The sequence below is a fragment of the Rutidosis leptorrhynchoides genome, chromosome 9 (assembly GCF_046630445.1).
Source record: "Rutidosis leptorrhynchoides isolate AG116_Rl617_1_P2 chromosome 9, CSIRO_AGI_Rlap_v1, whole genome shotgun sequence".
Taxonomy (NCBI): domain Eukaryota; kingdom Viridiplantae; phylum Streptophyta; class Magnoliopsida; order Asterales; family Asteraceae; genus Rutidosis; species Rutidosis leptorrhynchoides.
This window is the reverse complement of record NC_092341.1, coordinates 101,362,307-101,434,395: the sequence shown is the minus strand read 5'-3', so window position 1 is coordinate 101,434,395 and position 72,089 is coordinate 101,362,307.

Sequence of the window (72,089 nt, the reverse complement as noted above, 5' to 3'; positions counted from 1 at the left end):
TCTTGATCATTTTTTGAGTAAATAAGTATGTCATCGATGAAAACAATGACAAACTTGTCAAGATATGGCCCACACACTTGGTTCATAAGGTCCATGAACACAGCTGGTGCGTTAGTCAATCCAAACGGCATAATCATAAACTCGTAATGACCATAACGCGTCCTAAAAGCAGTTTTTGGAATATCATCCACCTTTACTCGCATTTGATGATATCCAGAACGTAAATCGATCTTCAAATAAACCGACGAGCCTTGTAGTTGATCAAATAAGTCGTCAATTCTCGGCAGTGGATAACGGTTATTGATGGTAAGTTTGTTCAACTCTCTGTAGTCAATACACAACCTAAATATACCATCCTTCTTCTTGACAAACAAAACAGGAGCTCCCCATGGTTATGTGCTTGGTCGAATGAAACCACGTTCTAATAGTTCTTGCAGTTGGCTTTGCAGTTCTTTCATCTCGCTGGGTGCGAGTCTATAAGGAGCACGAGCTATTGGTGCAGCTCCTGGTACAAGATCTATTTGAAATTTAACAGATCGATGTGGAGGTAGTCCCGGTAATTCTTTCGGAAATACATCGGGAAATTCTTTTGCGATGGGAACATCATTGATGCTCTTTTCTTTAGTTTGTACTTTCTCGACGTGTGCTAGAACAGCATAGCAACCTTTTCTTATTAGTTTTTATGCCTTACTAATAAGATGTAGCTTCATGTTGCCCTTTTCTCCGTACACCATTAAGGGTTCTCCTTCTTCTCGTACAATGCGAATTGCATTTTTATAACATACGATCTCTGCTTTCACCTTCTTCAGCCAGTCCATGCCAACTATTACATCAAAACTCCCTAACTCTACTGGTATCAAATTAATCTTAAATATTTCGCTACCTAGTCTAATTTCTCGATTCCGGCATATATTATCTGCTGAAATTAATTTACCGTTTGCTAATTCGAGTAAAAATTTACTATCCAACGGCGTCAATGGACAACTTAATTTAGCACAAAAATCTCTACTTATATAGCTTCTATCCGCACCCGAATCAAATAAAACGTAAGCAGATTTATTGTCAATAAGAAACGTACCCGTAACAAGCTCCGGGTCTTCCTGTGCCTCTGCCGCATTAATATTGAAAACTCTTCCGCGGCCTTGTCCATTCGTGTTCTCCTGGTTCGGGCAATTTCTAATAATGTGGCCCAGTTTTCAACATTTATAACAAACTACATTGGCATAACTTGCTCCGACACTACTTGCATTGCCATTACTCGTTCCGACACCATTTGTTCCTTTCGTTCTGTTAACCCCTGGTCCGTAGACCTCACACTTCACCGTGCTATGACCATTTCTTTTACACTTGTTGCAAAATTTGGTGCAGAACCCCGAGTGATACTTTTCACACCTTTGGCATAGCTGCTTCTGATTGTTGTTATTGTTGCGATTGTCAGTGTTGTTGGGACGATTGTTGTAGTTGCTGTTGTTGTTGTTGTTGTTGTTGTTGTTGTTGTTGTTGTTGGGCCGTTTGTTGTATTTGCGATTGATGTTGCGATTGTTGGGATAATTGTTGCGATTATTATTGTAATTGCTGTTGTTGTTGTATTGGTGATTCTTATCACCGTTTTCCTCCCACTTTCTTTTGACTTGCTTCACATTGGCCTCTTCAGCCATCTGTTCTTTAATTCTTTCCTCAATCTAGTTCACTAGTTTGTGAGCCATTCTACATGCCTGTTATATGGAGGCGGGCTCGTGTGAACTTATATCTTCTTGGATTCTTTCCGGTAATCCTTTCACAAACGCGTCGATCTTCTCTTCCTCATCTTCGAACGCTCCCGGACACAATAGGCACAATTCTGTGAATCGTCTTTTGTACGTGGTAATATCAAATCCTTGGGTTCGTAACCCTCTAAGTTCTTTCTTGAGCTTATTGACCTCGGTTCTGGGACGGTACTTCTCGTTCATCAAGTGCTTGAATGCTGACCACGGTAGTGCGTACGCATCATCTTGTCCCACTTGCTCTAGATAGGTATTCCACCATGTTAACGCAGAACCTGTGAAGGTATGCGTAGCGTACTTCACTTTGTCCTCTTCAGTACACTTACTTATGGCAAACACCGATTCGACCTTCTCGGTCCACCGTTTCAATCCGATCGGTCCTTCGGTTCCATCAAATTCTAAAGGTTTGAAGGCAGTGAATTCTTTGTAGGTGTATCCTACACGATTTCCTGTACTGCTAGATCCAAGGTTATTGTTGGTATGTAGCGCAGCCTGTACTGCGGCTATGTTTGAAGCTAGAAAAGTACGGAATTCCTCTTCATTCATATTCACGGTGTGTCGAGTAGTCGGTGCCATTTCCTTCAAAATAGTCAAATGGAACAAGTTAATCATACAGAATATTAAGAGTAGTTAATAGTATTTCGTAGCATAATATGAACTCATTTATAAAAGCTTTTTCTTCATATTAGCGTTTTATAAGTTTAAATTCGGGTAGTACCTACCCGTTAAGTTCATACTTAGTAGCTAATATATAATTCAACTACTACAATTCTATATGAAAAACTGATTATAATAATATTTCGCGTTCAAACTTTTATACAATATTTTACAAACTTACAATACCGCTTATTTTACATAAAGCATGAAATATAGCACACAATAACTTTGATACAAGATAGTTGTCAAGATAATTCTAGCTAGTACACAAGTCGTTCAGCAAAGGCAATAAAGACACGTAATTCATATGTCCAGAAACAAGTCATGCATTCTGGTTTTACTAGGACTACTTCCCATCCTTGGTCTTGTGGAACATAACCGTTATGGCCGTTGATAAGACAGCGTGTTGTAACGTCGTCAAAGGGACGAGGGTTACGTTATGACCAACAGTCTCGTAATAACCTAAAAACCTCATTTCTTACCCCAATTACCGACTCCGTCACTTGTGGGAACGTTTTGTTTAATAGTTGTAGCCCGATGTTCTTTTTCTCACTTTGGTGAGAACATTACTAACCCGTAAGCATACCATGCTTCTTTATGTTGCATGTTAGCCGCTTTTTCTAAATCATAAAGTCCTATATTCGTATACATTGAGTCAAAATAATTTCTTAACCCGTTGCGTAAAATAGCATTTGGGTTCCCCGCAATATATACGTCAAAGTAAACACATCGTAACTTATGGGTTTCCCAATGTGATATCCCCCATCTTTCAAACGAAAGTCTCTTATAAACCAAGACATTCTTGGAACGTTCTTCGAATGTCTTACAAACTGATTTCGCCGTAAATAGTTGTGCCGAAGAATTCTGACCGACTCTAGACAAGATTTCATAAATCATGTCTCCGGGTAGGTCTCTTAAAATATTGGGTTGTCTATCCATTTTGTATTTTTATACTGTAAAATAGACAAGAGTTAGATTCATAAAAAAAAATACTTATTAATACAAGCAATTTTTACATATATCATAAAGCATAAGCACACTATATTACATATATTACACCACACGAATACAACTATCTTATTCTGACTCGCCCGTTTCTTCTTCTTTGATTTTGGTTCGTTTTGCCAAGTTTCTAGGGATATATGATGTTCCCCTAATACGAGCTGTCGTTTTCCACAACAGTTTAGAAAAACCTGGTGGTTTAGAGGTTCCCGGGTCATTGTTACAACTTAAGGGCTTCGGGGGTTGACGATACATATAAAGTTCATCGGGGTTGGAATTAGATTTCTCTATTTTTATGCCCTTTCCCTTATTATTTTCTTTTTCCTTTTTAAATTCAGTTGGGGTAATTTCTATAACATCATCGGAATTCTCGTCGGAATCCTATTCATCGAAGAATTGGTAATCCTCCCAATATTTTGCTTCCTTGGCGGAAACACCATTGACCATAATTAACCTTGGTCGGTTGGTTGAGGATTTTCTTTTACTTAACCGTTTTATTATTTCCCCCACCGGTTCTATTTCCTCCTCCGGTTCCTCCTCTTCCGGTTCTGATTCTTCTTCCGATTCTGATTCTTCTTTCGGTTCCTCTTCGGGAACTTGTGAATCAGTCCAATATATATTCGACTCTTCGTTATTATTAGGTGAGTCAATGGGATTTGTGCTAGAGGTAGACATCTATCACACAATATCAAACATGTTAAGAGATTAATATATCACATAATATATACATGTTAATAATATATAGTTTCCCACAAAAATGTTAAGCAATCATTTTTAAAGAAAACACGGTCGAAGTCCAGACTCACTAATGCATCCTAACAAACTCGATAAGACCCAATAATGCAAATTTTCTGGTTCTCTAAGACAACGCTCGGATACCAACTGAAATGTCCCGTTCTTATTGATTAAAAACGTTCCATATTAATTGATTTCATTGCGAGGTTTTGACCTCTATATGAGACGTTTTTCAAAGACTGCATTCATTTTTAAAACAAACCATAACCTTTATTTCATAAATAAAGGTTTAAAAAGCTTTACGTAGATTATCAAATAATGATAATCTAAAATATCCTGTTTACACATGACCATTACATAATGGTTTACAATACAAATATGTTACATCGAAATCAGTTTCTTGAATGCAGTTTTTACACAATATCATACAAGCATGGACTCCAAATCTTATCCTTATTTTAGTATGCAACAGCGGAAGCTCTTAGTATTCACCTGAGAATAAACATGCTTTAAACGTCAACAAAAATGTTGGTGAGTTATAGGTTTAACCTATATATATCAAACCGTAACAATAGACCACAAGATTTCATATTTCAATACACATCCCATACATAGAGATAAATATCATTCATATGGTGAACACCTGGTAACCGACATTAACAAGATGCATATATAAATTTCGAAGTACTAAAGCATCCGGTACTTTGGATGGGGTTTGTTAGGCCCAATAGATCTATCTTTAGGATTCGCGTCAATTAGGGTGTCTGTTCCCTAATTCTTAGATTACCAGACTTAATAAAAAGGGGCATATTCGATTTCGATAATTCAACCATAGAATGTAGTTTCACGTACTTGTGTCTATTTTGTAAATTATTTATAAAACCTGCATGTATTCTCATCCCAAAAATATTAGATTTTAAAAGTGGGACTATAACTCACTTTCACAGATTTTTACTTCTTCGGGAAGTAAGACTTGGCCACTGGTTGATTCACGAACCTATAACAATATATACATATATATCAAAGTATGTTCAAAATATATTTACAACACTTTTAATATATTTTGATGTTTTAAGTTTATTAAGTCAGCTGTCCTCGTTAGTAACCTACAACTAGTTGTCCACAGTTAGATGTACAGAAATAAATCGATAAATATTATCTTGAATCAATCCACGACCCAGTGTATACGTATCTCAGTATTGATCACAACTCAAACTATATATATTTTGGAATCAACCTCAACCCTGTATAGCTAACTCCAACATTCACATATAGAGTGTCTATAGTTGTTCTGAAATATATATAGATGTGTCGACATGATAGGTCGAAACATTGTATACGTGTCTATGGTATCTCAAGATTACATAATATACAATACAAGTTGATTAAGTTATGGTTGGAATAGATTTGTTACCAATTTTCACGTAGCTAAAATGAGAAAAATTATCCAATCTTGTTTTACCCATAACTTCTTCATTTTAAATCCGTTTTGAGTGAATCAAATTGATATGGTTTCATATAGAACTATATTTTATGAATCTAAATAGAAAATGTATAGGTTTATAGTCGGAAAAATAAGTTACAAGTTGTTTTTGTAAAGGTAGTCATTTCAGTCGAAAGAACGACGTCTAGATGACCATTTTAGAAAACATACTTCCACTTTGAGTTTAACCATAATTTTTGGATATAGTTTCATGTTCATAATAAAAATCATTTTTCCAGAATAACAACTTTTAAATCAAAGTTTATCATAGTTTTTAATTAACTAACCCAAAATAGCCCGCGGTGTTACTACGACGGCGTAAATCTGATTTTACGGTGTTTTTCGTGTTTCCAGGTTTTAAATAATTTAGTTAGCATATCATATAGATATAGAACATGTGTTTAGTTAATTTTAAAAGTCAAGTTAGAAGGATTAACTTTTATTTGCGAACAAGTTTAGAATTAACTAAACTATGTTCTAGTGATTACAAGTTTAAACCTTCGAATAAGATAGCTTTATATGTATGAATCGAATGATGTTATGAACATCATTACTACCTCAAGTTCCTTGGATAAACCTACTGGAAATGAGAAAAATAGATCTAGCTTCAAATGAACCTTGGATGGCTTGAAAGTTCTTGAAGCAGAATCATGACACGAAAACAATTTCAAGTAAGATTTCCACTCGAAATAAGATTGTTATAGTTATAGAAATTGAATTAAAGTTTGAATATGATTATTACCTTGTATTATAAAGATAACCTACTGTAAGTTACAAAGGTTTCTTGATCTTGGATGATTACTTGGAATGGATTTAGAAAACTTGGAAGTAAACTTGCAATCTTGGAAGTATTCTTGATTTTATGAAACTAGAACTTTTAGAATTTATGAAGAACACTTAGAACTTGAAGATAGAACTTGAGAGAGATCAATTAGATGAAGAAAATTGAAGAATGAAAGTATTTTTAGGTGTTTTTGGTCGTTGGTGTATGGATTAGATATAAAGGATATGTAATTTTGTTTTCATGTAAATAAGTCATGAATGATTACTCATATTTTTGTAATTTTATGAGATATTTCATGCTAGTTGCCAAATGATGGTTCCCACATGTGTTAGGTGACTCACATGGGCTTCTAAGAGCTGATCATTGGAGTGTATATACCAATAGTACATACATCTAAAAGCTGTGTATTGTACGAGTACGAATACGGGTGCATACTAGTAGAATTGTTGATGAAACTGAACGAGGATGTAATTGTAAGCATTTTTGTTAAGTAGAAGTATTTTGATAAGTATCTTGAAGTCTTTCAAAAGTGTATGAATACATATTAAAACACTACATGTATATACATTTTAACTGAGTCGTTAAGTCATCGTTAGTCGTTATATGTAAATGTTGTTTTGAAACCTTTAGGTTAACGATCTTGTTGAATGTTGTTAACCCATTGTTTATTATAACAAATGAGATGTTAAATTGTTATATTATCATAATATTATGATATATAATATATCTTAGTATGATATATATACAGTTAAATGTCGTTACAACGATAATCGTTACATATATGTCTCGTTTCGAAATCATTAAGTTAGTAGTCTTATTTTTACATATGTATTTCATTGTTAATACACTTAATAATATATTTACTTATCATTTAACATAATTAACCAAGTGTATCAATATCTTAATATGATTCATATGTACCTAGTAAGACGTTGTTATAACGATAATCGTTATATATATCGTTTCCGAGTTTCTTAAATTAATAGTCTCATTTTTATGTATATAATTCATTGTTAAAATACCTAATGAGATACATACTTATAATAAAATCATGTTAACTCTATATATAACCATATATATGTCATCGTATAGTTTTAACAAGTTTTAACGTTCGTGAATCACCGGTCAACTTGGGTGGTCAATTGTCTATATGAAACCTATTTCAATTAATCAAGTATTAACAAGTTTGATTGCTTAACATGTTGGAAACACTTAATCATGTAAATAACAATTTCATTTAACATATATATAAACATGGAAAAGTTCGGGTCACTACACGTAGACCTCACACTTCGCCGCGCTATGACCATTTTGTAAGACCCTAATCAGTTTGTACAGCAGTGTAAATATGTTACATAGAGGGTGGGTGATGTTGTGCAGTTAAACAGAAGTCACTGAGTGAGCTGAGCCTAGTGCGCGCCGCGCACACTAAAGGGAGCGCGCCGCGCACCCCTTACTGTAGCCGGGTTCCAGCTTTTTAAATCATATATTTTGATGGGCATTTTGGTAAATTCACTTATGGACTGGTTAAAGACAGATAGGTCAGTTTGTGGAGCACCATTACTCCATTATCAACAACCTTATCACTTTAACTTTAATTCTAGAGAGAGATTGTGATTTTTGAGAGAGAAAGCTTAAATCAAAGAGTAAGGAGCTTGTTATGGGTTAAAGTTCAAGCATTAAAGTCGTTCATCTTATCTCTAGCTTCGTTGTGGTAGTTGTGGTATGTTCTAATTTTATTTTCCTTACTTTGATTTAGTGTAAGGGTTAGGGTTTGAGTAAATGATGAACACAAAACCCATTATTGGTGATTTTGGGTGTTCTTGGGTAAAATTGAGTCTTGAATACTAATTGGTGACTAGTCTAGGGTTTCAAAGTATTAAATGATGTTTATGAACCCTAATTGGTGAGTCAATTGCTAACACACCTAGTTATTTAGTAAATGGGTGTTGGTTAGTTAGTGGATGACCCGAAATGGGTGTGTTGTCTTAAAATGGTTATTTGGGTAATAAATTGACCTAGTTTGGAAAGATGGGTATGAATTACCCTAATTATGTATTATTTGGTGTTGTTGGACCTTAATTACTAGCTTTTAAGTGATTAGTGGTGGTCTTGACTTTAATTGGGCGGTTTTGGTATAAATGGGCGATTTAATACATTAAGTCATTGAATGCTCATGTGTAATTGTTAGTATTGAGTCCACTTAGCTTGTGTGTTGATCAAGTACTTATCATATTAGGTACTTTGCTTTGAAGCTTGTGGAGGTTGAAATAGTCATCTAATTGTTAAGGCGAGTGGAATAATTATATGCGTATGTATATAATGTATCTATTTGTTGTAGCATGAAAGGTGTAGTGTCGAGGTGTTAAGACACCACATTTCACGTGAAGGGTGTAGCATCGAGGTGTTAAGATGCCACTCGGGTGTAGCATCGAGGTGTTAAGATGCCACCTAGGAGTGTAGTGTCGAGGTGTTAAGACACCACTCCGTAAAATAATGAGTGTTGCATCGAGGTGTTAAGATGCCACTCGGGATGATGTGCCGAGGTGTTAAGGTGCCACCCTAGGGGTTAGTGGTGCGAGGTGTTAAGTGCCCTAATGGATGTTATGAACACCGATGGCGTTTTCGCGAGCGCCGTTCCCTTGTACTATTGGTCGACCATGGTTACTTGTGTTGTAAGCATATTATATCATTTCGAGTTATATTATTATGCGGTTGTTGCTAGCTTGTGGTATTGGAGATTATAGCTTGTTAATGTGACGATAAGCTAATTGTGTTGCTAGCATGTTTGCGGTTTGTGAAAGTGTATGCAAGTAGGTATAATTATATATGTATTCGTATAATTATTGCATTCACTAAGCTTTGCTTACCCTCTCGTTGTTTACCAATTTATAGGTTCGGTTTTGGACAAGGGTAAGGGCATCGTATTGGACTAGAGATCCCGCTTGATACTAGGGGACACTTTTGGCTTTAGTAGTTCTTGGAGTTTGACCGGTAGTTGGGTAGTTTAATCCCAAACGCCATGCTCATTGTGTAGTTTGGAACTTAAACTTTTAGTGGTCGAAACTCTAAACTTGTATTAAACTTGTATTTTGGGTCGTGTGGGCCCCTCTTGTAAAACATCATTTTTATGTTTGATTCGTGTTAGTTTTACATATATAATTTTGTTGTGAAAAGCGTTCGGTCTAAAAGTGTCGGGAAGTCAAAGATCTTTTCGCGAAGAATGGACATTTTGGTCAGAACTGTCTCAGGCCTTATGCGCGCCGCGCATAGGCAGTGGTGCGCGCCGCGCACCCTCCAGTTCAGTTTTAAATTTTTTTTTATTCCTCGTTTTTGGTTGGTTAACGGGTTGGGTTGTTACAAGTGGTATCAGAGCATGGTCTAAGGGATTTAGGCGACTTGAGATAGGTGCCTAGACTTAGACTTTAATGTGTATGAGCTTTTTGCGGGACTTGTAGGAGACGGGTCGGACCGGGGATTTGGTTAGTGCTTAGGTCTATGTGAACTAACCTTGCACTAATCGTTTTGTGTTGTTTTAGCAATCATCAAGCGAGATAGATGTTGTACTAGCAAGTTAATGCGACATGCTCGCGTAACAATGATTAGCTACAATTGTTACGGGTTCAAGACGTGTCAAACAAGCAATGTACGACGAGTATCAACCAAGATGAGGCGGTGTGGTATATGTATGTCGTTCCTTTTCGTTTCATTGTTTAATCTATATGAATTCTTTAGAATGAAGATGGCAGATGGAACCGGAACGGACGCGCCTATTCATGAGGGGAAGGATGAGTTAACATTAAGGATTGAGGCGGAGTTCGAACGCTATATCTTGATTTTCGCCAACAAGGTTAAGCAAGTTCTCCAAGAGTCGTTCGAGGGAATAGTGACCGAGATGGTTCGAGACCGAGTGCCTAAGGTCGTGAAGGAAGAGTTAGAAAAGAGGTTTCCTAAACCTCAAGGTGACGGTGACGAAGGAGCAACTATGGGGATTGAATCTCATGCTTCAAAATTTGCTAATCACTCTTTGGGTAAGAGAAAGTTAGAATCAAGAGGTGCTCCTAGTAAAAGGGCGAGAAGTACGCCCGGAGGTGTTGAAAAAGTGAAGAAGAGGAGTAAGGCAGGTTATGAGCCTACGTGCTTTCGGTGTGGAGGACGAGGTCATTTTGCACGGGATTGTACGATGTAGTGACCCGAACTTTTCCATGTTTATATATATTAATTGAGATTGATATTTACATGATTAAATGTTTCCAACATGTTAAGCAATCAAACTTGTTAAGACTTGATTAATTGAAATATGTTTCATATAAACAATTGACCACCCAAGTTGACCGGTGATTCACGAACGTTAAAACTTGTAAAAACTATATGATGACATATATATGGATATATATATAGTTAACATGATACTATGATAAGTAAACATATCATTAAGTATATTAACAATGAACTACATATGTAAAAACAAGACTACTAACTTAATGATTTTTAAACGAGACATATATGTAACGATTATCGTTGTAAAGATATTTAATGTATATATATATATCATATTAAGAGATATTCATACATGATAATATCATGATAATATAATAATTTAAAATCTCATTTGATATTATAAACATTGGGTTAACAACATTTAACAAGATCGTTAACCTAAAGGTTTCAAAACAACACTTACATGTAACGACTAACGATGACTTAACGACTCAGTTAAAATGTATATACATGTAGTGTTTTAATATGTATTTATACACTTTTGAAAGAATTCAATACACTTATCAAAATACTTCTACTTAACAAAAATTCTTACAATTACATCCTCGTTCAGTTTCATCAACAATTCTACTCGTATGCACCCGTATTCGTACTCGTACAATACACAGCTTTTAGATGTATGTACTATTAGTATATACACTCCAATGATCAGCTCTTAGCAGCCCATGTGAGTCACCTAACACATGTGGGAACCATCATTTGGCAACTAGCATGAAATATCTCATAAAATTACAAAAATATGAGTAATCATTCATGACTTATTTACATGAAAACAAAATTACATATCCTTTATATCTAATCCATACACCAACAACCAAAAACACCTATAAACACTTTCATTCTTCAATTTTATTCATCTAATTGATCTCTCTCAAGTTCTATCTTCAAGTTCTAAGTGTTCTTCATATATTCTACAAGTTCTAGTTACATAAAATCAAGAATACTTTCAAGTTTGCTAGCTCACTTCCAATCTTGTAAGGTGATCATCCAACCTCAAGAATCTTTGTTTCTTACAGTAGGTTATCATTCTAATACAAGGTAATAATCATATTCAAACTTTGGTTCAATTTCTATAACTATAACAATCTTATTTCAAGTGATGATCTTACTTGAACTTGTTTTCGTGTCATGATTCTGCTTCAAGAACTTCGAGCCATCCAAGGATCCTTTGAAGCTAGATCCATTTTTCTCTTTTCCAGTAGGTTTATCCAAGGAACTTAAGGTAGTAATGATGTTCATAACATCATTCGATTCATATATATAAAGCTATCTTATTCGAAGGTTTAAACTTGTAATCACTAGAACATAGTTTAGTTAATTCTAAACTTGTTCGCAAACAAAAGTTAATCCTTCTAACTTGACTTTTAAAATCAACTAAACACATGTTCTATATCTATATGATATGCTAACTTAATGATTTAAAACCTGGAAACACGAAAAACACCGTAAAACCGGATTTACGCCGTCGTAGTAACACCGCGGGCTGTTTTGGGTTAGTTAATTAAAAACTATGATAAAATTTGATTTAAAAATTGTTATTCTGAGAAAATGATTTTTATTTTGAACATGAAACTATATCCAAAAATTATGGTTAAACTCAATGTGGAAGTATGTTTTCTAAAATGGTCATCTAGACGTCGTTCTTTCGACTGAAATGACTACCTTTACAAAAACGAGTTGTAACTTATTTTTCCGACTATAAACCTATACTTTTTCTATTTATATTCATAAAATAGAGTTCAATATGAAACCATAGCAGTTTGATTCACTCAAAACGGATTTAAAATGAAGAAGTTATGGGTAAAACAAGATTGGATAATTTTTCTCATTTTAGCTACGTGAAAATTGGTAACAAATCTATTCCAACCATAACTTAATCAACTTGTATTGTATATTATGTAATCTTGAGATACCATAGACACGTATACAATGTTTCGACCTATCATGTCGACACATCTATATATATTTCGGAACAACCATAGACACTCTATATGTGAATGTTGGAGTTAGCTATACAGGGTTGAGGTTGATTCCAAAATATATATAGTTTGAGTTGTGATCAATACTGAGATACGTATACACTGGGTCGTGGATTGATTTAAGATAATATTTATCGATTTATTTCTGTACATCTAACTGTGGACAACTAGTTGTAGGTTACTAACGAGGACAGCTGACTTAATAAACTTAAAACATCAAAATATATTAAAAGTGTTGTAAATATATTTTGAACATACTTTGATATATATGTATATATTGTTATAGGTTTGTGAATCAACCAGTGGCCAAGTCTTACTTCCCGAAGAAGTAAAAATCTGTCAAAGTGAGTTATAGTCCCACTTTTAAAATCTAATATTTTTGGGATGAGAATACATGCAGGTTTTATAAATGATTTACAAAATAGACACAAGTACGTGAAACTACATTCTATGGTTGAATTATCGAAATCGAATATGCCCCTTTTTATTAAGTCTGGTAATCTAAGAATTAGGGAACAGACACCCTAATTGACGCGAATCCTAAAGATAGATCTATTAGGCCTAACAAACCCCATCCAAAGTACCGGATGCTTTAGTACTTCGAAATTTATATCATATCCGAAGGGTGTCCCGGAATGATGGGGATATTCTTATATATGCATCTTGTTAATGTCGGTTACCAGGTGTTCACCATATGAATGATTTTTATCTCTATGTATGGGACGTGTATTGAAATATGAAATCTTTTGGTCTATTATTATGATTTGATATATATAGGTTAAACCTATAACTCACCAACATTTTTGTTGACGTTTTAAGCATGTTTATTCTCAGGTGATTATTAAGAGCTTCCGCTGTTGCATACTTAAATAAGGACGAGATTTGGAGTCCATGCTTGTATGATATTGTGTAAAAACTGCATTCAAGAAACTTATTTTGTTGTAACATATTTGTATTGTAAACCATTATGTAATGGTCGTGTGTAAACAGGATATTTTAGATTATCATTATTTGATAATCTACGTAAAGCTTTTTAAACCTTTATTGATGAAATAAAGGTTATGGTTTGTTTTAAAATGAATGCAGTCTTTGAAAAACGTCTCATATAGAGGTCAAAACCTCGCAACGAAATCAATTAATATGGAACGTTTTTAATCAATAAGAACGGGACATTTTAGTTGGTATCAGAGCGTTGGTCTTAGAGAACCAGAATTTTGCATTAGTGTGTCATATCGAGTTTGTTAGGATGCATTAGTGAGTCTGGACTTCGACCGTGTTTACTTGAAAAATGATTGCTGTGACGATCGCTCCAAATCCATATGGACGAACACGTCATTCATCGATTTCATTGCGAGGTATTTGACCTCTATATGATACGTTTTGTAAACATTGCATTCTTTTGAAAAGGCACACCATCAATGAATATTTAAATCAAAGGTTCTCGACATCTGATTATTTCTATATATAGACAATCACCGTAAATAATAGTTTACAATAGTAATTCCGTTGACAATGCAGTCAAAATAAGATACATGGTGATGATTTTGTGAATGCAACTTTTTCTTGAATAAAGCATGCAAGACTCCATGCACATAGCTTGTATAACATGTAAGCAAATAGCGGAAGACTTCTAGGGAACCTGAGAATAAACATGCTAACAAGTGTCAACACAAAGGTTGGTGAGTTCATAGTTTTAGTGTTTCGCATAATCTGTATATAAAAGTGGATCACAAGATTTCAGATGTTTCATCCAGAAACGTTTATCAATAGATTCTACATAACAGAGCACCCTGATAACTAAGCTTTAACGTTATAATGATAAATACCCCATTCGTTTTAATACACGCAAACCAACGTGTCCTAAACTCAAATAAAACACGTCCGTTAAAAGGCTAGTGCTCTAGCTCGGACGGGGATGTCAAGCCCTATGGATCCATATACTGTTATTCGCGTCCACCAGTCCATATCCTATGTACTGGCAGCTACTAGTTACCAAAGCTAAGGGATTTTCGGTTCAAACTCAGTGTAGAATTAAGTATGTACTTGTATCCATTGCGTTTAAAATAAATTACATGTATTCTCAGCCCAAAAATATATATTGCAAAAGCAATTAAAAAGGGAGCAATGAAACTCACCTTAGCAGCACATAAAGTTGTTCATCGTAATGTGACCGAAACTCGGAATATCAAATAATCGTAGATCTCAACCTAGAGAACATATGTTGGTCAATAAATGTCTATCAAGCTAGGTCAGGTCATAGTGTATCACAATCCTAATGCTCGAGATCGACATACAAAAGTTATCCAAAGTCGTTTCAAAAAGTTAATTTTGACAATAGTTCAATAAAACGAGATATACCTTGTATAAGGATTCATTTACTCGGTTGGTAATATTCAAAAATCCATTTTATCAATCTCGTAAACAAGTTGTTTAAATCTTAATTGTAGATTCAAAAGCAATTTCAATTAACGTCAGTCATAATTCAGTTGATCATATCTTTTAATCCGTTCATCGAAACTATTCGATATCTAAATAAAAAGTTATTGATTTTTCGTTAGCTTTACATAAACATGCATATCATATACCTTTTACTAGTAATATATGTATTTAATTCATGATTCATTATAAACTGTTTAACAACGAAATTTAGCATACTAGCATGTATAAATATATAAACTCGAGCACTAGACATGGATACACTATTAATTTATAAAAGATAAAATATAAATGCTTACGTATCAGTATTGAGATTCAATATTTCAGAAAAGTACGTAGACGAAACAGAGATGATAAACACTAGGTTTGATTCATAAATATACCCCCGAACATTACCCATAACCTCCTTGGCAATCACCCATAATTTCCTTAGCTCTATCCCGCTCGTAAAACTCATTTTTAAAATGACATGCTCATGACCTCGTCGTAGTATTTTATGTATATATACTACTAATAATAATATTAGGATTAATAATAATATTATTCTTAATAATATAAATAATAATAATAATAATAATAATAATAATAATAATAATAATAATATAAATTATAAGTTACAGAGAAAAGAAAAAGAAATGTGGAAGTGTGTGAGAGTGTCGAGCAAACTGGCCAATTTATAGAATGTTTCTGAATCCTGACTGCCATGCGATCGCATGGGTTTTATGCCTATTTCTCATGCGATCGCATGGCCCCAAAATCCAGCTCACAAATTTTTGTTGTTTTGTTTGTCGACATAATTAATAATAAAATATATAATATATATAATTTAAATAATTAATTATATATTATATTAAATTCATGTGCATAGTTGACTTGTAATTTTTGTTCCGATAAGTCGTATGTCGTCACTCGACTTATGTCCCAGTTTCAGTTTTTCGAACGTCCTTTCGTACGCTGAGAAAACTTGCATTTTACGTTTTGGGATACGTACCTTTGTCAAAAAATAGCCTTAAATTATCCCTAAACTATATCACTCGAAATATAATTTATACATTTGAGTGTTTTGGTCATTTACTTCTATAAATCATTGTCTCGTTATTTATTAATATAATAATATTTATCAAACGTTTCATAACCAAGTTAATATCTATTCTCAATATTTATAAACACATTTTAAAATACATATCGCAAGTTATTCATATAATTAATTCTTAACAATTAATATTCTAATTATTGTATGTGTCCAAATTACGTTATTTAAACAAACACTTTATCATTTATTCCGAATACCGTTAAAAAGGAATAATTTCTCAAATCAGTGTGGTCCTCACAACAAAGACCCGTAACAATATCATAATCATTAAGAGACTTAATAAATATCTTTTCATTCAATCGTTTGGCATAATCTTTTACTCCGTAGTTAAATATATCAATCAAATAATCAAACCAATAAGGTTAATGCACAGTATCGTTTTCATAACACTTTGTTACGTTTTCAAGTTATAGTATATGTATCTATTTACATATAATTGTTCGTGCATCATCGTGAATAAACGAAGGGTAATTGAATATTTCAAAAGTTTGAGATTTAACTTCATAGACTTTGTTTATCGTGTCAAAAACGTTAATCATACAAGATTAAGTTTAAATTTGGTCAGAAATTTCCGGGTCATCACAGTACCTACCCGTTAAAGAAATTTCGTCCCGAAATTTGAGTGAGGTCTTCATGGCTAACAATAAAAATGTTTTCATGACGTATGTAAGTTGATAAATAGAATTTTATCATCGTTGAATAATATGGATAAAATAATCCAGTTACTCGAAGCGTATGAGGGAAGCAATCGTAATAAAGTGAAATGGAGATTCATCTTATCTTTTGACGTAGTAACAATTGGTTTTCAGAATTTAAGGAATAGAAAATCTTCATAATCCAAATAAGATTTGATTCTTCGGGAATTAAAGAAATTAAGATTTCCTTTGATTAAATGTGTAATCTGCCTCGATTGCTATGTCTGATATTTTACTATAAATTAACCACTTCCGTTTCATTATTTTCACCACTCCTACATCTTCTTCCTCATTTCATACCTTCAAAAGATTGTGAAATGCTTCATCCAGTTCTGATTCTTGATATACTCCTAACCTTCATATCTGTTATTCTTCTCTTTCATTAACCACCGGAGGATTTTATTTACTTTTACTTTTATCTTGGGGTTATAGTGTTATTAATTTTCCCTTGTCTTTACGTTGCAATACGTATTGATATACACGGTTTGTAAATTTTTGGGATTGTTATCGGGCTTTTATTCTCCTTTATATTTCAGAGCTCTATGCTTTCGATTTCTCTTCCTGACCTTAAGTCAAGCGAATAATGGTCCGGAATTCATAGGTATGGATTTCGGAATGAACATAGTTAATGTTCTAATAAAGAAATTGTAATAAAACGATCTTGATTTGTCAAATTACCAGAATATTCGGAAAAGACCGAATCATCAAGAAATATATTTTCTTGATATATTTAGAGGTTAAATACAATGAAAGAGTTATGTAACATGGTTCATGATAATGGTGGGATTTGTGAACCTTTATCACGTTCTATTAGAAACTCAGCATGACTTACTGTAATATAATCACGTTGATCAAGTGTCATTATATTATACTAATTCATGCTTCAGTTCTCAACATTACTTTAAAACATTCATAATTTGAGTTCGAATTTTTCAGAATTTAGAAACCAAAACAGTTTCTTTTATGACGTAATACAGATAGCGTGAAGGAATGAATAATTTCAGATAGTTACGAAATTTTCCTCAGAAACATTGAGGATATTTATAATGAAAGATATGATGATATCTTAGAATATTTAAGATAATGATGATGATGAAGAATATTTTCCGTAGAGGTTTTGGAGTAAGGAGCAAGGTATTTGCTAAAGATTTCAGCAGATACTGAATCATTTGGATTCTTTAAAGGCAGGTTCAGTCTTTGTGATTTATCCACAGCCTCCTTCATACTTTGCTCAATCCATTTTCCAGTTCCAAACCTTCTCTTTTTCTCAGCTTTACCACCATACCATTCTTTATCATCAAACTTTTGATTGTTAAAGTCGTTTACAGTTTTTGCTGCTTCATCAGCATTTTTCCAAAATTCGGAGGGCTAGTTCACAGTTTGGGATGTTTTTCAGAAACTTCACATTCGAAGTATGTAAGTCTGGGAGATAGACATTATATGTGTATATATAACTGTTGGCGTAGAATTGCTGTGAAATTCGAAATACTGATTGCTAATTCCCGATGGTTGGTATGGCAATTATTGTTACAAGATATGGACGAGTACATGATAGGGTTTCAATGAGTATAAGGATTTTTCGAAAGGTCAAAGATCAATGGAGTTGTTGGTAAATTTACTGCTAATGTGGTGGAACATAAAAGGTTTCCCAGTAACAAGAACGTATATGTCAAGGTTACGATAAGGCTAATCTGAAAAGTCAAAGTTGACTAGACTGGATACTTTGAAAAGGAATTGCAAGATTATTTTCGATATTAACAACGCTAAAGGATCTTGCATAGTTTTGAAGTCAAAGTATAGCCTTGAAAGATGTAGAGATCTAAGAATGATGTCACTTGTTAAATCTTGACTTGGATTCTGCTCTGTCAATATCAAAATATGTAATTGAATTTGTATGGAAACGATTGTATATCGCTGTGAGCATAGTTAAAAATTTTTGAATCAAAGTTGGAGAATATACAGTGTAACATATTAATTGTGAACTTATATATTCCCGAGTATTACCTACCCGTTAAAGATTTCACAATTAATATTTTGTACAAAAGAATTTTCATTACAGTCTTTATGAAAATATATGTATGTATATTTCTTCAGATGTAATACAGATTTAATGAGTTAATATCATATTAAGCTCATTTGATTTTTAACTTGAATTAGAAATGAATAATCTCTAAAACATTAGAGATTACATAATCTTCGCGGAGTATTTCACTAATGAAATCAATACTTCATTATTTATTCTTATTGATATTCCTTGGTGAAGGGTGTTGATATTCGTGGAATTCTTGCAAACTTCGCAAAGTGCAAATGATGTTTTCTAGAAAGTTTCGAGTGCATCGAAGATGAAAGTGTAAAATCAACCATGTTATTGAATAATACAATTGGTTTATTATGAAATGAAATTCATTGAATTGAAACAGAGATTGTAGTTATCGATGATTAAGCCGTTAATGAAGGATGTACATCATTGCATATTAGTAATATGAACTAACCGAGTAGTACCTACCAGTTAAGATTCACACGTAATAGCTTAGTACGAAAATATTTATTTTGATTTCAAAATTCATATATATTAAATATACATAAAATTTCTTCAGGGGAAATGAGTTAATACTTCATCAGTTATTGTTGCTGGTATTTCTTGGTAACTACGGTGCGTATGACGTTGATGCTCGTGGAACAGATTATGAAGTTGAGGTTTGCGATGCTGTTGTTGTTGGTGGTGGTAATGGTACTGTTGGTGTTGTTGTTGGTGGTACTGTTGATGATGGTGATGCTGCTGGTGTTTGTAACCTTTGCACCATATTCTCCAAAGCCACTACCCGAGCACGAAGCTCGTTGACTTCTTCTACTACACCGGGATGATTGGCGGTTCGGACGAGCGGATGAATAAGATCTAGAATTTGAGATAGTATATTATCGTGACGAGATACTCTGGAAATGAGAGAGAAAATGGTGTCTCGAACAGGTTCACCGGTAAGTGCTTCAGGTTCTTCGCCAAGAGGGCAATGTGGTGGGTGAAAGGGATCGCCTTCTTCTTGTCTCCAATAATTAAGTAGGCTACGAACCCATCCCCAATTCATCCAGAATAGATGATGGCTAATTGGTTGATCCATTCCGGTTACAATGTCTTCGGAATTCAGGTGAATATCCATATCGGAATAGCTGTCAGAGTTTGAACTAGATACGGGATCCATCTTGTATAAATAGGGAGATGATTTTTGATATGAATTAGATTATAGAATTTAGTTTGGTATTCTTCAATACATAATTTACATATGTATATATAATACCAAATTCCATAAATCACGGAGAAATTTTCGGAAGATATCAGGAAAAGTTTACAGTAACAGATACGCTAAGATATGAATTTTTGTCTATACACTATTTATGCAATAAATGTAGGAAAACGTGTCTAGACTTAAGAATGATAAGCATGTAATTTCCGACAAGAAATGATAAGCAAAACTTTTAACTTGCAGACACGGTCGAAGTCCAGACTTACTAATGCATCTTAACAACTATCAGTTAGACACATTCATGCAAGACCTGATTTGCTAGGACCAACGCTCTGATACCAACTGTGACAATCGCTCCAAATCCATATGGACGAACACGTCATTCATCGATTTCATTGCGAGGTATTTGACCTCTATATGATACGTTTTGTAAACATTGCATTCTTTTGAAAAGGCACACCATCAATGAATATTTAAATCAAAGGTTCTCGACATCTGATGATTTCTATATATAGACAATCACCGTAAATAATACTTTACAATAGTAATTTCGTTGACAATGCAGTCAAAATAAGATACATGGTGATGATTTTGTGAATGCAACGTTTTCTTGAATAAAGCATGCAAGACTCCATGCACATAGCTTGTATAACATGTAAGCAAATAGCGGAAGACTTCTAGGGAACCTGAGAATAAACATGCTAACAAGTGTCAACACAAAGGTTGGTGAGTTCATAGTTTTAGTGTTTCGCATAATCTGTATATAAAAGTGGATCACAAGATTTCAGTTGTTTCATCCAGAAACGTATATCAATAGATTCTACATAACAGAGCACCCTGGTAACTAAGCTTTAACGTTATAATGATAATGTAACACCCCGTTTTCCCCGTATATGATTTATAGGTGTATAGTGTACGTACGATAGGCGTATGAAGGGTTTGGGACATGTTCGGGTGTTAAAGTCTTGTGTATGAGACAAGGAGTCAGATCACGCCTTGTGTCGCGGTGCGACAAAGGAGGCCGCGGTGCGGCAAACAACTGAAATCTGGATCAGAAGTTGGACAAAAAGGGATCCCAGAACTAGTCAAATGTCGCGGCGCGACAACTTAGGCCGCGGCGCGGCATACTGGGCAAACTGGTGCCGGATAATTGTAAATTTAAATGAAGTTCAAGGGCATTTTGGTCTTTTCACGTTTGAGCCAGATTTGAGGCTTTAACCTCATCCACCCATTTCATTTCTCATTTTAATTTCCCTTTTCTTTTCATTTTTCCTCTCAAACTCAAACACCCATTTGATTTCAAAAGGATTTTTGGAAAGGAAGGATCGGGAGTTAATCCTTGGCGTAGTTGACAAGTGTGTTCTCCTCGTTCTTAGCTACACGGTGATACTAGTGGTAAGCTCTAACTTCGAAATTCATTTTCGTGTTCATCATTCAAGTTTAGGGCTTTTGATTGTATGATTCATAGGTGAAACCCATTTAGTTGTTAATTGAAGGTTAACACCAAGATTCGGGTTTATTGTTGTTAATGTCGGGTTTTGGGTTTGGTGTGCAAGTTCATGCTTGTAAGACTTGTAAATGGTGTATAATCACTAGTATTAGTGATTATTGAGGTTTTGGGGACATTTAGGGTTCTTGGAGTTGACTAATTTTGACTAGAGCCAAAATTAGGGTTTGGTGATGATTTTGACCCGATTGTTGATTTATTAAGGTTTATAAACTTAAAATGGATTAAGTTGAAGTATTAAACCGAGTTAAATGTGTTTTGGTGTCAAGACTTGTAAACGGTGAGATTTTGACTTAATGGGTCAAAATTAGGGTTTTGGTGTCAAAATGGGTGAGACATGTGTTTAACACTTGTGTTTGGGTTTACTTGGCATATTAGGAACATTTTCACCCGTGTTAGTAATTATTGGTTAGTTTGGGCGCGGTTTGTACTTAGAATTACATTTGGGTCGAATTTGCACTAAGTGTCAAATTGGGTTGGTTTGTAAATCCAATCTAAGTGTGTTGTTGAATTTGTGATAATGGAATAGGTACTTTCCATTGACGAGTTGCGGATTACTTGGTTGCATTCATCAAGGCTTAAGGTGAGTGTTAATATCCTATATGCATATGTATGTGTAGGATGGGTGCGGGTCGGGTGAAGTGGTTCTCGGTTATAGAGCTGACTTCACATATTGGTGGATTGATGGACTTGTGTGTAGGTCCAATTGGCACGGTTGTGCGTTTTGGTTGACCATCTTTGACGAGGTGCACACCTTGCGTGTACTCTATCACATGGGCGTGTGATGTGGATTATATAACCCCAATGGCGAAGGGTTAATATTGTGAGTGGAATAATTATGCGTGTACGTATATAATGTATTTATTTGTGTAGTATGAATGTGGTATTGTCGCGGTGTTCAAGACACCACATTCTAAGTAACGAGTAGTAGTGTCGCGGTGTTTAAGACACTACCCATTGTTTGATTGGCATGTGGTATTGTCGCGGTGGTTAAGACACCACATTGTCATGGGAGTGGAATTGTAGCGGTGTTCAAGACACCACTCATTATTTTGATTGACGTGTGGATTCGTCGCGGTGTTTAAGACGCCACATTGTCATGGGGGTGAATTAGTCGCGGTGTTTAAGACATCACCCGGGGGATTAGTGATTACGCGGTGTTTAAGTAACGCTAATGGATGTTACGAACTCCGACGGTCTCTTACGAGTATCGTTCCCTTGTACGATTGGTTAACCATGGTTATTGTGTTGTAAGCGTAAGCAAATTATGTTATTCGAGAGATATATACATATATATACATATATATTGTATACATATAATGTTGTATTGTCGTGTTGTAGCTAACCCTCCGGGTGTAGCTTATTGGTATTGTTCACATCGTTGTTGGCAAACTTATATTTTGTTGATGTATCTTTATCTCATTGCTTGGTGATCTTACGGTATGCTTAGACTAGCTTGCCTTTATGTTTGGATGCTCCGGTATGCGGTATTTGCTATTTTGTGGCGTGTCCATTTTATGCATATATATGTATGTAGTATATTCTCACTCACTAAGCGTTAGCTTACCCTCTCATTGTTGATATTTTATAGGTTCGCATGCTTGGCGGCTCGGGTAAGCTTGGGAATTAGAGATCTCGACTAGGTTGCTTTAGAAGATCTTGCTTTTGGACTCAATTAGGATTTGGGTAGCGTAGTCCCAAATCACCATGCTCGGTTTTGTGTAAACGTAACTAGTCGGGTCATAATGATTATAACCGGTTTACGATTTAATTAATGAACCATTGTATTAAGGAGTTTAAATCATTAATGTATGTTTTAAGTTCGATGAACTTACTTTGATAACAAATACGTTTTGGAATATGTGTAACGGGACCTAAAGTATTATTTAACGCGTATTAAAAGGAAAAATTTTTATGGGCCGGTTTTAATACGGGTTGGGTTGTTTCAAGTAGTATTAGAGCATGGTCTAAGGGATTTAGGCGACTTGAGATAGGTGCCTAGACTTAGACTTTTGTGTGTGCGTATTTGCTGCGGGATTTGTAGGAGAACGGGACGGATGGAAATTTGGTTAGTGCCTTAGCGTGTAGGTGAACTAACTAGGATATTGTGTTGTGTTGTGTTGTTATTCCTTGCGTATGTTTATATGTGTAGGAATTTTGTTGTGTTGTTTATTATCATCGAGCGAGGCGGTCGTTGTACTAACGAGTCGATACGGCGTGTGTGCGTAATAAGAACTTGCAAACCTTATTACCGGTGCAAATCGTGTCTAACAAGTGATGTACGACGAGTGTTTAACAAGATGGGGTGGTGTTGTGCGTGTCGTTTTATACGTGCGTGGACTAATCGTTTTACATTCCTTAGAATGACGACGCGAAACGAGATCGAGACGAACGACGCTGAGTTTAACGCTAGAGTTGCGGCCGCCGTTGCGGAGCAAATGAGTGCGTTTCGAGAAGAAATGGATAGGAAGTATTCCGAATTTCGAAATGGTGGAGAAATGGAGCATTGTCTTAAGAGCTTCATGAGGACTAAACCTCCGATGTATGACGGGAAACCGGATCCTTTAGTAAGCACAACTTGAATCTCGGATGTTGAAGGGTGTTTTCGTACTATTGAATGCCCTCCCGAGAAAAAGACAAGACTCGCTACTAGTTTATTGCGGGGTAGGGCGAAGGATTGGTTGGATGGTAAGATTGATCTTGTCGGTGGTGAGCCGTTTATGGCGTTATCGTGGGACGAGTTTAAGAAGGAATTCTTCGAGGAGTTCCGGACTTCAGCCGATATGTCGGAATTGCGTAATGAGTTGCGAAATTTGCAACAGGGTTCTATGGATTTGAATACTCTCAAGACGACCTTTATGTCGAAGGCTCGTTTTTGCCCGGAGTATTTAGGGAATGGTCGTTTGTTGATGGAGGATTTCTATCGAACCTTGAATGATGACTTGAAGAATAAGATTAGCCGGGGTTACGCGAAATCATTTGCGGAATTATTCGCCGTGGCTAGAGGTTTCGAGTCGTATACGCGATCAAAGAAGGGTGAACCTTCGAGCGAGAGAAGGGTTGTTTCGCATGGTGCTCCGAGTAAGAGGACTAAGGGTCCGAGTGTGAGCACGGGTGGTACACGGATGGGTTTATTGGATTCTAGTGCGTCTAGATGTTACAATTGTGGCATAAGGGGTCACAAGTCGTGGGAATGTTCGGTACCAAAAGGCGATGGCATGGTGTGCTTCAATTGCCAAGAAGAAGGACATCGTAAGTCGGAATGTCCCAAGCTAGCGGGAACGGGGGCGGCAAGGAGACGTTAAGGTACGTTTCGTTTTAATAAATATGTCTTTTGATTATTTATTAAGTGCCGTTTGAAGTTGAGTTTATTAAATGCATTGTGTTGTGCATGTTATTGATATGGGTGACGTTCCTAATGGAAGTACCCTATGACGACGTTTTGATTGACGGGCGAAGGGCGTAAGACTTGGTGTAACCAAGCATTCCTTGATATTTGTGAAATGTTTCTACCAAGCCATGGAAATGGGTTGGTGTTCAGTTGTTAAGCGCGTGTTCGCTTTTGTGTTGAGGTCGATGAACCGTGAGGTTCGACGGGTGGGCTGAAACCCTTGAGATCGAGTGTTTTGAATCTCGATGTATGTTGGTAATGGAGTCTTTATGACGCGACATTAGGTGCCTCTTTTATACCTACTAGTGTGGTGTTCGACTCCGATTATGTTGCGGTTACATTGTACTTAGGGTACCGAAGTGAAATCCTTAGGTACATGAGTGACTAGGTGGAATTTGACAAACTAAAGCAATTGGATGATTGCGAAGGTATGGTTTGTGTAATCGTGGTACACTTTTGCTCGAAGTGTTTAAGGATTGATTGAAATCCTTTGTGTGCTCAAGGCTGGAGCAAGATATGGTGACGGGTCGTGTGAGCCCAATCTTTGTAAAGTCTACCTTAGGTAGCATTGTATGGTTGTACGAGTTGTGGATATGGGACGTAGTTCCAAATGGGGGAGTTACACTCCCGCACGAGGAAGTTTTAGTGTGAGATTTCGGATGATGCTTTTGGTAGATCCGGAAAAATGTTGTCGAGACCTGATTTTGGTCGATTTGTGGTAGATTACAGTTTCGGATAAATTGTACTTATGGTTTGGATTTGAATTATCACCGAGGTGGTAATGTGGTAAATCTCGATTGAGAGATAATGGACGTGTTTGGCGAGCAAGGTGAAATCCTTCGGTTAAGGGAGGTGTATGTCGGATTCTTTTCTAGAGAATAATTGTTTTGTGCCTATGTGTGATATAGGTGGTTCTTGCTCATGTATGTGAATGGTTAGTGGTATCCGTTAGGATTCACTATGGCGTAGCAGAGCGCGATGTTACGTTACTCGTCGTTCGAGGCCAAAAGGGCGTTGATTGATGAAGCATGACTTTCGGGTCCGCTGACTTCATCATGGTATTGGTGATTGATGAAGCATGACCTTTAGGGTCCGCTGACTTCATCATGGGAGTATGCGATTGGTGGAGCATGACCTTCGGGGTCCGCTGACTTCATCATGAGCGAGGTGTTATATTGGTTAAGCATGACTTTCGGAGTCCGCTGACTTCATCCGGTGTTGAGATTGGTGAAGCATGACCTTCGGGGTCCGCTGACTTCATCATGGGATTATTGATTGGTGAAGCATGATATTCGGGTTCGCTGACTTCATCATGTTAGTGAATCGCGTGTAGTTCGGATTCCCTAAGGCGCGTGTGTTTTCGGCCAGCCTTCGTGTTGTGTGATCTGTCGGTTGTTTTATACACCGATGGTGGGGTCGTAAGGACCGTGATGTTGATCTGTTGGTTGTTTTATACACCAATGGTGGGGTCGTAAGGACCGTGTTGTGTGATCGATCGGGTGTTTTTATACGCCGATGGTGGGGTCGCGAGGACCATGTGGTATGATTAGTGATGCGATAGCCGTGTTTCGCTCACGTGTTGTTACGGGTGTGACGATAGTCAATTTTGTACACCTTTGGATTTGGCGTTTCCATAGTCGTTTTGGGCGCTATCGGTTTTAGCCTTTTGATTATGATGTTACGGTAGTTGCGTATTGATCGTATTGCGCACTACAAGGGATGTTTAGTGATTGGTGTTATCCGTCAGGATTCGTTGGTTCGGTCTTCATCGTTTCGGATTGTTGACCTTAGGTTGAGACTTGGTTGCTTTTAGCGTTGTACTCGGTAAGGGTACGCTAAGGGGTTGATATTTCGGTACGAGATTGGTTGAGTTTTCCCGATGTTAGGGAATGAGCATGGTTTTAGTGCTCGTATTGGTGATTTGATAAATCGCGGGTGACGATTTTAGTTGTTAAAGACGATTCATTGGGAAGAATTGCCTAGGAAAGTCGGTTTGAGACTTATGATTGAGGACCGTTGAGTGGGTCCGGATTGATTAAGTGGTGAAGATCACGAGGACGTGATTGAGTCTAAGTGGGGGAGAGTTGTAACACCCCGTTTTCCCCGTATATGATTTATAGGTGTATAGTGTACGTACGATAGGCGTATGAAGGGTTTGGGACATGTTCGGGTGTTAAAGTCTTGTGTATGAGACAAGGAGTCAGATCACGCCTTGTGTCGCGGCGTGACAAAGGAGGCCGCGGCGCGGCAAACAACTGAAATCTGGATCAGAAGTTGGACAAAAAGGGATCCCAGAACTAGTCAAATGTCGCGGCGCGACAACTTAGGCCGCGGCGCGGCATACTGGGCAAACTGGTGCCGGATCCTTGTAAATTTAAATGAAGTTCAAGGGCATTTTGGTCTTTTCACGTTTGAGCCAGATTTGAGGCTTTAACCTCATCCACCCATTTCATTTCTCATTTTAATTTCCCTTTTCTTTTCATTTTTCCTCTCAAACTCAAACACCCATTTGATTTCAAAAGGATTTTTGGAAAGGAAGGATCGGGAGTTGATCCTTGGCGTAGTTGACAAGTGTGTTCTCCTTGTTCTTAGCTACACGGTGATACTAGTGGTAAGCTCTAACTCCGAAATTCATTTTCGTGTTCATCATTCAAGTTTAGGGCTTTTGATTGTATGATTCATAGGTGAAACCCATTTAGTTGTTAATTGAAGGTTAACACCAAGATTCGGGTTTATTGTTGTTAATGTCGGGTTTTGGGTTTGTTGTGCAAGTTCATGCTTGTAAGACTTGTAAATGGTGTATAATCACTAGTATTAGTGATTATTGAGGTTTTGGGGACATTTAGGGTTCTTGGAGTTGACTAATTTTGACTAGAGCCAAAATTAGGGTTTGGTGATGATTTTGACCCGATTGTTGATTTATTAAGGTTTATAAACTTAAAATGGATTAAGTTGAAGTATTAAACCGAGTTAAATGTGTTTTGGTGTCAAGACTTGTAAACGGTGAGATTTTGACTTAATGGGTCAAAATTAGGGTTTTGGTGTCAAAATGGGTGAGACATGTGTTTAACACTTGTGTTTGGGTTTACTTGGCATATTAGGACCATTTTCACCCGTGTTAGTAATTATTGGTTAGTTTGGGCGCGGTTTGTACTTAGAATTACATTTGGGTCGAATTTGCACTAAGTGTCAAATTGGGTTGGTTTGTAAATCCAATCTAAGTGTGTTGTTGAATTTGTGATAATGGAATAGGTACTTTCCATTGACGAGTTGCGGATTACTTGGTTGCATTCATCAAGGCTTAAGGTGAGTGTTAATATCCTATATGCATATGTATGTGTAGGATGGGTGGGTGAAGTGGTTCTCGGTTATAGAGCTCACTTCACATATAGGTGGATTGATGGACTTGTGTGTAGGTCCAATTGGCACGGTTGTGCGTTTTGGTTGACCATCTTTGACGAGGTGCACACCTTGCGTGTACTCTATCACATGGGCGTGTGATGTGGATTATATAACCCCAATGGCGAAGGGTTAATATTGTGAGTGGAATAATTATGCGTCTACGTATATAATGTATTTATTTGTGTAGTATGAATGTGGTATTGTCGCGGTGTTCAAGACACCACATTCTAAGTAACGAGTAGTAGTGTCGCGGTGTTTAAGACACTACCCATTGTTTGATTGGCATGTGGTATTGTCGCGGTGGTTAAGACACCACATTGTCATGGGAGTGGAATTGTCGCGGTGTTCAAGACACCACTCATTATTTTGATTGACGTGTGGATTCGTCGCGGTGTTTAAGACGCCACATTGTCATGGGGGTGAATTAGTCGCGGTGTTTAAGACATCACCCGGGGGATTAGTGATTACGCGGTGTTTAAGTAACGCTAATGGATGTTACGAACTCCGACGGTCTCTTACGAGTATCGTTCCCTTGTACGATTGGTTAACCATGGTTATTGTGTTGTAAGCGTAAGCAAATTATGTTATTCGAGAGATATATACATATATATACATATATATTGTATACATATAATGTTGTATTGTCGTGTTGTAGCTAACCCTCCGGGTGTAGCTTATTGGTATTGTTCACATCGTTGTTGGCAAACTTATATTTTGTTGATGTATCTTTAGCTCATTGCTTGGTGATCTTACGGTATGCTTAGACTAGCTTGCCTTTATGTTTGGATGCTCCGGTATGCGGTATTTGCTATTTTGTGGCGTGTCCATTTTATGCATATATATGTATGTAGTATATTCTCACTCACTAAGCGTTAGCTTACCCTCTCGTTGTTGATATTTTATAGGTTCGCATGCTTGGCGGCTCGGGTAAGCTTGGGAATTAGAGATCTCGACTAGGTTGCTTTAGAAGATCTTGCTTTTGGACTCGATTAGGATTTGGGTAGCGTAGTCCCAAATCACCATGCTCGGTTTTGTGTAAACGTAACTAGTCGGGTCATAATGATTATAACCGGTTTACGATTTAATTAATGAACCATTGTATTAAGGAGTTTAAATCATTAATGTATGTTTTAAGTTCGATGAACTTACTTTGATAACAAATACGTTTTGGAATATGTGTAACGGGACCTAAAGTATTATTTAACGCGTATTAAAAGGAAAAATTTTTATGGGCCGGTTTTAATACGGGTTGGGTTGTTTCAGATAAATACCCCATTCGTTTTAATACACGCAAACCAACGTGTCCTAAACTCAAATAACACACGTCCGTTAAAAGGCTAGTGCTCTAGCTCGGACGGGGATGTCAAGCCCTATGGATCCATATACTGTTATTCGCGCCCACCAGTCCATATCCTATGTACTGGCAGCTACTAGTTACCAAAGCTAAGGGATTTTCTGTTCAAACTCAGTGTAGAATTAAGTATGTACTTGTATCCATTGCGTTTAAAATAAATTACATGTATTCTCAGCCCAAAAATATATATTGCAAAAGCAATTAAAAAGGGAGCAATGAAACTCACCTTAGCAGCACATAAAGTTGTTCATCGTAATGTGATCGAAACTCGGAATATCAAATAATCGTAGATCTCAACCTAGAGAACATATGTTGGTCAATAAATGTCTATCAAGCTAGGTCAGGTCATAGTGTATCACAATCCTAATGCTCGAGATCGACATACAAAAGTTATCCAAAGTCGTTTCAAAAAGTTAATTTTGACAATAGTTCAATAAAATGAGATATACCTTGTATAAGGATTCATTTACTCGGTTGGTAATATTCAAAAATCCATTTTATCAATCTCGTAAACAAGTTGTTTAAATCTTAATTGTAGATTCAAAAGCAATTTCAATTAACGCCAGTCATAATTCAGTTGATCATATCTTTTAATCCGTTCATCGAAACTATTCGATATCTAAATAAAAAGTTATTGATTTTTCGTTAGCTTTCCATAAACATGCATATCATATACCTTTTACCAGTAATATATGTATTTAATTCATGATTCATTATAAACTGTTTAACGACGAAAGTTAGCATACTAGCATGTATAAATATATAAACTCGAGCACTAGACATGGATACACTATTAATTTATAAAAGATAAAATATAAATGCTTACGTATCAGTATTGAGATTCAATATTTCAGAAAAGTACGTAGACGCAACAGAGATGATAAACACTAGGTTTGATTCATAAAGATACCCCCGAACATTACCCATAACCTCCTTGGCAATAACTCATAATTTCCTTAGCTCTATCCCGCTCGTAAAACTCATTTTTAAAATGACACGCTCATGACCTCGTCGTAGTATTTTATGTATATATACTACTAATAATAATATTAGGATTAATAATAATATTATTCTTAATAATATAAATAATAATAATAATAATAATAATAATAATAATAATAATAATAATAATAATAATAATAATAATAATAATAATAATAATAATAATAATAATAATAATAATAATAATAATAATAATAATAATAATAATAATAATATAAATTATAAGTTACAGAGAAAAGAAAAAGAAATGTGGAAGTGTGTGAGAGTGTCGAGCAAACTGGCAAATTTATAGAATGTTTCTGAATCCTGACTGCCATGTGATCGCATGGGTTTTATGCCTATTTCTCATGCGATCGCATGGCCCCAAAATCCAGCTCACAAATTTTTGTTGTTTTGTTTGTCGACATAATTAATAATAAAATATATAATATATATAATTTAAATAATTAATTATATATTATATTAAATTCATGTGCATAGTTGACTTGTAATTTTTGTTCCGATAAGTCGTATGTCGTCACTCGACTTATGTCCCAGTTCCGGTTTTTCGAACGTCCTTTCGTACGCTGAGAAAACTTGCATTTTACGTTTTGGGATACGTACCTTTGTCAAAATATAGCCTTAAATTATCCCTAAACTATATCACTCGAAATATAATTTATACATTTGAGTGTTTTGGTCATTTACTTCTATAAATCATTGTCTCGTTATTTATTAATATAATAATATTTATCAAACGTTTCATAAGCAAGTTAATATCTATTCTCAATATTTATAAACACATTTTAAAATACATATCGCAAGTTATTCATATAATTAATTCTTAACAATTAATATTCTAATTATTGTATGTGTCCAAATTACGTTATTTAAACAAACACTTTATCATTTATTCCGAATACCGTTAAAAAGGAATAATTTCTCAAATCAGTGTGGTCCTCACAACAAAGACCCGTAACAATATTATAATCATTAAGAGACTTAATAAATATCTTTTCATTCAATCGTTTGGCATAATCTTTTACTCCGTAGTTAAATATATCAATCAAATAATCAAACAAATAAGGTTAATGCACAGTATCGTTTTCATAACACTTTGTTACATTTTCAAGTTATAGTATATGTATCTATTTACATATAATTGTTCGTGCATCATCGTGAATAAATGAAGGTTAATTGAATATTTCAAAAGTTTGAGATTTAACTTCATAGACTTTGTTTATCATGTCGAAAACGTTAATCATACAAGATTAAGTTTAAATTTGGTCAGAAATTTCCGGGTCATCATAATTGCTTAACAAATTTTGTTGGAAACTATATATTTTTAACATGTGAATATTATGTGATATATTAATCTCTTAACGCGTTTGATATTATGTGATAGATGTCTACCTCTAGAACAAGTCCCATTGACTCACCTAATAATAATGAAGAGTCAAATGTAAATTGGAATGATTCGTGGACTGATTCACAAGTTTCCGAATAGGAACCGGAAGAAGAGTCGGAACCGGAAGAAGAATCGGAACCGGATGAAGAAATAGAACCGGTGGGGGAAATAATAAAACGGTTAAGTAAAAGAAAATCCTCAACCAACCGACCAAGGTTAATTATGGTCAATGGTGTTTCCGCCAAGGAAGCAAAATATTGGGAGGATTATCAATTCTCCGATGAATCGGATTCCGACGAGAATTCCGATGATGTTATAGAAATTACCCCAACTGAATTTAAAAAGGCAAAAGAAAATAATAAGGGAAAGGGCATAAAAATAGAGAAATCTAATTCCAACCCCGATGTACTTTATATGTATCGTCAACCCCCGAAGTCCTTAAGTTGTAACAATGACCCGGGAACCTCTAAACCACCAGGTTTTTCTAAACCAATGTGGAAAACAATGGCTCGTATTAGGGGAACATCATATATCCCTAGAAACTTGGCAAAACGATCCAAAACCGAAGAAGAAGAAACAAGCGAGTCAGAATAAGATAGTTGTATTAGTGTGGTGTAATATATGTAATATAGTGTGCTTATGCTTTATGATATATGTAAAAATTGCTTATATTAATAAGTATTTTTTTTTATGAATCTAACTCTTATCTATTTTACAGTATAAAAACACAAAATGAATAGACAACCCAATATTTTAAGAGACCTACCCGGAGACATGATTGATGAAATCTTGTCTAGAGTCGGTCAGAATTCTTCGGCACAACTATTTAAGGCGAGCTCAATTTGTAAGACATTCGAAGAACGTTCCAAGAATGCCATGGTTTATAAATGGCTTTCGTTCGAAAGATGGGGGATATCACATTGGGAAATCCATAAGTTACGATGTGTTTACTTTGACGCATATATTGCGGGGAACCCAAATGCTATTTTACGCAATGGGTTAAGAAATTATTTTGACTCAATATATCCGAATATTGGACTTCATGATTTAGAAAAAGCGGCTAACATGCAACATAAAGAAGCATGTTATGCTTACGGATTAGTAATGTTCACTTCTCACCAAAGTGAGAACAAAAACATCGGGCTACAACTATTAAACAAAACGTTCCCACAAGTGACGGAGTCGGTAATTGGGGTAAGAAATGAGGTTTTTAGATTGTTACGGGACTGTTGGACATTACGTAACCCTCGTCCCTTTGACGAAGTTACAACACGCTGTCTTATCAACGGCCATAACGGTTATGTTCCACAAGACCAAGGATGGGAAGTAATCCTAGTAAAACCAGAATGCATGACTTGTTTCTGGACGTATGAATTACGTGTCTTTATTGCCTTTGCTGAACGACTTGTGTACTAGCTAGAATTATCTTCACAACCATCTTGTATCAAATTTATTGTATGCTATATTTCATGCTATATGTAAAATAAGCGGTATTGTAAGTTTGTAAAATATTGTGTAAAAGTTTGAACGCGAAATATTATTATAATTAGTTTTTCATATAGAATTGTAGTAGTTGAATTGTATATTAGCTACTAAGTATGAACTTAACGGGTAGGTACTACCCAAATTTAAACTTATAAAATGCTAATATGAAGAAAAAGCTTTTATAAATGAGTTCATATTATGCTACGAAATACTATTAACTACTCTTAATATTCTGTATGATTAACTTGTTCCATTTGACTATTTTGAAGGAAATGACACCGACTACTCGACACACCGTGAATATGAATGAAGAGGAATTCCGTACTTTTCTAGCTTCAAACATAGCCGCAGTACAGGCTGCGCTACATACCAACAATAACCTTGGATCTAGCAGTACAGGAAATTGTGTAGGATGCACCTACAAAGAATTTACTGCCTCCAAACCTTTGGAATTTGATGGAACCGAAGGACCGATCGGATTGAAACGGTGGACCGAGAAGGTCGAATCGGTGTTTGCCATAAGTAAGTGTACTGAAGAGGACAAAGTGAAGTACGCTATGCATACCTTCACAGGTTCTGCGTTAACATGGTGGAATACCTATCTAGAGCAAGTGGGACAAGACGATGCGTACGCACTACCGTGGTCAGCATTCAAACACTTGATGAACGATAAGTACCGTCCCAGAACCGAGGTCAATAAGCTCAAGACAGAACTTAGAGGGTTACAAACCCAAGAATTTGATATTACCACGTACGAAAGACGATTCACAGAATTGTGCCTATTGTGTCCAGGAGCATTCGAAGATGAGGAAGAGAAGATCGACGCGTTTGTGAATGGATTACCGGAAAGAATCCAAGAAGATATAAGTTCACACGAGCCCGCCTCCATACAACAGGCATGTAGAATGGCTCACAAACTAGTGAACCAGATTGAAGAAAGAATTAAAGAACAGACTGCTGAAGAGGCCAATGTGAAGCAAGTCAAAAGAAAGTGGGAGGAAAACGGTGATAAGAATCACCAATACAACAACAACAGCAATTACAACAATAATCGCAAAAATTATCCCAAAAATCGCAACATCAATCGCAACTACAACAAACGTCCCAACAACAACAACAACAACAACAACAACAACAATAGCAGCAACTACAACAATCATCCCAACAACAATAATAACCGCAACAACAACAACAATCAGAAGCAGCTATGCCAAAAGTGTGAAAAGTATCACTCGGGGTTCTGCACCAAATTTTGCAACAAGTGTAAAAGAAATGGTCATAGCGCGGCGAAGTGTGAGGTCTACGGACCAGGGGTTAATAGAACGAAAGGAACAAATGGTGTCGGAACGAGTAATGGTGGAGCAAGTAGTGTCGGAGCAAGTTATGCCAATGTAGTTTGTTATAAATGTGGAAAATCGGGCCACATTATTAGAAATTGCCCGAACCAGGAGAACACGAATGGACAAGGCCGCGGAAGAGTTTTCAATATTAATGCGGCAGAGGTACAGGAAGACCCAGAGCTTGTTACGGGTATGTTTCTTATTGACAATAAATCTTCTTACGTTTTATTTGATTCGGGTGCGGATAGAAGCTATATGAGTAGAGATATTTGTGCTAAATTAAGTTGTCCATTGACGCCTTTGGATAGTAAATTTTTACTCGAATTAGCAAATGGTAAATTAATTTCAGCAGATAATATATGTCGGAATCGAGAAAGTAAACTGGTTAGCGAAACATTTAAGATTGATTTGATACCAGTAGAGTTAGGGAGTTTTGATGTGATAATCGGTATGGACTGGTTGAAAGAAGTGAAAGCAGAGATCGTTTGTTACAAAAATGCAATTCGCATTATACGAGAAAAAGGAAAACCCTTAATGGTGTACGGAGAAAAGGGCAACACGAAAATACATCTTATTAGTAATTTGAAGGCACAAAAACTAATAAGAAAAGGTTGCTATGCTGTTCTAGCACACGTCGAGAAAGTACAAACTAAAGAAAAGAGCATCAATGATGTTCCCATTGCAAAAGAATTTCCCGATGTATTTTCGAAAGAATTACCGGGATTACCCCCACATCGATCCGTTGAATTTCAAATAGATCTTGTACCAGGAGCTGCACCAATAGCTCGTGCTCCTTACAGACTCTCACCCAGTGAGATGAAAGAACTGAAAAGCCAATTACAAGAACTTTTAGAGCGTGGTTTCATTCGACCAAGCACATCACCGTGGGGAGCTCCTATTTTGTTTGTCAAGAAGAAAGATGGTACATTCAGGTTGTGTATCGACTACCGAGAGTTGAACAAACTTACCATCAAGAACTGCTACCCACTACCGAGAATCGACGACTTATTTGATCAACTACAAGGCTCGTCTGTTTACTCAAAGATTGACTTACGTTCCGGGTATCATCAAATGCGGGTGAAAGAAGATGATATTCCAAAGACTGCTTTCAGAACACGTTACGGTCATTACGAGTTTATGGTCATGCTGTTTGGTTTAACTAATGCACCATCTGTGTTCATGGACCTTATGAACTGAGTGTGTGGACCATACCTTGACAAGTTTGTCATTGTTTTCATTGATGACATACTTATTTACTCAAAGAATGACCAAGAACACGGTGAACATTTGAGAAAGGTGTTAGAAGTATTGAGGAAGGAAGAATTGTACGCTAAGTTTTCAAAGTGTGCATTTTGGTTGGAAGAAGTTCAATTCCTCGGTCACATAGTGAACAAAGAAGGTATTAAGGTGGATCCGGCAAAGATAGAAACTGTTGAAAAGTGGGAAACCCCGAAAACTCCAAAACACATACGCCAGTTTTTAGGACTAGCTGATTACTACAGAAGGTTCATCCAAGACTTTTCCGGAATAGCAAAACCCTTGAATGCATTAACGCATAAAGGGAAGAAATTTGAATGGTATGATGAACAAGAGAAAGCGTTTCAATTATTGAAGAAAAAGCTAACTACGGCACCTATATTGTCATTGCCTGAAGGGAATGATGATTTTGTGATTTATTGTGACGCTTCAAAGCAAGGTCTCGGTTGTGTATTAATGCAACGAACGAAGGTGATTGCTTATGCGTCTAGACAATTGAAGATTCACGAACAAAATTATACGACGCATGATTTGGAATTAGGCGCGATTGTTTTTGCATTAAAGACTTGGAGGCACTACTTATATGGGTTCAAAAGTATTATATATACTGACCACAAAAGTCTTCAACACATATTTAATTAGAAACAACTGAATATGAGGCAGCGTAGGTGGATTGAATTATTGAATGATTACGACTTTGAGATTCGTTACCACCCGAGGAAGGCAAATGTGGTAGCCGATGCCTTGAGCAGGAAGGACAGAGAACCCATTCGAGTAAAATCTATGAATATAATGATTCATAATAACCTTATTACTCAAATAAAGGAGGCGCAACAAGGAGTTTTAAAAGAGGGAAATTTAAAGGATGAAATACCCAAAGGATCGGAGAAGCATCTTAATATTCGGGAAGACCGAACCCGGTATAGGGCTGAAAGGATTTGGGTACCAAAATTTGGAGATATGAGAGAAATGGTACTTAGAGAAGCTCATAAAACCAGATACTCAATACATCCTGGAACGGGGAAGATGTACAAGGATCTCAAAAAACATTTTTGGTGGCCGGGTATGAAAGCCGATGTTGCTAAATACGTAGGAGAATGTTTGACGTGTTCTAAGGTCAAAGCTGAGCATCAGAAACCATCAGGTCTACTTCAACAACCCGAAATCCCGGAATGGAAATGGGAAAACATTACCATGGATTTCATCACTAAATTGCCAAGGACTGCAAGTGGTTTTGATACTATTTGGGTAATAGTTGATCGTCTCACCAAATCAGCACACTTCCTGCCAATAAGAGAAGATGACAAGATGGAGAAGTTAGCACGACTGTATTTGAAGGAAGTCGTCTCCAGACATGGAATACAATCTCTATTATCTCTGATAGGGATGGCAGATTTATTTCAAGATTCTGGCAGACATTACAGCAAGCATTAGGAACTCGTCTAGACATGAGTACTGCCTATCATCCACAAACTGATGGGCAGAGCGAAAGGACGATATAAATGCTTGAAGACATGCTACGAGCATGTGTTATTGATTTCGGAAACAGTTGGGATCGACATCTACCGTTAGCAGAATTTTCCTACAACAACAGCTACCATTCAAGCATTGGGATGGCGCCGTTTGAAGCACTTTATGGTAGAAAGTGCAGGTCTCCGATTTGTTGGAGTGAAGTGGGGGATAGACAGATTACGGGTCCGGAGATTATACAAGAAACTACCGAGAAGATCATCCAAATTCAACAACGGTTGAAAACCGCCCAAAGTCGACAAAAGAGCTACGCTGACTTTAAAAGAAAAGATATAGAATTTGAAATTGGAGAGATGGTCATGCTTAAAGTTGCACCTTGGAAAGGCGTTGTTCGATTTGGTAAACGAGGGAAATTAAATCCAAGGTATATTGGACCATTCAAGATTATTGATCGTGTCGGACCAGTAGCTTACCGACTTGAGTTACCTCAACAACTCGCAGCTGTACATAACACTTTCCACGTCTCGAATTTGAAGAAATGTTTTGCTAAAGAAGATCTCACTATTCCGTTAGATGAAATCCAAATCAACGAAAAACTTCAATTTATCGAAGAACCCGTCGAAATAATGGATCGTGAGGTTAAAAGACTTAAGCAAAACAAGATACCAATTGTTAAGGTTTGATGGAATGCTCGTAGAGGACCCGAGTTCATCTGGGAGCGTGAAGATCAGATGAAGAAGAAATACCCGCATCTATTTCCAGAAGATTCGTCAACACCTTCAACAGCTTAAAATTTCGGGACGAAATTTATTTAACGGGTAGGTACTGTAGTGACCCGAACTTTTCCATGTTTATATATATTAATTGAGATTGATATTTACATGATTAAATGTTTCCAACATGTTAAGCAATCAAACTTGTTAAGACTTGATTAATTGAAATATGTTTCATATAGACAATTGACCACCCAAGTTGACCGGTGATTCACGAACGTTAAAACTTGTAAAAACTATATGATGACATATATATGGATATATATATAGTTAACATGATACTATGATAAGTAAACATATCATTAAGTATATTAACAATGAACTACATATGTAAAAACAAGACTACTAACTTAATGATTTTTAAACGAGACATATATGTAACGATTATCGTTGTAAAGACATTTAATGTATATATATCATATTAAGAGATTTTCATACATGATAATATCATGATAATATAATAATTTAAAATCTCATTTGATATTGTAAACATTGGGTTAACAACATTTAACAAGATCGTTAACCTAAAGGTTTCAAAACAACACTTACATGTAACAACTAACGATGACTTAACGACTCAGTTAAAATGTATATACATGTAGTGTTTTAATATGTATTTATACACTTTTGAAAGACTTAAATACATTTATCAAAATACTTCTACTTAACAAAAATGCTTACAATTACATCCTCGTTCAGTTTCATCAACAATTCTACTCGTATGCACCCGTATTCGTACTCGTACAATACACAGCTTTTAGATGTATGTACTATTGGTATATACACTCCAATGATCAGCTCTTAGCAGCCCATTTGAGTCACCTAACATATGTGGGAACCATCATTTGGCAACTAGCATGAAATATCTCATAAAATTACAAAAATATGAGTAATCATTCATGACTTATTTACATTAAAACAAAATTACATATCCTTTATATCTAATCCATACACCAACGACCAAAAACACCTACAAACACTTTCATTCTTCAATTTTATTCATCTAATTGATCTCTCTCAAGTTCTATCTTCAAGTTCTAAGTGTTCTTCATATATTCTACAAGTTCTAGTTACATAAAATCAAGAATACTTTCAAGTTTGCTAGCTCACTTCCAATCTTGTAAGGTGATCATCCAACCTCAAGAAATCTTTGTTTCTTACAGTAGGTTATCATTCTAATACAAGGTAATAATCATATTCAAACCTGGTTCAATTTCTATAACTATAACAATCTTATTTCAAGTAATGATCTTACTTGAACTTGTTTTCGTGTCATGATTCTGCTTCAAGAACTTCGAGCCATCCAAAGATCCGTTTAAGCTAGATCCATTTTTCTCTTTTCTAGTAGGTTTATCCAAGGAACTTAAGGTAGTAATGATGTTCATAACATCATTCGATTCATATATATAAAGCTATCTTATTCGAAGGTTTAAACTTGTAATCACTAGAACATAGTTTAGTTAATTCTAAACTTGTTCGCAAACAAAAGTTAATCCTTCTAACTTGACTTTTAAAATCAACTAAACACATGTTCTATATCTATATGATATGCTAACTTAATGATTTAAAACCTGGAAACACGAAAAACACCGTAAAACCGGATTTACGCCGTCGTAGTAACACCGCGGGCTGTTTTGGGTTAGTTAATTAAAAACTATGATAAACTTTGATTTAAAAGTTGTTATTCTGAGAAAATGATTTTTATTATGAACATGAAACTATATCCAAAAATTATGGTTAAACTTAAAGTGGAAGTATGTTTTCTAAAATGGTCATCTAGACGTCGTTCTTTCGACTGAAATGACTATCTTTACAAAAATGATTTGTAACTTATTTTTACGACTTTAAACCTATACTTTTTCTGTTTAGATTCATAAAATAGAGTTCAATATGAAACCATAGCAATTTGATTCACTCAAAACGGATTTAAAATGAAGAAGTTATGGGTAAAACAAGATTGGATAATTTTTCTCATTTTAGCTACGTGAAAATTGGTAACAAATCTATTCCAACCATAACTTAATCAACTTGTATTGTATATTATGTAATCTTGAGATACCATAGACACGTATACAATGTTTCGACCTATCATGTCGACACATCTATATATATTTCGGAACAACCATAGACACTCTATATGTGAATGTTGGAGTTAGCTATACAGGGTTGAGGTTGATTCCAAAATATATATAGTTTGAGTTGTGATCAATACTGAGATACGTATACACTGGGTCGTGGATTGATTTAAGATAATATTTATCGATTTATTTCTGTACATCTAACTGTGGACAACTAGTTGTAGGTTACTAACGAGGACAGCTGACTTAATAAACTTAAAAGATCAAAATATATTAAAAGTGTTGTAAATATATTTTGAACATACTTTGATATATATGTATATATTGTTATAGGTTCGTGAATCAACCAGTGGCCAAGTCTTACTTCGCGACGAAGTAAAAATCTGTGAAAGTGAGTTATAGTCCCACTTTTAAAATCTAATATTTTTGGGATGAGAATACATGCAGGTTTTATAAATGATTTACAAAATAGGCACAAGTACGTGAAACTACATTCTATGGTTGAATTATCGAAATCGAATATGCCCCTTTTTATTAAGTCTGGTAATCTAAGAATTAGGGAACAGACACCCTAATTGACGCGAATCCTAAAGATAGATCTATTGGGCCTAACAAACCCCATCCAAAGTATCGGATGCTTTAGTACTTCGAAATTTATATCATATCCGAAGGGTGTCCCGGAATGATGGGGATATTCTTATATATGCATCTTGTTAATGTCGGTTACCAGGTGTTCACCATATGAATGATTTTTATCTCTATGTATGGGATGTGTATTGAAATATGAAATCTTGTGGTCTATTATTATGATTTGATATATATAGGTTAAACCTATAACTCACCAACATTTTTGTTGACGTTTTAAGCATGTGTATTCTCAGGTGATTATTAAGAGCTTCCACTGTCGCATACTTAAATAAGGACGAGATTTGGAGTCCATGCTTGTATGATATTGTGTAAAAACTGCATTCAAGAAACTTATTTTGTTGTAACATATTTGTATTGTAAACCATTATGTAATGGTCGTGTGTAAACAGGATATTTTAGATTATCATTATTTGATAATCTACGTAAAGCTTTTTAAACCTTTATTGATGAAATAAAGGTTATGGTTTATTTTAAAATGAATGCAGTCTTTGAAAAACGTCTCATATAGAGGTCAAAACCTCACAACGAAATCAATTAATATGGAACGTTTTTAATCAATAAGAACGGGACATTTCATACGAGTGTACCTTTAAGCACGATCAAGTGCTTTATTTGCCAAAAGAAGGGACATCGTAAGTCGGAATGTTCCGAATCATTTGTAGATCGGGTTAGGAGGTTAGAGCGTGACTATCTGATGATCAGTGGAGCGCAAGGGTCCAACGATGATGTTTCAGGTATTTTCGTCTTTGGTACAAATATGCCTTATTATTGTTTATTTGTGCCGATGGATTCGTGTATGTATTAGGGACTTAAACTTTGCTTCGAGATCTATTTAGACTCAAGTGAACTCGGTAAAGATTCGGTTTGTTGATGGTTTTGATGATAGTGCACCAGGGTAGCGCCTGAGTCGTTGACTCGTGGAAACGCGCCCTAGGGACGAATGCATAGTGGTAATACGTAGTATTGATGCGGGAGACATTTCTAATGGAAACACCCTATGATGACATTTGTATTGACGGACGAGGGCGTAAGACTTGGTGCAATCAAGCATTTCTTAGTGATAGGGTAAATGAATCCACTAAGCTATGAGAACGAACTTTAGCGTTAGGTTGTGAGCGCGTGTTCGCGTTTGTAGTGAAGTGCATGAAACCCTTGAGAGCATGTGTGTATCGTTGACCGGATGCTTTCGTAGTGGTAACGGGTAGAAAGGATTTGATAGTTGGAAAAGTCTACCTTGCGGGTAGCGGTAATTTCGTTCTAAAAGGATACGTGTTATGTTGACATTATGTCATCACTTTAGTGGCGCAATCGGGTGACGGTAGACGTTAGTATTTATTATTATCGAATTGAGCTCTCGAGAATTCAGGAAGAGGGACCGACGCCACGTATGGTCGTGTACGACGGTAAATGGCGAAATCATTTGACTTTGTAATCTTGACGATTTGATTTAGGAACGAGGTTCTACGTTGGGAAGTTGGTAGTGTTACATCAAAGAAATTGTGTCGACTTTATTAGGATTTATATTCCTACCGAGGAAGCGTAATGGGATTCGAGAAAGGGTACGATGCCTCATTGTCGTATACTTTGGGTAGTAGTTACAAAATAGCCATTTTGTGTACTACGAGGAAATTAGATATATGTGTTTATTTGGGGTCATCTATCTGTTGACCGCGTTTGACTTGTGATAGGTGATGAGGGATATCCGGAAGGATTAACTCTTCGTTACCACCCTTGGTTGTGATGGATGGCAAGCGGCTCTCGGGAAGAACCGTTACTTGTATATTTACGATTTTAATTGCCCGTAGGAATTGTGCACATAGCCGTTTTGTGCACATGGTTGTGAGTAATAGTCGGTTTTACTCACACATTGGTATTAATAGTGCGGTAGCCGTGTTTCACACACATATTGTTGGTAGTGTTGCAATAGCCATTTTTGCGCACTACGGATATATCACGATAGCCGTTTTTGTACACCTTGAGTTTTGTACTGAATAACCTTCTTATTGTTAGTATTGAAAACTACTGGTTGTATACGCCGGTGGTTCGGTCATGAGGACCATGTTGTGTGACTAGTGATACAATAGCTGTGTTCTGATCAAATACTTGTGGTAGATGCGTATTAGCCGTGTATGCGTACTAAGAGGGGTGTTAGGTGGAAGGTGTTATCCGTAAGGATTCATTTTTACTTGGCCTTCATCTTTTGGGTTGCTGACATTAGGTTGAGACTTGGTGGTTTTTAGCATTGTACTTGGTAAGGGTACGCTAGGGGATTGATATCTTGGTACGAGATCGGTTAAGTTCTTCCCGATATAAAGGATTGAGCAAACTTTGTACTCGGAATTGTGGACTTTAGTAAATTGCGGGTGACAATTTGGTTAATAATGTTGACTCTTAGAGAATGATTTCCTAGAGAAGTTGGAAGAATACGTGACGACTTCGCGTATTCTAAGTGATCATTATAGACTTCGGATGTTGTGTGTATTGCACGTTTCGGAATGCGTGCAAGTGTGTATTTAGTTATTGGAATAATCTTCGAATTAATGATTAATTGACGATTCGATTTCAATGGCGGTTTTGTGATTGTGTGGCGAGTGTTGTACGCTCTTGACGGCCACTCTTTTCTTTTATGATTTTGGGGGTGTACGCGGTGTGCCGTTCTAGAGGCATTTTCGTTAATCGCGTTCGTGTGCGAGTAGAGTCTTGGTGGTTAACTATCCTTATGTATGTAGGTAACCGGGTTAATGGTTAGGACCAAGTTGGAAAGGTGTAAGCCTTGGTGTCCCAAGCGCCTCCTTAGTGTTGAGATGGAATATAAGTAGACTAGCTATGCGGCCTAGGTGGATAGTGACTAGCAGGTGCCGCTAGGAAGTCATGGGTGTCGAGCCGTAAGGTTCGTTAGATTTATGTGACCGCGTGTAGTTAGGTGACGTGTTACATCAGGAGTAGACCCCGTAAGGGTCGAGTCTGGGAAACTCGGTGTTAGTAATCGGAGTTGGATAACACAACGTCAGGTGCCTCCTTATACCTACTAGTGTAACTTTTGACCCCGATGATGTGATTGCTTTGATTTTGGGTACCGGAGAGAAACTCGAATTTACAACGGTGGTATAGTGTGATGTTTAGTGAGCGTTGACACTCAAATGATTTGAAAGACCGAGGTTCGAATATCTTATAGCGAGTCCTTGGAAGGATTATTTAGTATGACCAACGCCGGAGAATGCGGAAAAGTTCCTATCTAGTAGACGTGATGAGCGAACGGGTGTCGCTCATTTAGGAAAGGAAAGCTTCGATGGTCTTCGAAAAAGTCCCAAGTTGGACTTTGGAGTTAATTGCGAAGGTAGTTAGCGACGTGAGACGGTATGGCGAAGTTCCCGATAGAGGGATACGAGAGATTTTCGAAAAGTGTCGGGATGATTCCCGAATATTCCACGATTGATAGGCGTGACGACAATGATTGTCGGTGGATTGTACTACTTTTAGGACGATTGTGGAGTGTAGGGTACGAGTTTGAATACTCGGCGTAAGAGCAAACGGTTGTAGTTATTGGGTCTCGTGGGTTGATTACCCGATATAGTGAAATGATGAAGTGCTATGGCTTTTGGAACGATATATTATGATGTTTTCACGGTGTATTTCCGAGTGAGTGGTGAGAATTTTGATCGAATGGAAGTGTGAAGTACGGTTGTTGTATTATGATGCGTTAGTGTACGAAGTGAGAACCCTGATGAGTGATTGCTACAAGTGTAATTCTGCATTGGAGACGGAAATGTTCAAGGTAGAGTGCTTAACTTCTAGTATTTGGTGCGGATCACGAGGACGTGATCCAATCTAAGTGGGGGAGAGTTGTAAGACCCTAATCAGTTTGTACAGCAGTGTAAATATGTTACATAGAGGGTGGGTGATGTTGTGCAGTTAAACAGAAGTCACTGAGTGAGCTGAGCCTAGTGCGCGCCGCGCACACTAAAGGGAGCGCGCCGCGCACCCCTTACTGTAGCCAGGTTCCAGCTTTTTAAATCAGATATTTTGAAGGGCATTTTGGTAAATTCACTTATGGACGTGTTAAAGACAGATAGGTCAGTTTGTGGAGCACCATTACTCCATTATCAACAACCTTATCACTTTAACTTTAATTCTAGAGAGAGATTGTGATTTTTGAGAGAGAAAGCTTAAATCCAAGAGGAAGGAGCTTGTTTTGGGTTAAAGTTCAAGCATTAAAGTCATTCATCTTATCTCTAGCTTCGTTGTGGTAGTTGTGGTATGTTCTAATTTTATTTTCCTTACTTTGATTTAGTGTAAGGGTTAGGGTTTGAGTAAATGATGAACACAAAACCCATTATTGGTGATTTTGGGTGTTCTTGGGTAAAATTGAGTCTTGAATACTAATTGGTGACTAGTCTAGGGTTTCAAAGTATTAAATGATGTTTACGAACCCTAATTGGTGAGTTAATTGCTAACACACCTAGTTATTTAGTAAATGGGTGTTGGTTAGTTAGTGGATGACCCGAAATGGGTGTGTTGTCTTAAAATGGTTATTTGGGTAATAAATTGACCTAGTTTGGAAAGATGGGTATGAATTACCCTAATTATGTATTAGTTGGTGTTGTTGGACCTTAATCACTAGCTTTTAAGTGATTAGTAATGGTCTTGACTTTAATTGGGTGGTTTTGGTATAAATGGGCGATTTAATACATTAAGTCATTAAATGCTCATTTGTAAGTGTTAGTATTGAGTCCACTTAGCTTGTGTGTTGATCAAGTACTTATAATATTAGGTACTTTGCTTTGAAGCTTGTGGAGGTTGAAATCGTTATCTAATTGTTAAGGTGAGTGGAATAATTATATGCGTATGTATATAATGTATCTATTTGTTGTAGCGTGAAAGGTGTAGTGTCGAGGTGTTAAGACACCACGTTTCACGTGAAGGGTGTAGCATCGAGGTGTTAAGATGCCACTCGGGTGTAGCATCGAGGTGTTAAGATGCCACCTAGGAGTGTAGTGTCGAGGTGTTAAGACACCACTCCGTAAAATAATGAGTGTTGCATCGAGGTGTTAAGATGCCACTCGGGGTGATGTGCCGAGGTGTTAAGGTGCCACCCTAGGGGTTAGTGGTGCGAGGTATTAAGTGCCCTAATGGATGTTATGAACACCGATGGCGTTTTCGCGAGCGCCGTTCCCTTGTACTATTGGTCGACCATGGTTACTTGTGTTGTAAGCATATTATATCATTTCGAGTTATATTATTATGCGGTTGTTGCTAGCTTGTGGTATTGGAGATTATAGCTTGTTAATGTGACGATAAGCTAATTGTGTTGCTAGCATGTTTGCGGTTTGTGTAAGTGTATGCAAGTAGGTATAATTATATATGTATTCGTATAATTATTGCATTCACTAAGCTTTGCTTACCCTCTCGTTGTTTACCAATTTATAGGTTCGGTTTTGGACAAGGGTAAGGGCATCGTATTGGACTAGAGATCCCGCTTGATACTAGGGGACACTTTTGGCTTTAGTAGCTCTTGGAGTTTGACCGATAGTTAGGTAGTTTAATCCCAAACACCATGCTCATTGTGTAGTTTGGAACTTAAACTTTTGGTGGTCGAAACTCTAAACTTGTATTTTGGGTCGTGTGGGCCCCGCTTGTAAAACATCATTTTTATGTTTGATTCGTGTTAGTTTTACATATATAAGTTTGTTGTGAAAAGCGTTCGGTCTAAAAGTGTCGGGAAGTCGAAGATCTTTTCGCGAAAAATGGACATTTTGGTCAGAACTGTCTCAGGCCTTGTGCGCGCCGCGCATAGGCAGTGGTGCGCGCCGCGCACCCTCCAGTTCAGTTTTAAATTTTTTTTTTATTCCGCGTTTTTGGTTGGTTAACGGGTTGGGTTGTTACACATTTCTTTTACACTTGTTGCAAAATTTGGTGCAGAACCCCGAGTGATACTTTTCACACCTTTGGCATAGCTGCTTCTGATTGTTGTTGTTGTTGCGGTTGTTATTGTTGTTGGGATGATTGTTGTAGTTGATGTTGTTGTTGTTGTTGTTGTCGTTGTTGTTGTTGTTGTTGTTGTTGTTGTTGGGCCGTTTGTTGTAGTTGCGATTGATGTTGCGATTGTTGGGATAATTGTTGCGATTATTATTGTAATTGCTGTTGTTGTTGTATTGGTGATTCTTATCACCGTTTTCCTCCCACTTTCTTTTGACTTGCTTCACATTGGCCTCTTCAGCCGTCTGTTCTTTAATTCTTTCCTCAATCTGGTTCACTAGTTTGTGAGCCATTCTACATGCCTGTTGTATGGAGGCGGGCTCGTGTGAACTTATATCTTCTTGGATTCTTTCTGGTAATCCTTTCACAAACACGTCGATCTTCTCTTCCTCATCTTCGAACGCTCCGGGACACAATAGGAACAATTCTGTGAATCGTCTTTCGTACGTGGTAATATCAAATCCTTGGGTTCGTAACCCTCTAAGTTCTGTCTTGAGCTTATTGACCTCGGTTCTGGGACGGTACTTCTCGTTCATCAAGTGCTTGAATGCTGACCACGGTTGTGCGTACGCATCATCTTGTCCCACTTGCTCTAGATAGGTATTCCACCATGTTAACGCAGAACCTGTGAAGGTATGCGTAGCGTACTTTACTTTGTCCTCTTCAGTACACTTACTTATGGCAAACACCGATTCGACCTTCTCGGTCCACCGTTTCAATCCGATCGGTCCTTCTGTTCCATCAAATTCCAAAGGTTTGCAGGCAGTGAATTCTTTGTAGGTGCATCCTACACGATTTCCTTTACTGCTAGATCCAAGGTTATAGTTGGTATGTAGCGTGGTCTGTACTGCGGCTATGTTTGAAGCAAGAAAGGCACGAAATTCCTCTTCACTCATATTCAAGGTGTGTCGAGTAGTCGGTGCCATTTCCTTCAAAATAGTCAAATGAAACGAGTTAATCATATAGAATATCAAGAGTAGTCAATAGTATTTCGTAGCGTAATATGAACTTATTTATAAAAGCTCTTTCTTCATATTAGCATTTTATACTCTTTAATTCGGGTAGTACCTACCCGTTAAGTTCATACTTAGTAGCTAACATACCATTTCAACTACTACAATTCTATATGAAAAACTAATCACACAAAAAAAAAATATCATATTCAAACCTTTATACAATAACTTGCAAACTTACAATACTGCTATTTTACATATAGCATGAAATATAGCACATAAAACTTTGATACAAAGTAGCTGCGAAGATAATTCTAGTTAATAAATAAGGCGTTCAGCAAAGGCAACAAAGACACGTAATTCATACGTCCAGAAACAAGTCATGCATTCTGGTTTTACTAATACTACTTCCCATCCTTGGTCTTGTGGAACGTAAATGTTGTGACTGATAGTATGACAACGTGTTGTAACGTCGTCAAAAGGATGAAGGTTACGTAATGTCCAACAGTTCCGTAACAATCTAAAAACCTCATTTCTTACCCCAATTACCGACTCCGTCACTTGTGGGAACGTTTTGTTTAATAGTTGTAGCCCGATGTTCTTGTTCTCACTTTGGTGAGAAGCGAACATTACTAACCCGTAAGCATAACATGCTTCTTTATGTTGCATGTTAGCCGCTTTTTCTAAATCACGAAGTCCTATATTCGGATATATTGAGTCAAAATAATTTCTTAACCGGTTGCGTAAAATAGCATTTGGGTTCCCCGCAATATATGCGTCAAAGTAAACACATCGTAACTTATGGATTTCCCAATGTGATATCCCCCATCTTTCGAACGAAAGCCTTTTATAAACCAAGGCATTCTTGGAACGTTCTTCGAATGTCTTACAAACTGACCGACTCTAGACAAGATTGTGCCGAGGAATTCTGACCGACTCTAGACAAGATTTCATCAATCATGTCTCCGGGTAGGTCTCTTAAAATATTAGGTTGTCTATCGATTTTGTGTTTTTAAACTGTAAAATAGACAAGAGTTAGATTCATAAAAAAATACTTATTAATACAAGCAATTTTTACATATATCATAAAGCATAAGCACACTATATTACATATATTACACCACACGAATACAACTATCTTATTCCGACTCGCTCGTTTCTTCTTCTTCTTCTTCGGTTTTGGTTCATTTTGCCAAGTTTCTAGGGATATATGATGTTCCCCTAATACGAGCTATCGTTTTCCACAACGGTTTAGAAAACCTGTTGGTTTAGAGGTTCCCGGGTCATTGTTACAACTTAAGGGCTTCGGGGGTTGACGATACATATAAATTTCATCGGGGTTGGAATTAGATTTCTCTATTTTTATGCCCTTTCCCTTATTATTTTCTTTTGCCTTTTTAAATTCAGTTGGGGTAATTTCTATAACATCAACGGAATTCTCGTCGGAATCCGATTCATCGGAGAATTGGTAATTCTCCCAATATTTTGCTTCCTTGGCGGAAACACCATTGACCATAATTAACCTTGGTCGGTTGGTTGAGGATTTTCTTTTACTTAACCGTTTTATTATTTCCCCCACCGGTTCTATTTCCTCCTCCGGTTCCTCCTCTTCCGGTTCTAATTCTTCTTCCGGTTCTGATTTTTCTTCCGGTTCTTCTTCGGGAACTTGTGAATCAGTCCAATATATATTCGACTCTTCGTTATTATTAGGTGAGTCAATGGGATTTGTGCTAGAGGTAGACATCTATCACACAATATCAAAAATGTTAAGAGATTAATATATCACATAATATATACATGTTAATAATATATAGTTTCCAACAAAAATGTTAAGCAATCATTTTTAAAGAAAACACGGTCGAAGTCCAGACTCACTAATGCATCCTAACAAACTCGATAAGACACACTAATGCAAATTTTCTGGTTCTCTAAGACCAACGCTCGGATACCAACTGAAATGTCCCGTTCTTATTGATTAAAAACGTTCCATATTAATTGATTTCGTTGCGAGGTTTTGACCTCTATATGAGACGTTTTTCAAAGACTGCATTCATTTTTAAAACAAACCATAACCTTTATTTCATAAATAAAGGTTTAAAAAGCTTTACGTAGATTATCAAATAATGATAACCTAAAATATCCTGTTTACACACGACCATTACATAATGGTTTACAATACAAATATGTTACATCGAAATCAGTTTCTTGAATGCAGTTTTTACACAATATCATACAAACATGGACTCCAAATCTTGTCCTTATTTTAGTATGCAACAGCAGAAGCTCTTAGTATTCACCTGAGAATAAACATGCTTTAAACGTCAACAAAAATGTTGGTGAGTTATAGGTTTAACCTATATATATCAAATCGTAATAATAGACCACAAGATTTCATATTTTAATGCACATCCCATACATAGAGATAAAAATCATTCATATGGTGAACACCTAGTAACCGACATTAACAAGATGCATATATAAGAATATCCCCATCATTCCGGGACACCCTTCGGATATGATATAAATTTTGAAGTACTAAAGCATCCGGTACTTTGGATGGGGTTTGTTAGGCCCAATAGATCTATCTTTAGGATTCGCGTCAATTAGGGTGTCTGTTCCCTAATTCTTAGATTACCAGACTTAATAATAAGGGGCATATTCGATTTCGATAATTCAACCATAGAATGTAGTTTCACGTACTTGTGTCTATTTTGTAAATCATTTATAAAACCTGCATGTATTCTCATCCCAAAAATATTAGATTTTAAAAGTGGGACTATAACTCACTTTCACAGATTTTTACTTCTTCGGGAAGTAAGACTTGGCCACTGGTTAATTCACAAACCTATAACAATATATACATATATATCAAAGTATGTTCAAAATATATTTACAAAATTTTTAATACATTTTGATGTTTTAAGTTTATTAAGTCAGCTGTCCTCGTTAGTAACCTACAACTAGTTGTCCACAGTTAGATGTACAGAAATAAATCGGTAAATATTATCTTGAATCAATCCACGACCCAGTGTATACGTATCTCAGTATTGATCACAACTCAAACTATATATATTTTGGAATCAACCTCAACCCTGTATAGCTAACTCCAACATTCACATATAGAGTGTCTATGGTTGTTCCGAAATATATATAGATGTGTCGACATGATAGGTTGAAACATTGTATACGTGTCTATGGTATCTCAAGATTACATAATATATAATACAAGTTGATTAAGTTATGGTTGGAATAGATTTGTTACCAATTTTCACGTAGCTAAAATGAGAAAAATTATCCAATCTTGTTTTACCCATAACTTCTTCATTTTAAATCCGTTTTGAGTGAATCAAATTGCTATGGTTTCATATTGAACTCTATTTTATGAATCTAAACAGAAAAAGTATAGGTTTATAGTCAGAAAAATAAGTTACAAGTCGTTTTTGTAAAGGTAGTCATTTCAGTCGAAAGAACGACGTCTAGATGACCATTTTAGAAAACATACTTCCACTATGAGTTTAACCATAATTTTTGGATATAGTTTCATGTTCATAATAAAAATCTTTTTCCCAGAATAACAACTTTTAAATCAAAGTTTATCATAGTTTTTAATTAACTAACCCAAAACAGCCCGCTGTGTTACTACGACGGCGTAAATCCGGTTTTACGGTGTTTTTCGTGTTTCCAGGTTTTAAATCATTAAGTTAGCATATCATATAGATATAGAACATGTGTTTAGTTGATTTTAAAAGTCAAGTTAGAAGGATTAACTTTTATTTGCGAACAAGTTTAGAATTAACTAAACTATGTTCTAGTGATTACAAGTTTAAACCTTCGAATAAGATAGCTTTATATGTATGAATCGAATGATGTTATGAACATCATTAATACCTCAAGTTCCTTGGATAAACCTACTGGAAATGAGAAAAATAGATCTAGCTTCAAAGGATCCTTGGATGGCTTGAAAGTTCTTGAAGTAGAATCATGACACGAAAACAATTTCAAGTAAGATTTCCACTCGAAATAAGATTGTTATAGTTATAGAAATTGAATTAAAGTTTGAATATGATTATTACCTTGTATTAGAAAGATAATCTACTGTAAATAACAAAGGTTTCTTGATCTTGGATGATTACTTGGAATGGATTTAGAAAACTTGGAAGTAAACTTGCAATCTTGGAAGTATTCTTGATTTTATGAAACTAGAACTTTTGGAATTTATGAAGAACACTTAGAACTTGAAGATAGAACTTGAGAGAGATCAATTAGATGAAGAAAATTGAAGAATGAAAGTGTTTGTAGGTGTTTTTAGTCGTTGGTGTATGGATTAGATATAAAGGATATGTAATTTTGTTTTCATGTAAATAAGTCATGAATGATTACTCATATTTTTGTAATTTTATGAGATATTTCATGCTAGTTGCCAAATGATGGTTCCCACATGTGTTAGGTGACTCACATGGGCTGCTAAGAGCTGATCATTAGAGTGTATATACCAATAGTACATACATCTAAAAGCTGTGTATTGTACGAGTACGAATACGGGTGCATACGAGTAGAATTGTTGATGAAACTGAACGCGGATGTAATTGTAAGCATACATATTAACTGAGTCGTTAAGTCATCGTTAGTCGTTACATGTAAATGTTGTTTTGAAGCCTTTAGGTTAACGATCTTGTTGAATGTTGTTAACCCATTGTTTATTATAACAAATGAGATGTTAAATTGTTATATTATCATGATATTATGATATATAATATATCTTAGTATGATATATATACAGTTAAATGTCGTTACAACGATAATCGTTAAATATATGTCTCGTTTCGAAATCATTAAGTTAGTAGTCTTATTTTTACATATGTATTTCATTGTTAATACACTTAATAATATATTTACTTATCATTTAACATAATTAACCAAGTGTATCAATATCTTAATATGATTCATATGTACCTAGTAAGACGTTGTTATAACGATAATCGTTATATATATCGTTTTCGAGTTTCTTAAATTAATAGTCTCATTTTTATGTATATAACTCATTGTTAAAATACCTAATGAGATACATACTTATAATAAAATCATGTTAACTATATATATAACCATATATATGTCATCGTATAGTTTTTACAAGTTTTAACGTTCGTGAATCACCGGTCAACTTGGGTGGTCAATTGTCTATATGAAACCTATTTCAATTAATCAAGTCTTAACAAGTTTGATTGCTTAACATGTTGGAAACACTTAATCATGTAAATAACAATTTCATTTAATATATATATAAACATGGAAAAGTTCGGGTCACTATATGCCTCTTGGCAAAGCCAACCATATTCGGACCGCGAGGAATAAGAGCCAATGCTTCGTCACAGGTGACACTGTGAGAACCCCCTCTACGATTAAGCCGACGAGACAACTTAAACCAGCTCTGATACCAACTGAAATGTCTCATTCATATCGATTATAAACGTTTCTTATTTATTGGTTTTGTTGCGAGGTTTTGACCTTTATATGAGACGTTTTTCAAAGACTGCATTCGATTTTAAAAACAAACCATAAGCTTTATTTTATCGATAAAGGTTTAAAAGCATAACGTAGATTATCAAGTAATGATAATCTAAAATATAACGTTTTACACAATACCATTACATAATGGTTTACAATAATATTACACATCAATTTAAATCTCCGAATGCAGTTTTTAAACAATATTTTACAAGCATGCTGACTCCAATTCTTGTCCTTAATTTAGCATGCAACAGCGGAAGATCTTAATAATCACCTGAGAATAAACATGCTTAAAACGTCAACAAAATGTTGGTGAGTTATAGGTTTAATCTATATATATATATATATATATATATATATATATATATATATATATATATATATATATATATATATATATATATATATATATATATATATCAAATTGTAATAATAGACCATAAGATTTCATTTTTCATAAACATCTATCTCATATCAGGCATTTCACAAACTGCATAGAGATAAAAATCATTCATATGATGAACACCTGGTAACCGACATTAACAAGATGCATATAGAATATCCCTAAAACGGAATCCTCTCATCTATATAATAATAAATCGAAGTACTAAAGCATCCGTACCTCGGATGGGGTTTGTTAGGCCCATAGATCTATCTTTACGATTTGAGTCAATTAGGGGTACTGTTCCCTAATTCTTAGGCTATCAAGCTAAAAGGGGCATATTCGATTTAGATAATCGAACCATAGAATGTAGTTCGATTACTTGTGTCTATTTTGTAAAACATTTATAAAACTGCATGTATTCTCATCCCAAAAATATTAGATTTTAAAAATGGGACTATAACTCACTTTCACAGATTTTTTTTCCTTCGTCGAAAAATAACATTTGGCCACTGGTCGATTCACGAACCTATAACAAATATATACATATATATTAAAGTATGATCGAAATATATTCACAACATTTTTTATTACGTTTTAATGATTTAAGTTTGTTAAATTAATAGTCCAACGTTAGTAGTCCACAGTTAGTAGTACAGAAATAAATCAATATATAATATCTCGAATCAATCCACGACTCATTGTATACAAGTCTCAGACTCAATCACAATTCAAAGTATATATATTATTTTGGAATCAACCTCAATCCTGTATACCTAACTCCAACATTACCGCATATAGAGTGTCTATGGTTATTCCAAATAATATATATAGATGACGTCGATATGATATGTCAAAACATTGTATACGTGTGTATGGTCTATCAAGATTACATAATATATGTTAGAATACAGGTATAATACAATATAAGTTAGTTAATTTATGGTTAGTATAGATTTATTACAAAGTTTCACGTAGCTAAAACAAGTAAAAATATTCAATTTTGTTTTACCCATAATTTCTTCGTTTTAAATCCGTTTTGAGTGAATCAAATTGCTATGGTTTCATATCGAGCCAAAGATTACTAATCTAAACAGAAAAATTATAGGTTTATAGTCAGAAATATAAGTTACAAGTTGTTTTTGTAAGAGGTAGTCATTTCAGTCGAAAGAACAACGTCTTGATGACTATTTTGAAAAACATACTTCCACTTTGAGTTTAACCATGATTTTTGGATACAGTTTCATGGTAATAAGAAAAATCATTTTCCCATAAGAACAAATTTTAAATCAAAGTTTATCATAGTTTTTAATTATCCAACCCAAAACAGTCCTCGGTTTTACTACGACGGCGTATGTCCGGTTTTACAGTGTTCTTCGTGTTTCCAGGTTTTAAATCATTAAGTTAGCATATCATATAGATATAGAATATGTGTTTAGTTGATTTTAAAAGTCAAGTTAGAAGGATTAACTTTGTTTGTGAATAAGTTTAGAATTAACTAAACTATGTTCTAGTGATTACAAGTTTTAATCTTTGAATAAGGTAGTTTTATATATATGAATCGAATGATGTTATGAACATCATTACTACCTCAAGTGTACTAGTTAAATCTACTGGAAATGATGAAAATTAAACTTGATCTTCAAAGGATCTTCGATGGCTTAGAAGTTCTTGAAGTAGAATCACGACACGAAAACAAGTTCAAGTAAGATTTTTTTTACTCGAATTAAGATAGTTTATCGTTATAGAAATCGAATCAAAGTTTGAATATGAATATTACCTTGAATAAGAAAGATAACCTACTGTAAATAACAAAGGTGTCTAGATCTTGGATGATTACTTGGATTGGATTAGAAAGCTTGGAAGTAATCTTGTAAACTTGGAAGTGTTCTTGATGTGTTCTTGAGTCGTTATTTTGTAAGTTGGTTTATGTATAAATTTATGAGCTAGATTGATGTAGATTTTAATGAAGATGATGAAGAACACTTAGAACAATAAGAGAGAACTTGAGAGAGAGTAGTTTGATGCATGAAAATTGAAATGAGAATGTGTTTGTGGTTGGTGATCTTCACGTGAATTAGAGGAGTCCATATAGGCTCCATTAGTTTGTTGTTTTGTTAGATAATTCATGCTAGTTGCCAAATGATGGTTCCCAGATGTTTAGGTGACTCATTAAGGCTGCTAAGAGCTAATAATTGAAGTGTATATACCAATAGTATATACATTTAGAAGTTGTGTATTGTACGAGTACAAATACGGATTGAATACGAGTAAATAGTGTCACTGTAGTAAATGGTGTTACTGTAGCAAATAGTATTTCACTGTAGCAAATAGTATTTTACTATAGCAAATAGTATTTTACTATAGCAAAGCGAAAATTTACTGTAGCAAATAGTGTTTTACTATAGCAAATATTGTTTTACTGTTAGGACCTCGAAGTTGTATAGTGTTAATGTGAAATAAGCTTAAATGAAGGTTCCTTAGAAAAGGGCTATATAAGGAACCTAAGTAGTCCTAATTAGATAGCCATTGCATTGTAACTGAATTCTAGAAGCTGTGGAATGTAATTTGTACCGATTCTCTCTCTTACCGAATCTCCTTCTTACCTACCGAATCTCATTCTATCTTATCGTTTCTCTCAATCTCAACATGATCTGACCTATCATTTAGTATCAGAGCTTCCAGGGAGTGATATTACATCACTAGATCAATCCAGAGATTGTAGATTACAGAATCTGAACTCACTCGGTATTTTGAATCAGACTCGGTATAATCGAATCTGATAATATGACGTTCAGATTCCTGTGATAAGTTCAGCGAAGGTGTATTAGGTTGATTAGAAAGAGTTTTGATCATCATTACAGCTTTTTAACATCAATTATGGAGAATCAAGTTAATTTTTAGAGTTTGTGGCTAAAACTCTCGGTATTCATCATTTCTAGCTTGATTCTGTAGTTAAGTAAAGATTTGAGGTTTCAGTTGTGATCGTGAGGTGTTTAATCACATTTCTGACGGTTTAATTTCATCAATTCTTGAAGTTTTAAAGATTTGATACACATTCGGTATCGTAACTGCCATACCGAATCTGCTTCAAGTTAATAATTCTCATTCAGTGTTGCAGATTGTGGTGTGTTTGTGATTCTATCACATTCGGTTTGTTCATACGCAGCTAGTTGGTGTGATTTAGGAAAGGATTTGTTTGACATTCTAAGTTTTCATACTTAGACTCGGTATTATCAACTGCTACAGTTGACATTCGGTATTCTATACATTCGTGAAACAACCCAACCCGTATTCTATACAAGTATTTTTATTTTTTTTAAAATGTTACACATTTATGCGCCAATAAAATATGTAAACCATTCCACAACTTCCATTTAAAACGCACCACAATTTAAATGTTTACAAGGCACGAAGGCCATTAGTTAAGTTTAATACAAGTTCAACCCACTACAAATGATAGTTTATAATCAAAACGACACTTCGATCATGGTTTGGGACTAAACTACCCAAAACGTTAGGCCAACTTCCAAAAGCTCCAACGAAACTTCATCAAAGGACACCTAGTGCCCAACAACCCCTTTTCCCCTAACCGCACCTGCATCTAAAAAGATAAACAACGAGAGGGTAAGCAAAGCTTAGTGAATGCAATAATTATGCCCATATATATATAATATACTTACTTGCAATCACTTACACCTATACCGCATACACGCAAGCAAAACAATTAGCATACCATCACAAGTACAAAGCTAATAATCTCCAACAAACTGCTACTAGTGTAATCAATAACATATAATCGACATAATATAATATGCTACAAAACAATATGTAACCATGGTTAACCATTCTCGCGTCATGGTGATACCGGCTCTTTGGTTCACACCATACACATTTGTCATGATGCTACCGGCTCTTTGGTTCACATCACAACTCGAGTCATACTCACGCTAGAGTGCTACAGGCTCTTTGGTTCACACTCTAACAACGCTAAGGTGCTACCGGCTCTTTGGTTCACACCCTAACAATCGTGCTATAGCGCTACCGGCTCTTTGGTTCACACTATAACACACGTACTATGACGCTACCGGCTCTTTGGTTCACATCATAGCACGATCGCACATACTATGGCACTACCGGCTCTTTGGTTCATACCATAGCATACAAATAAATACATTAGATACATATGCATATAATCATTCCACTCACCTTAATGATTTGGTGATGATTTAAACCTCCACAAGCTTCAAAGTAAAGTACCTAATACAATAAGTACACATTCAATACACAACTAGTGGAATTAACCACAATACTCACTCTTGAGCATTTAATGACCCAATTTGCATTAAATGGCTTAACTACACCAAAACCGCCCATTAATGGCTAAGACTCATCTTAAATCACTAAAGCAAGTGATTTAAAGTCTACTAACCTTAACTAACACAACTTAGAGTATTTCATACCCGTGTCACCCAATTAGGTCAACCATTACCCATTTGACCCATTTTAGCACTAAGACTCATAATTTATGTCACACTTAACCCATTTACAAGTCTTTCAACATTAAACAAGTGTGTTAGTGACTAACAACACCATTTAACACTTACAAACTCAATTCACAAGACCAAACCCTAGGTTATAGCTATTAGAGTTTCCTTTCATCCATATTACCCAAATTCACCCATTTAACTCCCAAATGGGTCTCACAAGACTCAAATGACCAAACCCTAGCCATAATTTAACTAAAACTCAAAACATGGAGTTAAGACTTACTAATACTATCAAGTCATAGCTAAGAACGAGGAGAACAAATTTCCTATTTGCTCCAAAGATCGAATTACAAGCCTTCACCTTCGAATCTCATTTTTAATCCAAATGGGTTTTATGTTTTGGAAGAGAAAATGGAAAGAAAAGGAAAAAAGAAAATGAATTAAATGAGATAAGTGGTTGAGGTTAATGCTCCAATCAGATCCATACGCAAAATGACGATTTTACCCTTGAACCTCTTATTTTAAAAACAAAATCCGGGACCAGTTCACCCAGTGGGTCGCGATGCGGCCCCTTTTTGTCGCGGCGCGGCGTTTAACGTATTTTACGAGCTTTCTTAAATCTTTCCTGACTCAGATTCTAGTTATTTGTCACGGCGCGACCCTCTTCTCCGCGGTGCGACATATAAAGGGAAACTCGACCCTTCTTAACATGCCTCCTGACTCTGTTTTGAGTTCAATGTCGCGGCGCGACAAAGGCTTCTGCGGCGCGACAATGGCCTTCAACTGAGCCATTCGACAGCTTTACACAACTTAACGATTTATCCAACTTGTACACTTCGTTCACGCTTCCTATACACGTCTAAACCTCATCTTTAGTCTCACAAGCCTTAAAATGAATAAAGACTCATGCATATAACTAAACACATATATATATACATACATATTCGTATATATATATATATATATATATATATATATATATATATATATATATATATATATAATTACAAAATTTCTAACACTTAGGTCTTTTAATCATATAAATGCACAAGTTATAAGAGTACTAAAAGTTAAGTTTGTACCTTTAAATGTGTACGGGAAAAACGGGATGTTACAACTCTCCCCTACTTGAATCGGAACGCGTCCTCGCGATCCAAGCCGCTTGACAAGAGGGTAGATAAACCAACACGAATTCTTCGGGCTCCCAAGTAAACTCGGAACCTTTACTACGACGCCATTGAACTTTAAAAGTCCTCACTTCTTTATTTCTCAAACTTTTGACCTTCTCATCGAGTATGGCAATCGGCTCCTCAATATATTCTAACTTATTATTTAGCTCAATCTCGTCTAACGGCACCCATGATGAATCATCTGTAAGACACTTACGGAGATGGGAAACATGAAATGTATTATGGATCCCCGCAAGCTCTTCGGGTAATTCCAACCGATACGCGACTTCACCAACACGAGCTAAAATTTTAAAAGGACCATAAACCGAGGAGCTAACTTTCCCCGTTTTCGAAACCGAATAACACCTTTCCATGGTGAAACCTTAAGCATCACCATGTTACCTTCTTGAAATTCGATCATTCGTCTATGCTTGTCGGCATACGACTTTTGTCTATCTTGCGCCTTTTTCAAATGATCCCGAATCATATCAATCTTGCTATTCGTCTCCAAAACTAAATCGGTACTCCCGATTTCTTTTTGACAAACTTCACCCCAACAAATCAGAGTTCGGCACCTCCGCCCATAAAGCATCTCGTAAGGTGGCATCCCGATACTAGTATGATAACTATTATTATACGAGAATTCCACCAAAGGTAAGTGCTCATCCCAACTACCACTGAAATCAATAATACACGCCCGTAACATATCCTCCAAAGTTTGATTCGTACATTCGATTTGACCGTCCGTTTGAGGATGATACCCCGTGCTCAACTTCAATTGTGTGCCCATATCTTCATGAAATTTTTCCCAAAACCGAGATGTGAAACGGGTATCTCGATCCGAAATAATAGATATAGGAACCCCATGTCGAGCGACTACTTCCTTGATAAACAATTTAGCCAAGGCCTCCGACGATATCGCTTCCCAAATGGGAAGAAACAAGGCACTCTTCGTCAATCGATCAACTATTGCCCAAATCGAGTCAAATTGGGTTCTCGCCGTCTTTGGTAACTTTGTAATGAAATCCATGGTAATGTGCTCCCATTTCCATTTCGGGATTTCTAACGGTTGTAACTTACCATACGGTTTTTGGTGTTCGGCTTTCACTTGAAAACACGTGATGCATTGTTCAACATACTTAACAACATCACGTTTCATGCCCGGCCACCAATACTCTTTCCTCAAATCAAGATACATTTTTGTTGCGCCTGGATGAACGAATACTTTGACTTATGTGCTTCATCAAGTAGCACTCGTCGATAATCCCCCATCTTAGGCACCCACACTCTTCCTTGAAAAGACAGCAAACCACGCGAACCCATAGTAATGAATTCCGCTTGCCCCACAATTCGTTCCGCATGCTTGTTGTGAATGTAAGCTTCAATTTGAATCACACCAAGTTTTTCAAGAAAATCGTTAGTAATAATCATATGTAACGATCCTACTCGTATCACCGGATGTTGACTCTTTCGACTTAATGCATACGCGACCACATTCGCCTTGCCCGGATGATAAAGTATTTCACAATCATAATCTTTTACTACATCCATCCACCTACGTTGACGATAATTCAAATCTCTTTGATCGAAAAGATGTTTCAAACTCTTGTGATTCGAATAAATCTTACACTTGACACCATACAAGTAATGGCGCCAAATTTCAACGCATGAACAACCGCCGCTAACTCAAGATCATGAGTAGGATATCTCGTTTTGTGTTCCTTTAATTGTCGAGAGGCGTAAGCGATGACTTTACCTCTTTGCATTAGAACACACCCGAGCCCATTTAGAGAGGCATCACAATACACCGTCATGTCTTCCACCCCTTCCAGCAACACTAACACCGGAGCTTGACATAATTTCTCTTTTAGCAATTGAAAAGCAATTTCTTGCTCGTTCTCCCACATAAATCTCGCATTCTTCCTCGTCAATTTCGTCAAAGAAGAAGCGATCTTAGAAAAGTCTTGGATAAACCGACGATAATAACCGGCCAATCCGAGAAAACTTCGGATTTCCGTAGGCGTAGTCGGTCGTCCCCAACTCTTGACCGTCTCAATCTTCCCCGGATCTACTTGAATACCATTTTCGTTTACAATATGGCCAAGGAATTGAACTTCCCTTAGCCAAAATTCACATTTGGAGAATTTAGCATACAACTTCTCCTTCCGCAACGTCTTCAACACACATCGCAAATGATGTTCATGTTCCTTCATGCTCTTCGAATAAACAAGTATGTCATCAATGAACACAATTACCGACTTGTCCAACATGTGTTGGCACACTCGGTTCATAAGGTCCATGAATGCCGCCGGTGCATACGTAAGACCAAAATGCATAACTACGAATTCAAAATGCCCATAACGCGTTCGAAAAGCCGTTTTCTCGATATCTTCCTCACGGACCCGCATTTGGTGATAGCCGGATCGTAGGTCAATTTTAGAGAAATACGTTGCACCTTGGAGTTGGTCGAACAAATCGTCAATCTTAGGCAATGGATAACGATTCTTGATCGTCACTTTGTTCAACTCCCGATAATCGATGCACATCCTCATACTACCATCCTTTTTCTTCACGAATAAAACTGGAGCGCCCCATGGCGAAGCACTCGGTCGAATAAAACCCTTCTCAAGCAACTCTTGGGTTTGATTTAACAACTCTTGCATTTTCGTTGGCGCTAAACGATAAGGAGTTTTAACAATGAGGGTAGCCCCCGGAACCAACTCAATGCGAAATTCTACTTGTCTTTCCACCGAAACACCTGGTAATTCATCCGGAAAAATGTCTTCAGATTCATTCACCACTAGAATTTCACGAATGAATGGTGGCTCATCTCGAGTATCAACAACGTGGGCAAGAAAAGCCATGCCACCACTGACAAGAAAACGACGTGCCCGTGCAAATGTGCATATCGGCACAAGTCTTCTTCGTTTATCACCGTAAATAATTAACTCTCCCCCACTTGGGGTCTTTACCCGAATAAACTTATCATGGCATGCAATATCGGCTCTATTATGATCGAGCCAATCCATACCAACAACGATATCAAAGTCACCCAAAGTCATCTTGCCATCCGCTATTTCAACTTCTATCGGACGACCTAACTTAGCTAATGGTTTATTAAGTTTAGGCACAAATTTTGGTGACACAAACGACAAGTTTGCACCACTATCAAAGAGCATCCTTGCCGGATTAGAATTAACCATGAAAGTACCTGAGATAACTTCGCTCGATTGCTTGGCCTCCTCATTGGTCATCAAATAATTTCGACCCCTAGCCGTACCCGCCGCCTTCTCTAGCCGCTTAACATTATCACATTATCGTTTCGCAATTCGGGACACTCCGTCCTCTTGTGCCCTTCTTTGTTACAATTAAAGTAAACGATTTTGTTGGAAGATGAGTTCGTACAATCACGGGCCAAGTGCCCTTGTCGACCACAATTATAGCACGTGGGCCTAAAACTCTTAGAAGCCCCCTTTTTCACACTACCGACGCTCTCAGTCGCACTCTTGCTCTTCTTGTTCGAGTGGCTAGTAGCTTCAAATTTTTGTTTGCCAAAGGTGAAGTCACTCTTTCTTGGAGCAAGCGACTCAAAGCCCTTAGCGAAATCAAATAGCTCAACAAAAGTCTTCGCCGAATTCCTACTAATCCTTTCTTGATAGTTATCATTCAAGGTTCGGTAGAAATCTTCTTTCAACAAATGATCGTTCCAGTCATACTCCGGGCAAAATTGGGTCTTTGATAAGAAAGTGGACTTGAGAGTGTTCAAATCCATTGACCCTTGCCTTAGAGTACGTAACTCGTCCTTAAGCTTTGAAAGATCGGCCGAAGTTTGGTACTCCTTAAAAAATTCTTCTTTAAACTCGTACCACGTCAAACTCATACTTTGTTCTTCGCCATAAAGTTGGATTTTCACGTCCCACCATAACTTGGCATTACCCCTCATCATGCTACTACCAAACCTCGTCTTTTTATTGAGAGGGCACTTACTAGTACGGAAAGCCCCCTCCATATCGGAGATCCATCGAGCACTCTTGAGTGGGTCTCATTCACCTTCAAAGGTGGGAGGTTGAGCATCTTTGAAGTTTTTAAATCGGAAGTCTCACCTTCCCGCGTTATCCTCCTTAAGAACAATCTTAACTTGTTCCTTAACTAGATTGACTACTTGTTCGTCAATCGAATCCAAAAACATCTTCTTAACATCCTCTAAAAAGGCCTCATGACGCCTTTGCATTCTAATGACCCGTCCTAATCCATCCGGATGAAGTCCATATCGATTATAAACGATTCACAACAGTTGATTACATCGCGAAGTACTTGACCTCTATATGATACATTTTACAAACATTGCATTCGTTTTTGAGAAGACAATCTTTCATTACATCGAAAGTTGATGACATGCATATCATTTCATAATATATCTAACTATAATTGACTTAATAATAATCTTGATGAACTCAACGACTCGAATGCAACGTCCTTTGAAAAATGCCATGAATGACTCCAAGTAATATCTTTAAAAATGAGCAAATGCACAGCGGAAGATTTCTTTAATACCTGAGAATAAACATGCTTTAAAGTGTCAACCAAAAGGTTGGTGAGTTCATTAGTTTATCATAAACATTCATTTCCATCTATTTAATAGACCACAAGATTTTCATTTTCAGTTCTCATAAATATACATCCCATGCATAGAGACAAAAATATTATTCATATGGATTGAACACCTGGTAAGCGACGTTAACTTAATGCATAGAATATCCCCAAAACACAACCTCTCGTCTGTATAATAATCTAGAAGTACTAAAGCATTCGTACCCCGAATGGGACTTGTCAAGGTCCATAGATCTATCTTCAGGATTCGCGTCAATCAGGGGCCATTTCCCTAAATTCTTAGGTTACCAGACTTGAAGGGCGATATTCGGTTAATAATCCAACCATAGAATGTAATTTTAAGTACTTGTGTCTATTTCGTAAAACATTTATAAAAATTGCGCATGTATTCTCAGCCCAAAAATATAAATTGCAAAAGCATTTAAAAGGGAGTAAATGAAACTCACCATACTGTATTTTGTAGTAAAAATACATATAACGACATTGCACAAGTATAGGGTTGGTTCGGATTCACGAACCTAAATTAAGTATATATATTTATATGTTGGTCAAAAGTTGTTTAACGAATTTGATTAAATCATAGTGTATCACAATCCTAATGCTCGAGACTAATATGCAAAAGTCAACAAAAGTCAATTTGACTCAAAAATGATTTCCAAAATTTATACATGATTATTATATATTTTAAATATCATCGTTTTATATTTTTTTAAATATTTTTAAAAGATTTATTAAAGTAAATAATATAATTCATTTATTAATAAATAAAATTTTATATAAAAATATACTTTTATATATCTTAAGTAATAAAATTTATAAAGTTCATAAAAATATTATGATAGGTTTTATTAAGGTAATTATATCATTTGTGTTACATATTTATTTGATAAAATAACATTGGTAATAATAATAAGTAAAAGTTGTATTATTTTGTAATAATAATTATTATTATAAAAATAATAGTTTTTACATTTGTAAAAATGATATTATGATAAAATAATAGTTCTAATTCATAATAATAAAATTTTTTTTATTAACAATGATATTCCTTTTAAAAAATAATAGTTTTTGTAAAAAAGGTATTTTTAATATTAATAATACTTTTAATAATAATAGTGATAAAATAATGAAAAAATGATAATTTTATCTAAATCAATTTCTTACAATATTTTAGATTTCATCATGATACCCATACTTATTATTTCCTAATTGATTTTTTAGTAACTTTTAAATCGTCTTTTATATCACATTCATTTTAATAATAATAATTGTAATCATAATAATTAAGTGTTACTAATATTAGTTTTAATTATAATAATACTAATAATAATAAATATTATGATAAAGATAATACCAATAACTATTTTAATGATAATAATAATAATAATTAATAATACTAATTATAACTTTAACAATAATAATGATAGTAATAATAATAAAAATAATAATTTTAATGTTAATACTTTTTATTAATAACAATAATAATAATAATAATAATGATAATAATAATAATAATAATAATAATAATAATAATAATAATAATAATAATAATAATAATAATAATAATAATAATAATTTGATAAAATTAGAACGACGATAATAACGACGATAATAATAATCATTTTTAATAATAATACAAAAATTCAATTGATTATAACTTCTAATCCGTTCATCGAAACCATTCAATATCTAAAGGAAAAGTTCTTAATTTTTCGCTAGCTTTCCAAGGACATGCATATTTTATACCTTATCTCAATCGCAGGTGTAACTAATTCAAGATTCAACATAACCTATCTAAGGGCAATATCAAAAATACAAGCATGCATAATCCTATATTCTCGAGCACTAGTCAGGGATACACTATTAGTATGTAAAAATTTATCTACGAGTACTCACGTATCAATATTGAGATTCAATATTGCAGGAAAGGTACGTAGACGCAACAGAGATGATAAACACTAGATTGACCTCATGAGCATACTCATGAACCATACCCATCAACTCCATAGCTATAACCCATAATTTCCTTAGCCCTATCCCACTCATAAAACCTATGGTGCAATAGCTCGCGCGTACCCCTTGTCGTAGTATTTTATGTATAATGCTAGTATTATCATTCCTAACAATACTAATACTAATAATAATAAAATTAATAACCTTAATAATAAAATTAAAATATAAATTAAAATAAATAAGTAAATATTACGGAGTAATATACATAGATAGAGAGATTGAGAAATGGAATGAAATTGGAACCAGTCGACGAGCTTTATGCATTTCACTTCACCAAACCCCCCATGCAATCGCATGGGGGTTGTGTGTTTACATCATGCGACCGCATGGTCGAGATTTACAGCTCATACGCACTTAAAGATTTTTTTGCCGCCACTCGTTCCTTTCCTTTACACATATATTACGTAGTATAGATTTATTTATATATTAATTAATATATAATATATTTAATCTTTAGAATTAATTAAATATTATATTATATTTACGTGCGTAGTAAAAATATAATTTTTACAAAAATGACTCGTACGTTGTCACTCGAATCATGTACCACTTTCGGTTTTTCGAGCGCACTTTCGTACGTTTAGAAAACTAGCCTTTTACGTTATGCGACGGGTACCTTTAGCAATAGTTTGATTTATTCATCAATAAATTACTTTGTAAAAATGTATCTCATAAAATTTGAGCGTCGTGGTCATTTGCTTTTATAAATCAGTGACTCGTTGTTTACCAAAAATATTTTATTTTAAACTAAGACGTTTTATGACGAGGTTAAAATATATATACATTTTTTAGAAATATAAATTTGTATCCAAAATCTTTCATCTAACAATATAACATTTAGTTTTTCAAAACCATTTATATTTCAAAGTTTATTTTTATTTCGTTTAGGAAAATAATTTAACGCGTAACGTTTTCAAGTTATAATATATACACATATTCATATATAATCATATCCGTTCATATAATGGTTCGTGATTCGTCGAAACTTTGTCGAGGTTTAAATGAATGTATAAACACAGTTTACAATTCTTGAGATTCAACTTAACAAACTTTGCTTATCGTGTCGGAAACATATAAAGATTAAAGTTTAAATTTGGTCGGAAATTCCCGGGTCGTCACAGTACCTACCCGTTAAAGAAATTTTGTCCCGAAATTTGATCGTGGTCGTCATGACTAATCATAAAAATGTTTTTATGACGAATATGAGTTGATATATAAAGTTTTATCATTATTAAGTAATATAGATAAAATGATCCGATTACTTGAAGAGTACAAGTGAAGCTATCGTAAAAGGAATGAAATGAGAAATAAATTTTCGTCTTAACTTTTGACGTTGTCTTGGTTGAATTCCGAAATTCAAGAGATTTAAAGAAAATCTTCGAAATCTAAAAGATTTAATTCTTCGGCGAATCAGGAAATTAGGATTCTCTAATTAAATGTGGAGATCTGCATTGATTTCACTATCAAATATTTCTCTATAAATTAACTTCTTCCGTTTCGTATCTTTTACCATTCCTTTACTTAATTTCCAAATTCAAAAGATTGTGAAAATGCTTAATCCAGTTCTAATCCTTGTCCTCACCCTTACTATCGTAATAATCATTCTCATTTTCCAACTTCCACCAGAGGAATCTGCTTACTTCTACTTTGCCCTTGGGGTTATAGTGCTTTTAATTCTCCCGTGTCTTTATGTGGCGATAAGCATTGATATACACGGTTTGTAATTTATGTGTTGTTATCGAGCTTTATATTCTCCCTTATATTTCAATGTTCCTATTTCTGTTTCCTATAATCATTGTCATCCACAGTTAATACTCCCTCTTATTTGCTGCGATTTATACTCTAATTTATATTTCGAAATTTTGTCCCTTCGTTTCTTCTTCTTGTGATTAAGCACTGCTTGTAATGGTCCAGAATTCGCAGATATAAATTTCGGAATGAACACAGTTAATGTTCTAGAAAAGAAATGATAATAGTACAATCTGACTTGTCAAATTACCAGAATTCAAGGGAAAAATAGGTCTATCAAGAAAAACATGTTCTTGATATGTTTATAGATTTAGACAGAATGTAAGAGTCGTGTAACATGGCACATGCTGACGTTATAATCTGTGAATCATCACGTTCCATTTAGAAACTCAGCATGAATTACTATAATATAATCCCGTTGATCAAGTGTCATTATATTATACTAACTCATTCATCAATTTTCAACACTACTCCAGAAATCATTTATAATTTAAACTCGAATTTTAAAAAAATTTAGAAACTAAAATGGTTTCCTTTATGATGTAATACTGATAGCACAAAGAGATAACTAATTTCAGACAAGAAGAGTTATGAAAATATCCTCAGAAATATCGAAGATATTTATGATGATATTTTGGGATTTCTAAGTTCGATGGTTGATGAAGAAAGATTTTTCGCAAGATTTTAACATGAGTACGGAGCAAGATATTCGCTGAAGGTTTCATCGGATCCAGAATTACCTAGATTCTTTGAATATTTGGTATGGTCCTTGTATTTGGCCTTGGTCTCCTTCATGGTTTGCTCAATCTGTTTTTTTTTCAGTACCAAATTTTCTATCGAGCGTTCATAACACTCTCTTCTTTATCATCAAACTTTTGACCGTTTAGACCATCTACAATTTTTCTGTTTCCTCTGCATTTAATGCTATGATATCTGAATCATCGGTTATCATTCCGAAGTGGTTTCAAGAGAATTATATTTTTAGATGATTAAACGCTGATGGTAACATGGTGGAATATGAAAGGTTCCCTGGTAACAATAAAAGAGCACACATATATATCAATGTGTTAATAAGGTTGTTTCGAACGAAAAATCGAAGTTGACTAGCTGGAGCTGTGACAAAATTGGCTAATTTGAAAAAGAATTACAATGTTATTTTCAGTAATAACAATGCCAAAGGAGCTAGCACAGATACATGTTAAACGTTTACTTAGGTTCCGAGAATTTTCCAGGTGCATAACTATATACATAAATTTTTCCTTCTGTAGACGAAGTGCGGTTGGTTCATCCTTTCGATTGAGGTGTTTTCAAGAATCATGAAAGGTTTGAACGCAGATTGGAATCGTCAAGATACAAATGAGGTTTAAAATGAAATCAAGTGGCAAACTTGAAGAATTGTTTAGTTTCATATGTTATAATCAATATTTTAATTCATTTTAATTGTCCAATGTTATTAGTCCACAGTCGATAGTCCACAGTTGACAGTCCAATAATTCATATATAGTTTATTATACAATATTTGAATTAATTAATACGTATCGTGACCCGTGTACATGTCTCAGACTCGATCACAACTCAAATTATATATATTATTGTAGAATCAACCTCAACCCTGTATATGCGAACTCGAACATTACATCGTATAGAGTGTCTATGGTTATTCCAAATAATATATATATAAATGCGTCGATATGATATGTCAAAACCTTGTATACATGTCCCGATATTTAAAGTGCATAAAATAAATAGCAGGAATTAAATGACGATAAATAAAGTGCATAAAGTAAATAACAGAAATTAAATGACAATGAATAAAATTGCGAGAATTAAATTGCGATAAAATAAATTACGATAATTAAAATGTAATAAGGAATTAACAGTTAGCTAGGAACAGTTAGCTAGGAATAGTTAGCGTGGATTCTTAACAAAATTTCTCATAATTAATTTATTTGTTTCTAACAAATTTTATTTTGTCCAATGTTTTCTTCATTATGCCACTTGTTGGATTCTGAGAAGTCAAAATCCAAATATGAAATTGAAATAATATGGTTATTCTGTGATGAACGGATTCGTATTTCTGTGGACATAAGTAGGATAGTAGATGACTGTTGAGTCAGATTTGGAGAATATACGGTGTAACTTATTAATGTGAAATCTGAATATTCCTCGGGTATTACCTACCCGTTAAAATATTTTCACCATTAACAGTTTGTACAAAAGAATTTTTAATTACAATCTTTATGAAAGCATATATTCATATATATTTTCTTCAGATGTAATTATGGATTTAATGAGTTAATATGATATTAATCTCATTTGCTTTTCGGTTTGAGCTAGAATAAGTAATCTCTAAAGTTATCAGGAACCACATATTCTTCGCAGAATATTAATGAAGTAATGGATCAATACTTCATTGTTAATTGTTGTTGGTACTCCTTGGTATCTATGGTGCGTATGATATTGATGTTCGAGATAAAGATTGTGATGTTGAGGTGTGGGATGCAGATGTTGATGGTGGCAGTGATGGTACTGTTGGTGTTGCTGATGGTGGTACCGTTTATGCTGCTGGTGCGGCTGCTGGTGTTTGTAACCTTCGCACCATATTCTCTAAAGCCGTTACCCGAGCGCGAAGTTCGTTGACTTCTTCTATTACACCGGGGTGATTGTTGGTTTGGACGAGCGGATAAATATAATCTAGAATTTGGTATAGTATATAATCGTGACGAGATACTCTGGAAATAAGAGAGAAAATTGTGTTTCGGACAGGTTCGCCGGTAAGTGCTTCAGGTTCTTCGCGAAGAGGGCAATGTGGTGGATGGAAAGGATCGCCTTCTTCTTGTCTCCAGTGATTGAGGAGGCTACGAATCCATCCCCAATTCATCCAGAATAGATAATGACTGATTGGTTGATCCATTCCAGTCACACTAATTTCAGAGCTTGAGTGGGATTCCATTTCGGAATCAGAGTGACTTGAACTGGTGACGAATTCCATTTCGTATAATTGGATAAAGGATTTTCAATATGAAAAGATTTTCGGCTATCAGATGGTATTCTAATTACATAGAATATCCATATATATATAGAATAAAAGTTTCATAGATTACGGAGGAATTTATGGGATACGTCAGGTAAAGTTTACAGTAATAAATACGATAAGATATGATTTAGCAGATACGCTAAGATATGAATTTTGTCTATACACTATTCATGCAATCAATGCAGCAACACTTGTCTAGACTAGGAATGATAAGCAGGTAATTTTTGACACAAAATGATAAGCAAAACTTTTTGACATGCAGACCAGGTTCAAGCCCAGACTTATTAATATAACCTAACAACTACTAGGTCGAAGTCCAGACTCACTAATGCATTCTAAAGACTTATTAGTTAGATACACTAATGCAGACCTGGTTCGCTTAGACCACCGCTCTAATACCAACTCTAATGACCCATCCTAATCCATCCGAACGAAGTCCATATCGATTATAAACGATTCACAACAGTTGATTACATCGCGAAGTACTTGACCTCTATATGATACATTTTACAAACATTGCATTCGTTTTTGAGAAGACAATCTTTCATTACATTGAAAGTTGACGACATGCATATCATTTCATAATATATCTAACTATAATTGACTTAATAATAATCTTGATGAACTCAACGACTCGAATGCAACGTCCTTTGAAAAATTCCATGAATGACTCCAAGTAATATCTTTAAAAATGAGCAAATGCACAGCGGAAGATTTCTTTAATACCTGAGAATAAACATGCTTTAAAGTGTCAACCAAAAGGTTGGTGAGTTCATTAGTTTATCATAAACATTCATTTCCATCAATTTAATAGACCACGAGATTTTTATTTTCAATTCTCATAAATATACGTCCTAGACAAAAATATTATTCATATGGATTGAACACCTGGTAACCGACGTTAACTTAATGCATAGAATATCCCCAAAACAGAACCTCTCGTCTGTATAATAATCTCGA